General features: G+C 46.3%; 4 protein-coding genes across 4 annotated transcripts; 2 read left to right on the forward strand and 2 right to left on the reverse strand.

Moving 5' to 3' along the window:
- Positions 1–15,778: 15,778 nt before the first annotated feature.
- On the forward strand, positions 15,779–17,082 carry LOC115323392 (omega-amidase NIT2-like). The gene has a single exon (XM_040206669.2). It carries the CDS (start codon positions 15,779–15,781, stop codon positions 16,634–16,636), a length of 858 nt encoding a protein of 285 aa, XP_040062603.2. The 3' UTR covers positions 16,637–17,082.
- An 8,437-nt stretch (positions 17,083–25,519) lies between these two features.
- On the reverse strand, positions 25,520–32,953 carry LOC115323494. The gene is made up of 8 exons (XM_040223384.3): positions 32,738–32,953; positions 30,251–30,448; positions 29,876–30,088; positions 29,528–29,623; positions 28,445–28,510; positions 28,212–28,277; positions 27,683–28,130; positions 25,520–25,854 (listed from the first exon to the last, which is right to left on the reverse strand). Exons 1-7 carry the CDS (start codon positions 32,796–32,798, stop codon positions 27,913–27,915), a joined length of 918 nt encoding a protein of 305 aa, XP_040079318.1. The 5' UTR covers positions 32,799–32,953; the 3' UTR covers positions 25,520–25,854; positions 27,683–27,912.
- Positions 32,954–37,202: 4,249 nt separating this feature from the next.
- On the reverse strand, positions 37,203–38,060 carry LOC120850753 (omega-amidase NIT2-like). Its single transcript, XM_040223383.1, has one exon. The coding sequence runs from the start codon at positions 38,058–38,060 to the stop codon at positions 37,203–37,205; it is 858 nt and encodes a 285-aa protein (XP_040079317.1).
- Positions 38,061–61,096: 23,036 nt separating this feature from the next.
- On the forward strand, positions 61,097–62,161 carry LOC115327896 (the record flags this gene model as incomplete). The annotated part of the gene is made up of 1 exon (XM_029988928.2): positions 61,097–62,161. A coding segment is annotated over one exon (1,065 nt), but the record flags the coding sequence as incomplete, so codon positions are not given.
- Between the last annotated feature and the right edge of the window lie 9,293 nt (positions 62,162–71,454).

Consider the following 71,454-nt stretch of genomic DNA (forward strand, 5'->3'; position numbering starts at 1 on the left):
GATCAGGCCGAGTTCCATTCGCCCCAAGGAAGTCACACGAGGGAGCGCTATCATTAAGCAAGGTTTAATTGATACTCATGTGCTCGGTGTTGTCCGGGTCTTTCCTGGGCTCGCTCAGGTCCGGGTGCTTGCTTGGCTCGTGAAGTCCGGCTCTTTGTAGGCTCCTCAGCACCGTCTGTCCTGTTGGCCCACCGTCCTTCGAACCTCCAGCCACGCACCGACCACGAGCCTCTCTTTCTTCTTCTTCCCCGCTCTCGGCGCCGCCCTTCCGCGTGCCGTGAGGCTCATTGTTCCCCACACTCCCCTCCCCTCAAGCCTCCAACTCCGGGGGTTCCGAAGCATCCTAAGTCGATGGACCGTCCGCCAAGCACTCTTCCAGCTCGCCCATCTCCGCGTCGCCGGTGGTGGTGGACGCGGATGGTGCCGCAGCCGTTGAACGGGGTGCCGGCACCGGTGGGACTGGTGCGTGTTCGAGGAAGAGGCCGAGTGCCGGGTCTTCGGCGGCGGCTCCGTCGACGAAAGAATCTGGCCCGTCGGTAGCATAAGGGGTCGCTGGATTGTTGGCCAAGTACTCCTCCAGCTCATTCATCTCCGCGTCGCTGGTGTTGGTGGACGCGGATGGGGCCGCAGTTGTCGAACGGGGGGCCGGCACTGGTGGGGCCGGTGTGTGCTTGGGGAAGGGGCCGAGCGCCGGGTTTTCGGCGACGAACCCGTCAACGAGCAGTTGGTCGGGGGCAGGACTCCGGCTTCCAGTAGCTTGGCTGAAGCCGAGAGCCGCCGGAGCTAGAAGGTCTGGCCGATCCCGGCGAAGCAGTTGTACTGCTGCTGCGACGCCGGCGGGGCGGCCCATGTTTTTCAGGAGGTCAGTGTGTCGGCGGCTGGCCTCGTGTGTGTCCTGGTGGATCACCGGGACTTGGCACAGCCAGCAGGCGTCTGGGTGGTCGTCGGGTAGCGAAAAACGGGGCAGCGTATGCCCTCGGAAGGGCTGCGGGATCTGGGCGGGCAACTGGGAAGGGTTTGGACGGGGCTGGTTCCTCCATCGCACCCTGGACACGAAGTGGACGGCCTCTTGGCCGTCCTGGGCCGTCCAGGTGGCCACGGTGTGGCGAGGTGGCTTGCGCCGAGCTGGTTCTCCAGCCGCCGTCGAAACCGCTTCTCCTCGTGGGGTGGAGTCTCGTCTGCCCGCCTGGTCACTCGAGGCTCTCCGGTGCTCCGCATCTCCGCCGCCCTGCCTCTGTTGATGTGATCGAGGCCAGGGTTGATCACCCCGCCTCTGCCAACCGGGTTGAGCACCCTGTTGGTTGGTCCCCCTTGTTCTTCGCCAACCGGGTTGACCACCCTGTCGGTTGGTCTGGCCGTCCTCCCGCCAACGGGGTTGACCACCCTGTCGGCTGGTGTGGCCGGTCTCCTGCCGAACGGGTTGGCCACCCGGTCGGCTGGTCTGGCTGGTTCCGCCGGTACCCCGGGAAGTGGAAGGTCGCCCTCCTGGATGGCGCCGCCCATTCTGGTTCCTCCGGGGGGGCATTTCTGGACAGAACAAGCTCTATTAACATCTTGCAGAGATTAGATCAAGTTCTAGGCCGCAGATGATAGCGCCGCGCAGAGCCCCTATCAGATCTCTCACCGACGGGTTCGCGCACTGTTCGCGGTCGTCCGGATTGCAAAACCCATTTCGACAATGTGTTCGTCCCAGTCCCTGTGTCTCTCCGTTAGTGTGATCAGCATGCTCTTCAAGTTTCGGGTCACTCTCTCAGTGATATTAGTCCGAGGGTGGTATGGTGTCGTCCTTTTGTGCTTTATGTTTAGCGCCAAGCAGGAGTCAGTGAACACTCTGCTGGTAAAATAGCTAGCATTATCGCTGATGGGACGCGTGGGTGTACCGAAGCGCATGAAAGTTTCCAACAACTTCTCCCAGATGCGCTCCGAGACCAGCTTCCTCAGCGGGTGTAACTCCACCCATTTTGAGAAATGATCGGTTATTACCAATAAATACTGGTTCCCACGGGGACTTTTTGGAAGTGGGCCGATGATGTCGCAAGCAACCATCTCCCACGGGTAGTGACTCACTACAGGCTGCATCAGGCCTGGGGGCTTTCCCCCTCGCGGCTTCGCTTTCTGGCAGGCTGCAGGCAGCTACGGGCTTATCGGAGTGTGTCCTGTCTCATCCCTGGCCAGGTCGCGACGCGACATAACTTTTGAAAAGTCTTGCTGCCGCTGCCATGACCAGCCAAAGCCGAGTCGTGGAATTATCCGATAAACCGCCTCCGTAGCCTCCTAGGAACCACCACCCTGAACGAAGAGTCGTTCCCCTCCTCGTCGTCGATTGTTGGAATGTAGCGGAGCAATAAGCCGTCCTGACCCAGCAGGTATGAATCAATATGTTCGTTACATTGACCGCCAGCGTTCCCGGTGTTACTTGCCATTTCCGCAATCTTTGCCAACACCCGCTGACAAAAACCATCTGCCTTTTGGGCCTCGACAAGCTCTTCCTTGCTCACCACTTCACCCCAAGCCACGATCCTCTGGGTCTACTGGGTTAACGCCTGCGCTTCTAAACTTGGGTAAGGAGCTATCGTCTCCGCTGGAGAACGGGTTACGAAATAACCAAGGTTCGACAGAACGCCCACTCTCTAAATACGCGGCGGAGTTGAAAGTTCGCCTTTCGAATGCGTTGCACGACGCCAGAGAGAACCTCGTTGCAGCAAGGATCGAACAGGCGACCCAGTACGATAAGACTCATCGTCACCTGGAGTACAAGGTGGGTGACTTGGTCCTCAGGAGAACCCATCCTTTGAGCAACGCAGCGAGCGGATTCGCAGCCTCACTTGCTCCGAAGTGGGAAGGGCCCTACGTGGTAAAGGCACGACTGTCACGTCTTACCTACAGGCTCGCTCAGGAAAATGCGAGCGAGGAGTCTGGCCCGGTCCACATCACAGACCTAAAAAAGTACCATCTTCGTGATCGGGATGACGATGAACGAGAACAAAACGAGGAATCCTCCGTTCCGCGTGACTCTCGCGCGCGACCGGCAACGCGGCCTAAGCGCGGTAGCCGAACAATGCGCGAACCCGTCAGTTATGTGGGTCGCCTATCAATATCGCCCGATCAGGCCGAGTTCCATTCGCCCCAAGGAAGTCACACGAGGGAGCGCTATCATTAAGCAAGGTTTAATTGATACTCATGTGCTCGGTGTTGTCCGGGTCTTTCCTGGGCTCGCTGAGGTCCGGGTGCTTGCTTGGCTCGTGAGGTCCGGCTCTTTGTAGGCTCCTCAGCACCGTCTGTCCTGTTGGCCCACCGTCCTTCGAACCTCCAGCCACGCACCGACCACGAGCCTCTGTTCCCTCGTGCGGCCTCCTAACACTGCGACGAGCTCCTGTTGCATCGATCCCTTCCCGCTGTCTCGCTTATAAGCGGCCGCGCGGGAAGCTTGTCTCTCGCAATCCCCTGGTTGCGTCTCCTCCTTCCAACCACTATCATGGGGCGCCCGAGAAAGTGCGTCTGCAACCTTGTTGGTGGAGCCCTTTCGGTACTCGACAGTATAGGAGTATCGCTGCAAAGTGAGTGCCCACCGAGCTAACCTCCCCGCCGGCTCTTTCAACCTTTGAATCCAGGTGAGAGCGGCGTGGTCTGTCTGAATGACGAAGGTGGTCCCGTCTAAATACAGGTCGAATTTCTTTAGAGCAAGCATGACGGTCAGCCCCTCCTTCTCCGTCACGCTGTAATTGCGTTCTGGCGGTGTAAGGGTTCGGCTGGCGAATGCCACCGGGCGCAGGTGTCCGTCATGTTCTTGCAATAACAAAGCACCGACGTCGAATTAGTGCGTAGTAAATGTTACCACCGATCTCGGCGCGCACGTACGGCCCCTTCTCAGATGTCAAACCCTGAGTCCGACATGCCGACGGGGCAAACGCCGACCTGTCGCTGACCGCAACTCCAGCCCCGTTGGCAGACTGATGAGGGGCCTCGGCAGCGGCCGGCAACCGCGAGTCGGGAAGTCCAATTAGTGGCGCCGGCCTCTCCCGTTTCCCTGAGACCCATGGGGGGAGAGCTGCCGTCCATGTGTACTGACGCTTGATATGCCCAAGCTGATTGCGTTTATAGCACCTGACCTGTCTCCTGCCATTGTGTGCTGAGCGTCCGCCGCTACCATCACGCGAAGCAGTGTCGCGCCGGGGGTCATTGTAGTTCCCGCGACCCTCGTAATGATTCGCGACTCCGCGGTGGTCGGCTGCGCCGCCTCCCCTAGGGGGATGCGCCCTGGAAGAGCCCGCGTTAGCTGCTCTGCGCCTCTGTTCAAAAGCGAAGGGATCTAAGGCGCGGGGCACAGCAGTTGCACCACTCCTATGTCCTGTAACGGCCACGTACGGCGTACGTGAGTCGTCGCAAGCTCCCGCGCCTCGTCCTGTCCAGGCGCAACCCGGCTCCAGAGATTCCTCTGCGCGTGGAGGGGGGCGATACGTCAACTCGGCGAGCAAGCTCGCTTGAACGATGCGCGCCTCTCTGGCAAGTGCTTCCAGATCAGCGAAATCACGTCCGCGCAAGTAGGGTTTAAATCTAGGGTGACACTGGCGGATCGCCCTAGCTACCTTCTCCGCGTCTGACGCTGTAGGGTCGGCTCTGGAGTAGAGCTCCTGGAGAGCGCGGATGTATTCTACGAGGCTCTCGTCCGGATGCTGAGTACGGCTGGCTAGCTCATCTCTGATCCGCATCTCATAGTCGGGAGGCAGAAATTCCTCTCTGAATCGTGTCCGGAAATCTGCCATCGAAAGGAACGGCCTCTGCATTCGCCTCCAACGCGCTGCGTCATCCGTCAACGCGATTGGGACGATCTGTATCAGGGCCGTTTCATCCGACGCGCCCAACGCGGCAATGTACGCGTCTAGGTCCTGCAAGAAATCGTGAACCGATGCTGCGTCGGAGTAGCCCGAATAGGTCGGCGTCGGCACGCTCAACCGCGGGCGAGGCACGGGCGTAGGCGCGGGATTCACCACCCCTGGGGCCAAACCCATCTGTCTAGAAAACGTCGCGAACATCGCCGTCATGGCGTGCATTAGTTCGCTGACGTCTCCCGTGTTCACCGCCGGAATTGGGGGTTCTAGCGCTGCCGCAACGCTCGCTTCCCCACTCGTGCCTTCTCCCACGTCTGAGTCAATATCCGCCACTGACTGGGTTGAGGCCTCGGGATGGGCGGCCTTATTCCGCAACCTGGACATGGCGGCAGAACGTTAAACACTGATGTCCAGCGGAGTAACAAAAATTCAAATGGGGAAACACAACAAACCTAAATTTAGAAATCGCGATTCGTGGGACTCCCTGGGAGCGAAAAGAAACAACGGCAGACTGATCGGGCCCCACGTTGGAAGCGCCATTTATGTGGGTCGCCTATCAATATCGCCCGATCAGGCCGAGTTCCATTCGCCCCAAGGAAGTCACACGAGGGAGCGCTATCATTAAGCAAGGTTTAATTGATACTCATGTGCTCGGTGTTGTCCGGGTCTTTCCTGGGCTCGCTGAGGTCCGGGTGCTTGCTTGGCTCGTGAAGTCCGGCTCTTTGTAGGCTCCTCAGCACCGTCTGTCCTGTTGGCCCACCGTCCTTCGAACCTCCAGCCACGCACCGACCACGAGCCTCTCTTTCTTCTTCTTCCCCGCTCTCGGCGCCGCCCTTCCGCGTGCCGTGAGGCTCATTGTTCCCCACAGCTTTAACAGCCAACATCACCATTTTACGAAAACAAAATTGGACCAGGAATTTGTAGACGAAAATTCACTTTCATTATGGAAATATATTTATTTTAAGAACACTGAAAATAAAAACAGTTGCACATCACAAGTATACAAAAGAAAATACTGCCATTTTGGCAATGAAGCACTTGCCAACATTTAACATGACTAGCATATTGCAAAATTTAGCATGACTAGCAAAACTTAGAAAAAAAAAACAACCTACCAAGAGACAGCTCTTTCCAATGTCCTTTTTTTCCTTGTGTAATGAAAAGGACTAAAAAATCAAACACCTTAGTAAAAAAAAGCTCACAATATAAAATACGAGGCAGCAAAATGACTAGTATATTTACAAATTAAAAAAAAAAGGAAACCTGGCATGGGTTTGTGACTTTCAGGAATATATGGGCTAAAAAATGACTGTATAGAGGGTGACCCAAAGCCTTCAGGCTCCATTTAAAATCGACCGTAAAAATCTATGCCCGTACATAGCAATCTAAACTTTTTGTCAAAGATGCATTTCGCAGGTTCTTTTTTTTTTTTTTTTTTTTGTAAAATTACAAAGTGCACGCAGCTCTCCTTCTGTAAAAAATAGGGCCAAGAAACTAGACAGGGTCTACAGCGGGCGGTGACGCAGACGATCAAGTCCAGTGGCGGGCTGTGTTTGGCGTTTGTATTGCTAGATGTCGTCGGGAGAAGCTTCCAAAGGTGCAGCCGTTCAGCTGAAGGAAGCAGACGAAATCTGTGGTCAGCAAAAGCGCCGACGTTGAGCAGGCATATTTCTTTTTACTTTAAGTTTTGCTTTTGATGTTTGCATGTATTTTTTAACCAAAGGCACATTTCAAGAAGCCGTCGCGATAAGGAGGTAGCGCCATCTACAATACGAACGCGAAACACACCTTGCTACTGGACTTGGTCGTCTGCCTCGTTGCCCACCGTAGACCCTGTAAAGTTTCTTGGCCCTATTTCTTTATAGAAAGAGAGCGACGCTTTGTGATTATACAAGAGAAAAACGACGTGTGAAATACACCTTCGACGAAAAAGTTTCGATTGCTACGTGAAGGCGTCGACTTTTACGGTCCATTTGAGAGCGAGCCTGGCGACTTGGGTCACCCTATATTTATAAATTAGAAAAAAAAAACTGGCATGAATTTTTTACTTTTAGGAATATATGTGCTCAAGAAAGTAAAAATAATGTTCACTTAAATATGGATGCATTCCTACAAAGCATTACAGAAGCACAGAAAAACTTGTTTAGCAACATGTGTAAAAAAAGCAAACAAAAACCTTCAGTTTTTTTGTTATTTTTTTTCGATCTCACAAGGCAACGCAAAAACTTGAAGCGTACAAGGCCGGAAAACGAAAACTCAGACAAAACTCGAAGGAAGATGGCGGTGCTACCCTACATTCATGGGATTGCGCACAAGTTGAAAAATATTGCCGCAAGAAATGACGTTCAAGTAGTATGCTCCGCGCCCAACAAAGCCTACTCCATGTGCTGTTAAGTTAATCGAAGAACCAAGAAAAAATCCTGGCAACACGGCCCGCAGAACGCAGAACCTCCCATGAAAAACAGGAGTGGTGTACCACATTCCCCTTTCTTGCAGGAAATGCTATGTCGGCCAAACGGGCCGATGTATCAACGACAGAGCCCGCGAGCATGCAGGACATCGGGCAGCTTATTGGACGACATGCAAGTGCAGCGCAGCTTTTACACGACACCAATCTTGCTATAAACAACAATCCTCATGCACGGCCGGACTGGAAGCGCGCTCTCTCTTTAGAAGGTGCGAGCTTCCAGTCCGGCCGTGCTTCATGCAGGCGAAACGCTCGAGGCGCTCGCTATCGAGGAGCACGCGAAAGATTGCGTCAGCACCTCATCAATCACCGTTCACAAAAAAGAAAGACAATACCTACGAAATGTCACACCCCAAACAACAGCACAAGCTTGTGGCGGGTTAGTTTAAAAAAACAATAATTTTAGGGAATTCTGTGTCAATGCTTTGTATGATTTGTATAAGATCCGTAGTGATCTTTATTGGTGGGATAGGTAAATTTATATAACAGGTTTATCGTGCTCTATTCGGGACTCTAAATGAAGGAGGAGCAAACACGCAAGGAAGAAGTTTACACTAAAACATCGTTGGTAATCAGCCGTATGTCCTCTCCCTGTCCTTTCTTTCTTCGTGTTCAGGTTTAATTCTAAACTTCAAGCTGATACATTTACATTTACTTTTAGTGCACATGTCTATGTTAGGGCTGTGTAATATGTGGTGGTCGTGATGTTGTCTGCGATGTATCTTGGGTTGCTGTCTAGTCGTGATCGTTCACAGCGCATTTGCAGATTCATTTGCTGTTGTTGTTGTTGTTGTTGTTGTTTTTCATAGGCTGCTAAAAAAAAATTCACTAAATGGCGCAACTTGCCGCCCGATTTCAAATATTTTGCTTGAGTTATTTAGTCATCTAAGTTCGGCATTTGTTTGTCTGTCTAGCAGGGGAGCGATTTTTGGTACGTCGCAAGGGTATAGGCGTGAAGTAGGAACTGTCACGTGACCTGAGACGTCATTCGTAATGATAAGCTTATTCTTTCGTAAAATGTTTAAGTAAATAACATTCCCATTTTTAAAAATTTCGGTGAAACTTTTAGCAAACATTGTAGTACTCATGAATTTACATTAGACTTATAAACACGTTTTTGAAACCAACACGCGATGGCGCCACGTGCACTTGGTTTGTTTTATAAGTCAGGCAGATATGGCGCTCAGCGTTTGCCCTCTCACTCCTCTCCCCACCGCGGATCGCCTGCTCGAAACTCGGGTCTCCCTGACTAAACTCCGCGACAACTTTTCTTGGCATTGCAGTGGAAGGTACAGTAGCGTTCCCTCTCTCAGTTTGAGCGCTGAATAAAGCTGTGCGCGGGCTCTCCTCCGCTCCACTGCGTTGCCAAGAAACGTTGTCGCCGAGTGTAACGCTTCAAATATTTAGGGTGCGCTGTTAATATCCGCACAATGGCAAGCGATGCACAAGTAAAAGTGCTTCAGAAGCATCTGAAGGAGCTGGAAAGATTCGAAGGTACGTGGCGCGGATATGTCACTTCCGAAGAGCAGCTGAAAGACCTGGAACTTGATATGACGAATGTCCTTCTGAAGCTTTGCGCAACAAGCTCAAGGACCAACAGTTGTGTGTGCGAGTACAACAAAGTTCATAACATTTTACGCATTTGTAGTTTTTCACCTGCAAGGTACAGAGCGCGACACTGTTAGCGCGAACAAGTGATCGCCGGTTATTGCCGTTTCCCTCTTATAATGAAGCGGCCCTCATCAAAGCTTCTAGTCTCGTGGGGAGTGCTCATTTGGGGCACCAGCCTAGGCGAAAACAAAATTGGTGCCCAGTGTGAACACTCGAAAATAAAGTTTGAAAAAGCGCCGATGTCGTGTTCGCGCTAACAGTGTCGCGCAGTGAGTACAGGTACGAATGTTGGGCAGCTTTCACAGTATCACAGTGAGCACAGGTGCGTCGATTCCCGGGCGAGGACACCGCACTCGCGACAAGCCACACTTTGACGAAGTTTGAGCGGCTCAGGGCCTGGAGGGCTAGAGGGAGCCAGTGGGACGTCGGCGCCTATTTTGCCAGCCATTTCAAAGTTGCGACGAGTCACTCGCTGTAGATACGCAATTTGGCCAGTGCAGTACAACCGCTAGCCTGGGGTCTTCAACGTGCACCAGGCAGTAGTGATGCACGATCGCACGCCGGTACGATGGTCATCCGGATCGAAACGGACAGGGGTGGGGATTGAACCCAGGATTTCTTGGTTCTGCAGATGCTAGCGCTTGGAGACTGTATTTACTGCGCATAAAATACATCGAACGAGAGCAAGCGCGTCCTGTGTGCTCTCACCGCTCTCACTTCGTCGGAAAGGCGTGCGGCTCGCTGCTCGACGAGTGCTCGTTTCTTGCCTGTTCGCGGCTGCTGGTCGCCATGTTTTGTCAGGAACACGCTCAGCCGTGTATCGCGGAAGGCAGACACTGTGTATCGTGTTGAAGTTTACACGGCATCTCATCCGTAGACAAGTAACACAGATGGCTGCGTGTAAAACGGACACGTTTTAACGTGTCCGCCGTGGGACAACGGTTTATACGCCTCGGCGTGCTATTTTTGCCCACAGTGTACCTTCTCGAGTAGCAACGCACTATGGGTAGCAGCACATACTCGCCGAAACATGGATTGTCGCGGGAATGTTTTACGGGTGCACCAAAGCCGAGCGCAAAGTCGATGCGATTTCAAACTTGAAACGGAAACGACTGAACGTTGAACAGGAAACAAGCCAAGAGCAAAGATGATGACGCGAAATGCCAACAAAAGAATAAGTTGGAGGAATGAAAAGAGGAGACCAAAAAAAGTTTTATTCATTTATTTTGCTTTTTTTTATGTTTGACTCCGCTAAGGGAAGCATGTCAGTTACTTTCAGGAACTCTCTGCGGGGAACCGTGATAGCCCGAACCTTTCATAAGGGCAAAAATTGTAAAGCCAATGCAAGAAACAAGCAACGAGGAGGATAACCTCTCGAAATGCAAACAAAGAGTACTTTTAAACTTGTGCGTCTTTCTGAACGGGTGCCAGGAGCTTAGTATACATGGCAAAAAGAATAAAGTAGTCCACAACCACGAGAAAGAGAGTAACAGTGTTTCTCCGTGTTCTCTTCTACATTTTTCTTTAAAGTTTAGCGCAGCGTTTGGGTTAACCTACCTCAAGAAGGCTCAGCACGTGCATTGCCCAAGTAATACTATACCTGAGCCCTTCCCAGGCAGCACAAGACGTCGAGATGACGTCGAAATAAGGTCCTAGACGTTGGGCGACGTCAAAGTTCTTAACAAACTTTTTATCGACGCCATTGGTACGTCCACATGAGAGGTTCCGACAACGTCAAACAAGCGGCGTAATGAAAACATCGTAAGCTTCACCTCGACGTCTTCAACAGTAATCGACGTCTGTTCGACGTTTTGTATGAGAAGTTCTTTGAACGTCGAGCACGAGACGTCATAAAAATGTCCTGACCAACACCTTGAGGTCTTCGACATTAATCGACGTCAGTTTTACGTCTTCGGGAAGTTATTTGAACGGCAAGCACGAGACGTCGAGACAGTATCCTGAGCAACACCTTGACGTCATCGGCATTATTTGACGTCAGGTTATTTATTTATTTGTTTATTTATTTATTTGGTACCTACATCGTCCGATGGGTGTTACAGTAGGGGGGGGGGGGGGGGGCACGAAAGAAATTTACAAAAGCAAACGTACAGCAGAACAGCAACATCAAATAACCTGGCCCCACCAAGCAGGAGAAACCTATATACTGCAATAATATAAGAAAATGAATACCAGCAAAATAACCATGTCAAACAGGAGAAACATGCCAATATATACTGCAATAATATGAAACAAAAAATGAGTAACAGCGTGCAGAAGTCACACATCGAACCGACTACAATAACATAATTTCATCAAAAAATTATTGTACAGTAGGAAGCTCTACAAGTGAGTCGGGCAGCACATTCCAGTCATTAACTTTCCGCGGAAAAAAAAAGAATATTTTAGAACGTCGGTCCGTGCGCGAAATTCTCGGATCTTTTTTTGATTACTAGTTCTAAGCGAAACGCAATGAGGTTCCAATAGGTATATCGACTTATCTATACCGACGCTACAGTGACAAAGATTATACATAAACTTGAGACGGCGGCACTTTTCGTCTTAGTTGTAAAGGATTCCATCCGAGTTGAAGCTTTAATTGAGAGAAACTGTCATAAAAATTATAGTTATTTAGCACTTATCTAGCGGCGTGGTTTTGAATTCTTTCAATTTGATTTATACATGTTTGCGTGTGTGGGTCCCAAAGAATACAAGCATAGTCCAGGATCGGGAGGACGTAATATAAGTAGAGAGTTTCTTTCAAATGAGCCGGCACTTTTCTAAAATTGCGACGCAAAAAAAAATGGAGCATGCCGCTGGCCTTAGAACATAAGAACTTCAGATGATTATTTCATCTTAAATCAGTGGTTAGGCGTACCCCGAGATAAACTGCCTCAGTGCTAAGCTGCAAAGAAAGATTGTTTAGTTTAAAAACGGCAGAGACAATTTTACGTTTTCTAGTGAATCGAACGTGGACGCATTTGGATACATTAAGGAACATTTTCCACTTGTCACACCACTCTGTGATCTTATTTAAATCACCCTTTAGGGCCTGGACGTCGGTGTCATCGATCGGTTCTCTGTATAAAACGCAATCGTCAGCATACAACCTTATATTCGATGAAATTCCGTGCGTGATATCATGAATGAAAACTAGAAAAAGGAGGGGGCCTAAAACAGAGCCTTGTGGTACACCTGACATTACCTCTACATATGATGAATGAAATCCATTCATGATGACGCGCTGTTTCCTAGCATTAAGATAATCTGCTATCCATTGCAAAACTTTTACATTGATGTTTAGGCTATGTAATTTCTGAAGCAAGAGCCAGTGGTTAACCACCGTCAAAAGCTCTCCTGAAATCTAGAAAAATGCAATCAGCTTGGCAGCATCTCTCAAATGCACAAGCAAGGTCATGATAAAATTCTAGGAGCTGAGTGTTACATGATAACCCTGTGCGAAAACCCTGTTGAGCCGAGGAAAAGAAATTGTTCATATTTAAATGACTAATAAGATTAGAATAGATTATATGTTCCATTATCTTACAACATTCACTCGTTAGAGAAATCGGCCTATAGTTTTCGACACTATTTTTTTTTACCGTTCTTGTGTATTGGGACCACATTATCAAACTTCCAATCATCAGGTAGATGTCCACTCTCTAGCGACTTCGTAAATATCATTAATAAGTATGATGCTATAATGTCGGCGCAGAATTTCAATACGATATTTGGAATTCCATCTGGCCCAGGTGCTTTTCCAAGTTTTATATTGCCTAGTAATTTTCTTATGCCATTGTGATCGAACGCGAGTTCGTTCATTTTACCGCTCATATTATCAACCGTCGGCGGTAGTGATGAAGGTGCGGAAGTTGAAAACACTGATTTGAAGTGTTTATTGAAAGCGGGCGCTGCCTTGACGCTATCGTCTGTCACTAGATTATCATCAACCAGGAGAGAGGGGACACCAGCCACATCCTTTCGTTGCGATTTTACACACTTCCAAAGTTTTTTGGGACAGTCCTTAAGTTTGCTATCAAGCAAGAGAAAATATTCTGACTCAGCTTTTTTTTATTTTTACTTTGAGATCTTTTTGAAGATTTTTGAGCTGGCCCAATATCAGTGAATCGTTACTTTTTTTTATATCGTGCAAAAACACGTTTATTTTTATTTACTGAAAGTCTGATTTCTGAATTCATCCATGGCTTATCTTGTTTGCGCTTCGCGCTGACCATCTTTGTTGTTACATAAATTTCTACAAATTATTGTATTTTATTTTTAAATATGTTCCATAAGGTATTCACATCACACATGACACGCTGTACACCTCGAAATCAGACAAAAAATTCATAAGGTCAAAACCTAAACGATCATAATCCCCTCTATTGAACATGTACGCCTTTTTGGGTGGGTTTCTATATCTTGGCACATTCAAACATTTTATAGTCGCTACTACTGCCTCATGATCACTTATTCCGGGGACTACTGAAGCGGAGGTGATCGATGGAAACCTATCACAAAGAAGAATATCCAAAACACTTGCACGACTGACGCCAAGCCTTGTGGGTTCAGTAACAAACGGATACAAATGCAATTCATTAATAATGTCGGAAAATGTCGCGTAGAGCGATAACGAAAGAAGCGGTTTTCTCTGGGAAGTTCTTTGAACGTTTTCTCTGGGAAGTTCTTTGAACGTTTTCTCTGGGAAGTTCTTTGAGCGTTTTCTCTGGGAAGTTCTTTGAACGTTTTCTCTGGGAAGTTCTTTGAACGTTTTCTTCTCTACGGGGTCTGGGTCCGGCGGCGCGAAGGGAACGAAGATCCCTGGGTTGGAGCGGACTTCCGTGTGTTCGCTCGCCCAGGCGTGTGCGGCCTCGTTACCGATGCCGCCCGTGTGTCCCGGGACCCAGTCCACTCTCACCTCAATACCTTTGGTGTTTTTCAAATACGAGCACAGACTCTTGATTCGCTGGCAGAGCATCCCTTCGCGAGGAGTTTTCCCCTGACGGGCAAGGGCTTCCCTACAATCCGTGAAGATGGTTACGCGGGTAGGTACGTATGCTTTTGTGAACGTAGCTTCGAGCAGCGAGGCCAGATCCGGTTGACTCCATTGTTCCACAGTGACCCAGGTTGAGGCTGTTATCAATTGTCTTGATATCCCGTTCAGTCTAGACGTATGCTCGACGTTTTATGGTCGTTAAGTGGGACGTTATTTCAACGTTAACATGACGTTATCACAGACGTGCGCTCGACATTTAATGCCGTTAAATGGGACGTTATGTTATCGTTAATATGACGCTCTCAATTGACAGCCCGTTCAGTTTAGACGTATACTCGACGTTTTATGGTCGTTTTATGAGACATTGTGTCAACGTTGACAGAACTTTATCACGTCACTTCCCGTCCAATTCAGACGTGCACTCAACGTACTACGGTCGTTAAGTGGGGCGTTATGTCGACGCAAAATCCACCTTTTTTTTTTTTTTTTTTTTTTTTTTAGGCATTAGCCTTTACATATTACGTCGAAGGGACCTGACGTTCAGACTTTCGACGTTCTTTCGACATGCGGTTCTGACGTCATCACGTTCTTTCGACGTCTTTTCAACCTGTCTGTGCTGCCTGGGTTTATGATATTCAATTCATTGTTTTCCGTATAAACATTTATTTGACGGGAATTACGGATATAGCGACTACGGCGCTAAACAGCGCGTTCAGTGGGCGCATTAAAGAACGGCCAAAACATTTGATTTAGGCGATGTGACTGGATAAAAGGACCTCTTTTAGCTAATTTGTTTTAAACATATCACTTTCTATCATGCACCAATGATCCCGGAACGTCTTGTACAGCGGCTGCATGGAATAGAACTGCAATTATTTTTCTTTACTTTTGTCGCTTGCAAATAAAGCATTCTAGTATGACTGAAGAGGAAACAAATTACGCAGTGCGGAAGTACGTTGAAAACTGCTTGTATTGCATTTCTAATTATTTCTAAGATATTTTGCAGCGAAAATAACTTGGGTAGTACTTCAAATACTCTATGAAGCCTGGATGCAGTAACTTTTCTGAAATGCGTTTGTCGGGCATTTGGTCAACAAAATAAGTCTCACCATTTCCCGCATCAGTTGACAGCTAATACCATGATTATTCGGAGGGCAAACCACACCAGGTATGAGGGCGAGCTACACCGGGTATTTCCCATAAGCGAAACAAAACAAAGTTTGCTCACTCCTTACAAAAGTTCTAAAACATTCATGCATGCTCCTCTATTGGGGTGTATATAAATAATTTGAACAAATTATTTAAATAAAAAAGGTACGTTCTACTACCAGGAGGACATAATCTAGGGGGTTAATCGTAACGATAAGTAAAAAATTTGAAGTTTCTAATAATTAAGCTTTTTCAAGTTGTTAAAATAAATATATGGTTCCAAATAAAATCCTTTTGAGCGTCATCGAAAACAACTAATGCAGTCAATTTTAGAGTAACTTGAAGCACGTGGGAAGCACGGACGTGCGCTACAGTTACTATTCGTGCAGCAAGCGCAAGGCTAGCGCTTCGAAAACACGGACAACGATCTTGAACTTGTTCATTCTAGCTCGGCGGCGGTTCGGCAGGTGTGACGCTCGGGGGCGGCTCTGGGAAGCCTAAAGTATGACGGTCTGCGCAGGCCTTCTTTCCTGTGTGCAGCGTTTCTGTGACGTTCCTTTAATCGTTAGTTTAAAGCAGTCACCGCCATGCGCCTCGGATATAAAAGGCCCCACTCACACCTCTGACTCGCACAAGCTGATGCACAACTGCCAGCATACCCTTGTTGTTGTATCGCGCTCTTAGTTGAAACCGTAAAGCCAAGAGAATATCCACTCTGATTCTCGAATCATGGCCATGAACAAGTTTCGTCTTGCCCTGCTACAACTGGCGGTGACGCCCAACATTTCGAGAAACCTCGAAAGAGCCAGTGAGCGAATCAAAGAGGCGGCGTCTGCGGGAGCGAAGATGGTCTGCCTTCCTGAATTCTTCAGCTTTCCGTACGAGCCGAAGTACATAACAAAGTACGCCGAGCCGATTCCCGGAAAAACCAGCGAGATGCTGTCAAGTTGGGCCAGTAAAAACCAGGTCTACCTCATCGCCGGAACAATGTCGGAGAGGGAAAATGACAAAACCTACAGCACCTGCTTGGTCTACGGACCGGACGGTGCGCTGCTGGCCAAGCACCGCAAGGTACACTTCTACTCAACCAACGTCCCCAGCAAAGTCGTCTTCAGCGAGACGGGCTTCATGGCACCGGGCGACAAAGTGTCCACCTTGGACACACCGTACTGCAAAGTGGGCATCGCCGTATGCTACGACATCGCGTTTCCGACCTTTGCCGAGCTGTACGAGCGGCTCGGCTGCAAGTTGCTGGTGTATCCGGGAGCGTTCAACATGTACAACGGTCCGCTGTTCTGGGAGCTTTATTCGAGGGCTAGGGCGACCGACAACCAGGTCTACGTGGCGTCCGTGTCGCCCTCGAGGGACGAAACGGCCTACTACGTCTTTTGGGGACACAGCATGCTGGTAGATCCCCTAGGTAAAGTGGTCCGGTCGGCTGGGGCTGGTGAAGAGATTGTGCTTGCTGATGTCGAGATAGACTATCTGGACTTAATGAGGAACCAGATGTCCCGCGTCAAACATAGAAGGAACGACCTGTACGAGGTAGTCGTCCGCAGGGACGCGGAAACTAACGTCCAGGCTTAAGACGGACTGCGATCTGCGATAGCGACAGCGCAGTAACATCTGCCATCTACTATACGGGAAGAAATCCGGAGGGTTGTAGGTCGGGTGTTTTATATGTTTGGGCATAAAAATATTTTGTTTGCGAATGTTTTTTTTTTTTTTCGTTGTCTGTAGGCCTGCGAACTTTAGTTTGTTCACATCGCTGTCGTTGTTGTTGTTTACCAACGTGCTTTGTTTTTGATATTGGTTTTATAACCAATGCCACAGTTCTATTACCCAAGAAATTAAATTTGGTGAAACAGTATTGGTATATTTAAGTTTTATCGAGTACGAAGATCTCCTCTGCACCCCAATCGCTCCTTGCATTGGTACAACAACGTGATTGTAACTTTGCCTGACATGAACATCATTTGTCTTGAAAGAGTGCAAATAAAAGCTTTGATCTGCCAAGCGTTACTCTTCTTGAATTTGTACCCGGCTGATTGCTTCTTTGCAAGCACGATGTATTATTATTCTAGGGTTTTTTTTTTTTGTTGTTTTTTTTAACACCACGTTTTTTGCGTTATACTTTTTGTCACTCGTCAGTGCTAAATAGCTCTAAATATTAGAGAGTTTTATGGCTAATTCGGATGGTCATTTCCAGGCAGAATATTTTGCCATATCTTCGGCAAGGGCGTTCGCGTGGTAAAAGGCTGGTGGGTGCAAGCTGTTTGTGTGGCCCTTCTTAAGGGGGGACATGGGTCCTTGAAGCCAAAAACTTCCTAAAACTGCATTCTTTTGAAAATGGCAGTGGCTGTTGTTCTTCTGAATCTACCAGGCTTATAATTTCGTGGATGAATATTTAGCTATAAATCAACTTATAGCATCTATGTGGGCTGAATGCGCATTGAAGTTGACTCTAAAACATTGTTTTGACAAAACACAATTTTTTGACTCGATAAAAATTTGCAGGAGGGATATCTCAGCATCTAGAGCAGATAGAAATATAACCGTTCCTAAAATGTGTAGCTGAATGTGTGAAGCATACAATGTTGAGATCAGATTTTTTAATATATATAAGTCTAGAAAATTTTCTATTTGATCTTTTGCTTTATTACTTGTTAACCATGCATTGAGCACTGAACTTCAATATGTGGTATAATCACTAATAATGAGTTTATCTTAAAAGTGCTTCCAACATTGCATTCTCTACACTTCGTAGTCTCTAGCCACGTATTAAAAAGAATATTTTGCTGAGCAGTTTTTTTTCTATTGTTTTTCCGAACAAAGGCAGGCAAGTTTTAATTATTTTGAGGACAATTCTACTGACTGACAAAATGACCAGATATATGAAATCAGCACAAAAAGCTGAACAAGCCTGTGCAGTTTCATTGGGTTTGGTGATAAAATAAGAAAAAAAAGCTCCAAGACCAGTGTTCCCCCTTAAGCGTGTGTGCCGGCAATTTATTGGCACAAGTTTTGCCCGAGCTCCAAGTGGTCAGGCAGCTTGTCTGCCAGACTGTATCAGGTATCGTCACATCGGAATCGGAAAAGTGAACCAAACGAAACAATGGTCGCTGAAAGCGTCAAATAGCGTGTTCGTGTGGCAAACGAAGCCATCGAGACAGACACCCATTTGTGCTCGGACAAAAGATACCGAAAACAATGAAGGTAAATATAATTTACGTCGTAAAAGTAGCCAACATCTTTGCAATAGTTCGTCCAGCCTGCGCAGGGTAAGAATTTGCTTTGAGACACGAGCTGCCCCATACATTACTCTGTTTTAAACTGAGTACTAACATTTTATTACACCGCTGGAAAAAAAAAAAAGTATGCATAGTGATGCAGTTATTCCTAAACGTGAAAGCAGGGCTACCGATAGCCACATTGTGTTACAGGAAAAAAAAATAGATCTACTGACGTATTCTAACGCTGAAATGACTGCAAAAGATAGTGCAAAATGGCACAAAATTAAATTAAAATTCCGTCATCTCCCGCTTTGAAGCGGGAAATATCGCAATCAGGTCTCGATGTACAACACTTCATGTGGCTGAACAATAAAGACCCCTCTCTGCCATTTATGCATGCGTTTTAACAAAGACCCAACACGCAGTGAGGTGTGCAGCGGGGTTTTATGGCTAAACTAACATGCTATGAGCCTTCCCTCTTCATACCTTCCCCCCCCCTTTTTTTTCTATATTTTTTTTCTTTAAATTATGGGGCCCCGTTCAGGAGGTCCTTTGGATCCGCCCCTTCTCAGCGACCGCTCGCCGCGACCGCCCGATACAAGAAATTCCCAAGCGGGTTTCCCGACACCTATCACTCTAAAAAAAGCCCGTGCGTCTACTTTCGCACACAACACCTCGGAGAGCCAATTACCTCAACTACTGGAGGCAACTCAGCGAATGACAATGCCGAAACATATGTTTAGGCCAAAAAACGCAGTCTGAGTTGTGACATTAAGCAATGCAAAACGTCACGCTTGCATTCCTTAATGTCACAACTCAGATGCCTTTTTTGGTCTAAACATATGTTTCGGCATCGCCATTTGCTGAGCTGCCTCCGTAAGTTGCGGTGATTGGCTCTCCGAGTGTTGTGCGAGAAAGTAGACGCACGGGCTTTTTTTAGAGTGTATATCAAGACAGATCACGTAATCTCTCCCACAGACCCGTCAAAACGATTTCGATGGGTGCCATGGTTTCACAGGAAGATTAGAACAAACCCCAAAGGCCTCTGAAAAAAACTATGACGGGTCTCTTACACCCTTCAGATATTTTGAAGGCCACGTGAGGCTCCTTAAAAAACTTCAACGGAGATCTTAAACTCCACGAAAATGTTTCAAGGTTACGTCAAAACATTCCAGAAATCCTAGTGTTCCCCATAAACTTACCTCTACAAAGTCAAGATTTTTGGAATCGTAATACAACCAAGCAGCGTTTTTTGAACGGCCCGTGATGTTCTCTATAAATTTCTTTCTTTTTTTTTTTTTCAAAGTAATTTACAGGCAGTTTTCTATATATATTTATATTATTTCCATCGTAAGTGAACATTTATATTCTCATTTTCTAAAACCTAAGGCTGCCTGTAATAATCCTATTTTTATTATTATCCATTCTAATTACTTTTCTATGTTTTTGGTTTGTGTGTTTGCCATCTACTATATACTCCCTCATCAAGCCCACTCATGTCGGCATCTGGTTCGTGACCACGGCGCTGCAATTTTGATTGCATTCGGTCATGAACTAACTGAACTCAAGATCCGCCCCGTAATGTATTCCCCGTAAAAAAAAAATAATAATACCACATAAATAAAAACACTATTTTGTGACGAACTCGTTGTACTTCAATGAATATAATCCGTGCAGAGCTACGCCAGATGCGCCGTTTCATTTGCAGTGCGTTTTCATTTTGAAAATGCGTTACGGCGGATGTCAACTTCAGAACTCTGATCCTTGTTTTCAAACCAGAAGATCGACATGCTTTGCATAATTTACAATACTGTTTTTACCACATAAAAGTGATGTCTAGCTAGTGCCGTTCGCTACACTGCCCACCCTGGGTCCTAAAGCAGCAGTCTCAGTCCTATTTCATCACAGAAAATACAGCCGGCAGACAATGCGCGAGACGTGTTTATTGCTTGTATAGTGGTCCAACCACGTTGGTCGTACAAAAACTGCCTGAAGACGTGTTTGAAGCAGGCATGTGCATGAAGCGAACAGGCTTCAAACATTCTTGTAGCGCATCCGTAGATAATGAACCATAATCCACACTCTAAGACAAAATGGAGGAAAAAAGTAGCAACGGCGCGTCTTCCTCCCTTCTACTGACGCGCCCCCAAGCGGACACGAGAAAAGGGGAGGAACGAAACGTTTTTCTCCTTCTCCAGGCAGACGGGAGAAAACGTTCGCCCTCACGACTCATCTTCTTTCGGTTTCGTTTTTCGAGAAGGTCGCGCACGTTGTTTAATAAATAGCTGTTGAGTTGATTGAGCTTCAGCGGCAGCGAAGGGCGCCTGTAATTCCGTCTTCTGGTCTAAACGTGCAGAACATTTCGGTTGCATTGACGTTTTTATCACTAATTTTATCAAACGAGCAAACGAAGCCGCTAGAAACAGCGGAGTTCCGGAGCAGTGCCAGCAGCGCCACGTACACTGGGGGATGGCCGTCTCCGGATTGCGGGACTCGCGCGGCACGGAACTACAGTTGGTAGCGAAACCACGCGGAACTGTGTCGACGTTTTCGACGTTATGGAAACCGCAGGAACTGCGTCCAAGACAGGCAGGTTTTGCTGCCGGCTGCCTATGCCTTCCGTCCTAAATTCAGTTCTGTTTTCCGATGCCGAGTGCAACCGGAATTCAACGTGGTTCTGTATTTGTGCGTGTCAGCAACATAGTTGCAACATCGTGTAGCAGTGTTGTGGGTTGCGAACAGAAGACTGGAATTATCGCTGATTGGACCGTGTGTTCGCGTATCAGTGGTGTAACAACAAGATGAGATCGTAAACTGTCGGGCATTGATGCCGTTGCTCGGGCCGTGATCGGAGGGGGCGATGTGTCGCAGGTTGACATGCGCTTTACATTAAAAAGTTTAATACCACTTGAGGGATTACGTGCAATCGATTAGCGTGCGGATAGTCATGTTAGAACGCTGGTCTGAACAGTAGAAGGTCCTATCGCTATCAAACAGTGGCCAATGTGACTGTCGGAATCGTCTCGTCCCCGAGAGCGATTGCGCTCTGGGGCAAGGACTGAACAGTGCGAAATCGTGACGGAAAGTACGTATATTTACAGTATGGAATTTCGGCATTAAAAAACAATAGTAGGTAAAATCGAAAAAAAAGAAAAAAGCTACCCTTTATTTTGCTGTTTAAATATACTACGGTTCCTGGAGAAACTGCCCTCCAAGTGGCGCGCTGGGATGAGCGCTAGAAGTTTTCAGGCTCGCCACGGCGTAGCTCCGTACACTTAACACCTGCCGCAAGTCACGGCTTTGACTGCATTCAAGTTGATCGAAAAGCAATTTCTCTGCCCGTGAAGCATCACTTCCAGCTGAGTGAATATCCGCTCTACAAAAATTAATTCAAGGCGGCAATTGCAGCTTTGCGCGAACAGCACAAATAGAAAAAACCAATGGAAATAAAGGCTATGACGTGCGTGTGGGGAAACAAACTCATGCCTTCGAACCGCATTGGAGCGGCATGATTTATTGGCTTTCAAATAATTAGGGCATGATCGAGCGTTTACTTTTTGATAAGAGATTAATCCCCTGAGCCATTCAAAATACTCTCACAGGTATGACATTGCTGGGAAAAAATCAACATGCTGGGAATATTTTTTATTGCTTAGGGAGTCACCGAAACGTTCCGTACGTTCAAAACGACCAGTATAAAAGACGGAAACGCAGATCACGAGTGTAGTGTTCGGGTTAGTGTGGTGTTCCGTTCTATTGATATTTGTGTGTGCCGTGTATGTGCTCAATGTATGTTCAGCTGATGCTTGTAATGAGTGTAACGTGTGTATAGTAGAGTGCCCAAGCGCAGTAGCGGCCTGAGGAGAGCAAAACACTTTTTGTAGAACATGAATTGGGCGGTACCTAGAGCACTATATAGCTCCTTCGGAGCAGAGTAGCGCAATCTAGAACGCCGCCTCTCGGCGACTAGCGGCGAACACCCGGAGGTTCCAACTGCGGTCAGAAATGCATGGAGAACGTGAGAAAATCGTTGTTTCTTCAGTATTGTGGGGATGTACGGAATGGAAGTTGTTTTTGACGTAATAATGGAACTTTTTCGAATAATTTGCGCTAAGTTTTGTGCCACGCAAGGACGTAACTTTTTTTTAAAAATTGCCTCAGCGGCATCATGCAGCAGACGACACGGCGACGTCACACCATTCACGTGACCCGCTCCCGCCAACCCGAAAAGCCCATCTCCGCTGCGAGCAAAAATCGTCTGCTTCAAACGCCATTGCCTTGGAAATTGCCTTCTCAAAATTTGCACACGCATCCGATATTATTAAAACTTTGATAAAGTGTTTAGTGATTTACTAACTTCACGACAGACTAGTTTTGAAAAGTCTGAACTCTCCGCTCATTTTTTGATCAGCCGTGTTGTGGCGATCTCCATGTATTCTCCCTCCCATAGGGCGGGCCGCCTCCTGGAACCCTCAGTACCACGTGACTCGCGCCGAGCCGCTCTGTCGGCCATGTTGTCGGCAAAGCACGGGGTTCAAAGGATTGCGCTACTCTGCTCCGTAGGAGCTATATAGTGTTCTAGCGGTACCTAGCGCCACCTAGCCTAACTACTTGCAATTACTCTGCTTGACCCCGCCATCTGGTGGCTAGCGATTTAACCTTTCACACTACGCGATAAACAGCGGCTTCGACGTTTGTTCTTTTGAGAGCGGCTTTTTGTTTCGCGGATTGAGTTTGCCCTTTCCGTGATGTGCGGTTGACGAAGGAATTATGACTTGAGGAACACCAACGGTAAGACGCAAAGTGCGCGAAGTAACTGGGTATCGGTTGTCTCCGTTTAACATCGCAGTGCTGTCGACGAGAAGACTGAGTACATGGTTGAAAAACTTTTTGTTCATTAATCCTACAAGACTGAGTAACTGCTTTCGAAACACAAGTGTCTGTACCTGTGGAGGGAATCTGGCTTCGGAAATAAACACAGTTTGCGGAAAGCTCGTGTTACGCTTTTATTTGCTGCTGCTCTCGTCCGGTACAAGAGACGTAGCGTCCTCGCCAAGCCTTATTGGGATCGATTTGCTCGATTCGGGGCCGCTATATTGAGATGCAAGCGACAAAGGAACTTTGCTCCCCTGCTTCAGGGACGAACTTTTCTCCCTTTCTAAAGGAACATAGGTTACAAGACGGTTCCTCCCCTAAGGGAGGACTGTCATACCCTTTTTTCTAAGAGTGCAGTGATCATTAGAAACCGAGCGTGTTGGTGCGAGTCAATTTACACGCGAAGGAGTTGCGAAATAGGACGGAGCACAAAACACGACATGTCTTTCACTTGAAGTGTGTTGAGAAAAACAGATCAAAAGTTTAAGAACACCGCATCACGTTGGTGCGTGAAGCACTCTGTTCAGCTCAGATGTGAGGAATTCCACTTCTGTCTCCTTCCGCATCCTCAAAACAATTTCTTATTGTGCACCCTCTGTAATTTTGGTATCAGCCGTCACACGTGCGGCCATGAACCACAATCAAGTGAAAGGGCTCATCGGAGCTATTTGAAATCTCCAGGGCCCGTTTGCTCGAAGCGCGAACCGCGGCTAAAGCTATCCGCAGTACCTAGGAGAGGGATTTTGAAATCACGTGACTGGCTTGGTAGGGATGCGGGGAAGCATGGCGGTGCCCCGGTGAGTGAGCCCCGCTCGCTTTAGAACTAATATGTCGTTGTAGCTGCAATATCGGGCGCGTTAGTCAGCAACGAATGGTCAGGAGGCTTTCGCTTTGCCATACTTCACCTCAATCGAAAAGCACGAGCAATGACCTCGCCGCATTTTTATGATAGTCTTTCGATTCTGGCCAGTCCTAAGCCTAAATGGACGGGATAATTGTCGGCATGGCAACCTCTTTGGAGAGCGGATTGCCTTGACTCAATCGGCCAAGTATTTATAGCACACAAAAACAGACAGCGTATAAACTTCCCGAGCACCCAGGTGCATACTGCGAGTGTAGTCACACGCGCTGCTCGTGCTGGCGTCTGCAGTAGCCCAGACAACGCAAGGACATCCTGAGGACATACTAAGGTTGTCGACATGGGGACGTAAAGACCTCCCGAGGACGTTTCTACGGGGTCCTCAAATGATCCCCAGCAGGTCCATTTGTCCGGCCCCACCACGTGGTGAGGACGTCCTGGAAACGTCCACACAGATGACATAAGCACGCCCTGAGGACATCCTAAGGGCGTCCCTATGTGAAAGGAGAGACCTTCCCAGGACGTCTTTACAGGTCCTCAAATGATCCCCAGCAGGTTCATTTCTCCGGCCCCACCACGTCCTGACGGTGTCCTGGAAACATCCACACAGACGACACAAGGACATTCTGAGGACGTCTTAAAGGGCACCCCAGAGATTTCTGAGATGGCCTACTTATGACCGTAACTTGATCTACGTGCTCTACGTGACCCAAAAATCCAACACTTACAGTCATCTGCGGCCTATTTCTTTATTAAAAGTCTGATCAAGGATCGCAACTCTGACCTACAGATGGTGCCACCGAACCCAGCCGAATCTGGTCCGATGACGTACGGCGCTCGCGATTGGCTCACGAGCGCCCTTCGTCGTTCGACCAGATTCGGCCGGGCTCGGTGGTGCCGTCTGTAAGTCTGAAGTTCGCGATCCTTGATCACATTTCTAATAGGAAAATAGGCCGCACATGACTGTAACTGTTGGATTTTTGGGGTGCTTAGAGCACATAGGTCGAGTTACGGCCATAAGTAAGCCATCTCAGAAAACTCTGGAGTGACCCTTTAAGAGCGTCTCGTAGAAACGTCCGGGACGCTTTTTGTAGTCCTCAAGAGAGCAATTTGTCCGGCCCCAGCGTGTTTCCAGGACGCATATCCCAAGTGTGGCCACCATACCCAGTGTTGCCTTCTGATGTACTGCAGCCAATGCTACAAGCCTATCCGGCATGCAAAGCATGTCACATGACTGGTTGGCGCAGTGACGTGCCAAGTCACGACACCCTCGTGGCTGGTACAGTGCTAACGGGGAACTGCACACAATACACACAGGTTTATGATATCATATCTAAAAAATGGATTTGGGGAACTTAGTAGTGCATCCACATTGTCAACAACTTCAACTATGGTTAACATGGAAGGCAGGTTTCAGACATATCTTGCAAATGATGTGGAAGAAAGCGCAGTCCCCCCCCCCCTCAAAGGTGCAAGGACTGTCTACTCAATATCAATAAACTCAGTGTTGTTCATAGATATAGTTTATTAATTGCCCAATGTATAACATCTGATACAGCCAGTATCTTTTGTAGTTGAAAAAGAAATTGAGATATGTCTACTTTCCACAGCGTAAGTTACAAACAACCAACGACGCTCAGTATCACTCTGGGCATTACAGGATTAAAAGTTTGACTAGAAGTGTTCCACTGTATGCAACAAATAATCTTATTATTCATCAGGCTGCAGCTTCCGCTGCTCCTTCTTCAGTTTTTCTGCGGCATGCTTCAGCCATGTTTTTATAACCTCCCAAACTTCTGCCTTGTCCGTTTCCAACCGCTTGTTTTTCTTTACGGCTCCTGAAATAAATTTGGGGATTTATTTTAACTGATTATATTGACATGTATATCCATATTAGAAACTCAAATATGTATAATGCCTGAACCTGTTTTAATTAGAGGGTGTCTATACAACCTACAGACAGCACTATAAACACTGGGATGAGGTTGCCATGTAACTTGCGAGGGCCGAAAAGGCTCAATTGAAAAGGATAATGTGCTAGTACTGCGGGTGACATCAAAGGAAATACGGGAGCACACAGTACATAGCCTCCAACATTACTTCTAGTAATAGTCGCTACCATGTATCACAAAAGAACGGTTTGAGTTTACTTGCCACATGATCCCGTGTTCACTTTCGTATTGCTCACAGTAGTATGTTACACGGCAAAGCTGTTGTAGCATTACAGCGTCGAAATGCATTTTTGCAATGCCAGAGCTTGCATTGTAAGTATGCTTAAATTAGCACTGAAAAAGTTTCTGAGGTTGTCTGTTCTTGGACATAACTCATTCCTGGAGCTCAAAGCGTCCTTAAGATCCACAATTCACAATCCTGTGCCACCTATTTACATATTAAAATATAATTGAAATTAATTTTTCTGCGATATATCGCAGAGGCTGAACCATTGCCAAACGACAAAAAGCGCTTGCCAGTCACTCGGGAGCGGTAGTTTCCCGCAAGGAGTGATTCGTATGCGCGCTACTTTTCAGTGTTGGTTCCGTCCACAGTCAGCTGTGCCCTCTTAGATGCCTAATCTCTCACAATCCTTTAGAAACCGCATTCCCCACATGATAAGAATTATGGACGGGATCCTTGGGGGCGAAGGAAAATGTCTTCCGCAAACATTGCAAGCGAACGCCCCGGGGAGCAGACGAGCTGGCACATCGCACCCTCCGAAGAAGGCGAGGGGAAACCTCATGTATTTCTATCGTCACGGGCTTAATAATCTGTTTTGTGACATGAAACTTTGAATACATATTAACTGGCACTTACTATGTTATATGAAAACAAAAACAAGCATCTACAAAAACCTCTTTAGTGCCCTTATAGATTTAAATGGAGTCTGTCATCAAAACTATTAGTGGAATGTCATAACCTTGATTACAACATGAAATGCAGAAATGCCAATGTAGGGCCTGTGGCTTTGTCAAGCTGTCCTTGTGACAGCGTTTTACACAAGCCTCCAGTATCCTGTACATTGTACTTTATGCAAATAAATAAGCATGCTACTGGTGACTTCTGCAATACTGACAGGACTTCCCACTTAGGGCACAAAGCTGTCAAGTCTGGTTCGCTTGACAGCTAGCTTGCACGAGTGAAGCAAGTATGAGAGCACCTGGCAGCCTAAACGTGAATCCGTGAAAGTTGGTTAGAAAATGCAGCATGAAAATCGCCAATATTGCGTTCACCTTTTATGATGGCAGAGCAGCAAAAGCTACAAGCACGAACTAGCACATGCACCTTCCATTAAGACCCAATGTTCCTAGATCGATCTACGAAAAAACAGCCCAACACTGTGGTTTCTTATTTATTTATACATTACATACCCAGGGCGACCTTTTTGTAGTCTCCACTAAACTAACAGCTTAGGAGTGAACGGATTATATTCTGTGAACAGCTGTTAGAACAAAACTGCATGTCGGGTCTATTTGGTTCTGGTTAAACGAGCGAATCACATTTTGTGTAGCATGGAATCTCACCCTGTGGCATGCAAGTTAGCATCGTATATTGAGTGGCCTAATATCCTGAAAGCAGCTTTCCTCTTGGATTGTGGAGCTTGGCAACACAAGAAGCCACTAAAATGCACCTTCCTGCCCCAAACATACATTAAGACTTATTCATACTTACTGTAGATGACATCCGGGTAGTCGAGGTCTTTAAACTTCATCTTCTCCCTTTGACCCAGCCAGCTGAATTTCACCGCCACCTTCTGGGTCATCAACTGTTCTAGCACGCCACGAGTGTTGTTGCCCACCGACGAACCTCCTACTGCTGCCAGCTGATTGACCTGCATTGCAGTCAGTGAGGTCAATTAAAGCCTGCAATTTTAACAAAAACAAACAATAATGCCATAACACTCACAAGCTTTCCTTTGTCGCTTTGCATGTCTTCAATTTTTTGTCAAACACCAGAAAGTCATCCACGTTGTCAAAAGGTTCTTCAAGTATTTCGTCGTTGGGTACGTTCATTGCTCCACTGCTGTTTAGGATTCCCAGAATGGTATCCAGCTGCATAGAATGCTGTTCCACCCGGAGCCGGATTGTGTGCAAAATACGAATTACTTGCTTGTCAAGACCTAGAAAGGGAGCACATTAAATTTCCTGTAGCTACACCAAAACATCCTGACTGCAAATTTACTACATGAACATATCCTCACCAGTAAAAGCTTCTTCATTCCTCTTGTGCCCCATTGCCCGATGCATCATGGTGCTTCCTTGACTTTCTGAATGTGAGAAAAGGGACAAACGTGGGACAAAATCATCATATCTAGGGTTCAGCATTTTTGGTTCACACCACTACAAGTATGCCTATCAAGAGAGGAAGCGGATTAAATATTCTGTACCTACACCAAAACTTGTCTCCAGATTTACTACATAGATGTATACTCACCACTAGAAGCTTCTTCATTCCTCTTGTGCCCCATCGGCCCATGCATCATAGTGCTTCCTTGACTTTCTGAATGTGAGAAAAAGGATAAGTCTGTGAGAAATTCGTTATATTTAGGGTTCAGCATTTTCAGCTCGCACCGATACAAGTATGCCGATTCCATTTTCAAACATGTGGTTTCAAAACGTTGGCGTTTTAGACCAGAACTGTGCGCCAAAGTAGGGGATGGACTTGTCATTGAGCGCAACCCAGTATTCAGATATCTACCTGACCGCTAAGTGTCCTGTTGGCTGAGCGTTCACGGGTCAACACAGCCATTAGGGATCGGGTATGGACAGTTTTCATTCTGTCAAGCCGTTAGCTTTTATTTTATTTCTGGTCAAAGCAATACATTTTTTTTTTTGCAATTTCTATTGCTTGTGCTACTAACCCAATTTGACAGTCCTAAATATAGGAGGCAAGAAAAAGTGGTCCAAGAATTATGATTCAGAATTTCGTGATTCGAAGTGTGTCCTCCAAACGGAAGTGGTAGCCAAGGCTATGTAAGTCTTGTCTGCATATGACGCCACATGACGATTAATTCAGATAACGGTAGGGCCTCAATGCGCCTAGAAGAGCACGCCAAGTCTGCACGGCACATGAAAGTGGAAGCATTACACACTAAATAATTTAAGTGAAACTAAAAAGACAGCAAAAGCTCAAAAATATCAACCTAACTATATTTTGGACAAACATGATTGAAAAGAGCACGTTTTGTCAATACATATTAACCGAAAAATATGAGTAAACTATCACTGCATATTCACCAATTAAAACCAACTTTCATTTAAAAAAAAAAATCAGCAAATTAAAAAAAAAATGCACAGAGGTCTAAGTATAACCATGAAGACCAATGTAAGAACTAAATAATTTGCAGTCTGTGACAAATGTTCAACAAGTGCCATGATACCAATTTGTTGCTTACCATATCTATCGCAAAAAGTATGATGGCATATCATAAGACTATTCCCAAACTGCAGGCTGCTCGTATTACAATTAATGTATTTTACGAGGCAACTCAAAGATGAAAGTTAGCAGGAAACTCACGAGAGGCTGTCTGGTGGGCTGCTTTGCTAGCCGGATGGCAAAGTGCACTGTTGCGTTTCCACTTTTCCGTATGTTTCCCCCACGTCTTTTCAGCACCTGAAAATTCACAAGCAGTTGTGTAATTAGGTAATGCTAAAGCACTTGAAAACTAAAACTCAAAAATATTTACATTCCTATTTACATTCCAGGAATTATTTTTGTGCTGACCAGGGAAAGAGTGATACCTCAGAAATGCTAAAATGTTATTTGGAAACCCTACAAATCTTAAAAATTACACAAGTAGCAATCTGGCACAGGGTATTATTGTAACATTTTCAGAAAAAGAAATAAGCCTATGATTCCATATACCTCTTTTCTCCCTTCCACGTGGTGGTGTAGGAGGTTCTGAAGAGTCTGTATCTTGTTTCTGTGTTCCATGCTGTGCTTCAGGCTCATCAGAGTCAGACGAACTCAGTTGTCGAGTTATTTTCTTTCGCTTTCCCTTGCCAAGGTCATTCTCGCTCTGGAGATCCGATGTGCACTCAGCGATCCGCAGTTTCTGTTGAGCTTTCTCATAAGTGGCTGAAAAAGTGAACAGGAACTCAGAGGGGGCAAAAAAGCAATCAAATATTACCCTTGGAACATGCTCTTTAACAAACATAATGCTCCTAAAATTTTCTCCATGGCATGCCATAGTAGCTCAAGTCAGATATAAGTGTAATGTAGAACCATGCTAATCCTTACGGTATGCATCCATCTCGACACACTTGAATTTCTTCCATGACGACATCGGAGTTGCTCCCTTTTTAATTAGTTCTCGCAGCCTCCTGCTCTCTTTCTCTGGGGGCCACAGGCAGCTGTTGCCGTGCACCCACTTGGTATGAACCACTGCCACTTCGTCGTCTTGTTCAGGGAACCTCACAACTAGGAAATCACCTCGTTCTACACAAATGGAAGATAAAAGAACATTGTTACACGATGCGCAAGACGCACCCAAGAAAAATTGTACTTAAAAATCCCTTGTAACTCGGAGCTAAAAAAATAACTCTAGCTGTCTACACTGGACTGCTCTAAAGTCAACCACTTGAAATTTACATCATGGTGTGCACAAGTGGAAAAACAACATGGTGCCCCTTGAATGGAAGCTTGACACACTTGTGTTGCACAGTGGCCAGCGGCCAGCAATTCAATTTGGAAGCCTGGTCCACCAAACAGACACCAAGTACAGAGGAGCTCCATGGTGATGTGTAGAAGTCCCTGCACCTCAGAAACTTGCGGCCAATGATACATGGCTCTCCTGATAGTGAGAAGTGAGCAATATTCTCAATAGTTACAATACTACCGTCACTAAGAACACAGCAGCTGTCCCTCTTGCCCCTCTTGAGCATGAACTTCGGAGTTGTGACTTTGCGAAACTGGGGCTCACGACACTGGGACAACAGTGGGCCCTTTTTGTGGTTCATATCGAGCAAAACCTCGTTACTGGCAGCAGCTTGGCTGGAAGGTACTCTCCTCTTTTCACAAATGCGGTTGTGCACCTGCTCAAGAGGGAGGTCAGGTTTTCGGAGAAGTTTCTTCAGCGAGGACATATGGTTCTCGAAAGGAAAAGCGATCCATGCATCCAGGGGCCCAAGTGAACGAACATCGTCAGCCAAATGTACCAAACCATGTACATTATGTGAGACATTTTCAGCTCCGTAGAGCTTTACGAAGGTTTTGACAAAATAACGCAAGAGCTTCTCGGCATAATCAATGTCGCTTGAGTCGCTAGCGGGGCTTGCCAAAACAGTTATGGCAATGTGGAGGGCAAGAAAGTTCTCATACATCTTGTCTGATAGACTTGAGGAGAGGACGACTGGACCGCCATACAACAAAAAGAACCTGAACTCTGTAGCCTTCCAGCGATCAAGATCTGACAGGCTTCGTGGTTTTCGATTGAAATCAGATGGAACATAGCGTGCCAGTGCAATATTCATAGCCGACACTGTATCTCGCACCTAGCTTCCCAGTCTGGTCGGTCGAGGCCCTCGAAACCACATCACAAGGAGCTTGTGCACGACCCCAAGACAGACTAAGTGCATATATTCGAGTGGTACCTGTTTGACAACGTCAACCGGTAGCTCGAGCAAAATACTCGGCCCAGTGTCAAGATGGTGCTCTTCTTGAGACATGCTTCGGAAATCGGCATCTGTTCTCAGGCTCGCGGTCAGATCCGGAAAGCACACCCTGCCATTGATGTAGGTGCCCCGAACAGTGCACTTTGTGCAGCTATAGTAGCCAGTATGGCCTTTGATGCACAGTATGAATGATTTTGCTGGGGCATCGCGAATGAAGGCCCCAACACGAAGAGCAATTTTTGTGCCATTGATACAAACTCCTTCTTGCAGAAGTTCACTCAGCTCTTGCACAAAGTCGTGCAGAAAATCGTTTGCATCTGGAGGCTTGCTTTGACCGCAGAACAGACCCACAATGAATGGTGCGACGTTCTGAACGTTCCGGACTTCGCAAAGAATCGGCCAGAACTGGTTTCTCGAACTTTTTCCAAGTGGCAGGCCGTCCACGTTGAAGTTCAAGATGAGGTGTTCAGGAAGCCGGGAAATGCCACGCAGAAGTTCCTCCAGGCCAGCAGCCAAGCCAAAGGGACAGTATTTCCCGGAGCCCATGTTTCTGATTCCTGGACTTTTTCTAGGTGTTTCCAGTAGGGCTCGTGCAGAACTCGGAAGTGCCGAAAAACACGAGTGACCGCGGAGAACTGCTAAAAGGGCGGTGACAACTGTGTGCGGAACAAAATTATTAATTGCCCACTCCTGGAGTTGCCTCCTGAAGCCCCTCAAGCGGTCCTCTGGGTTTTCACCATCGTTGGCGGGTTTTACGAGCAAGCGCTGCAGGCTTTCCAAAGCATGGGACTCGGCGGTGCTGGCGCCATTTCGCCGGGAGGGCTGGCCTGGCTCGCACAAATCGGCGTCGCGATGCTCGTCCACAGCACTTTCTTGGCCAGCCCCATTGACGTGTAGATCGTCCTCTCGGTCGTCAACGAACTCCCCAACACCAGCCAGCAAAGAAATGGTTTCGCCGACACTTCGATTTACCTGACGGCGAAAGCGCCGTGCTGCAGCTGCGTTTTCCGACATGTTACTGTTGATTTCTGACATTTAGCGGTAGTCCGAAACTTGAGCTTTACTCGCACAATCAATCTGAGACACGAAAATAACAATATTAAGATCTGCTTACCTTCCTCAGAGTGTCCGTTGATTCCTCCGTCAATTTCCAGCATTTCCGGAGCATAAGCCATTTCCCTTTTCTCGCGCCAACGTGCTCCGCGCTCTTTGTTCGTACAAAATTGATAATGGCGTCATACAGTTCAGCCGCTTTTACAGCGCATAACTAGAGTATGTGTTAAACTGCAATATCAAATATACCTTAACCATTTATGACAAATAATAATTATTTTTGTTTCAGATCAATGTTTTTTATTGAAATGCTTAAACAAAGTTAATTTACATCAACTAAAAGTTTCGTACTCAGCGTGGTTTCGTTTTCAACTGCCGGCACGGCACCCTTGCTGCGCAAAACTACTGCGTCTTATGGTTAGTCCTAAATAAGGCGATTCGAAGACGTCGTAAAGACGTCTTCGACGGGACGAATATTTCCCCGACTAGTTCAATACGTCCCCAGGACGTCTTCGACGGGACGAATATTTCCCGACTAGTTCAGTACGTCCCCAGGACGTCTCTGTCAGGACGAAGACGAGTCGACCAGTTGAGGACGTCCTCAGGAGTATGTGTGTTGTCTGGGAGTAATTGTTCTAAAGCAAAAAGACTAAAACAAAGTTTGCCTTGCACGCGCGTTCGTCAAAGCCTTATTATGATTATTTACTTGGAATCTTTATAAGAAGAAGGCCAGCGCGCGCGGACCGTAGAATTACGCTTCCAGCATTCTCCTCGATGCTCGGATAATTTAGAAAAAGGTCTATTGGGACGTTGTCTGCTTTTGTGTAGTGCTATCAATACCCGGCCGATTGAGTCAAGGCAATCCGCTTTCCAAAGACGTTGCCATGACGACAATTATCGCGTTCATTTAGGCTTAGGAATTACCAGAATCGAAAGACTATCTAAAAAATGCGGCGAGGTCATTGCTCATGCTTTGCGATTTAAGTGAGGTAAGGCACAGCGAAAGCCCCTTGCACCATTCATTGCCGACTAACGAGCCCGATAATGCAGCTACAACGACATATAGTTCCAAAGCGAGCGGGGCTCACACACCGGGGCACCGCCATGTTTCCCCGCATCCCTACCGAGCCAGTCACGTGATTTCAAAATTCCTCTCCTAGGTACTGCGCATAACTTTAGCCGCGGTTAACGCTTCGAGCAAACGGGCCCTGGAGATTTCAAATACCTCCGATGAGTCCTTTCACTTGATCGTGGTTCATGGCCGCACGTGTGACGGCTAATACCAGAATTACAGAGGGGGTAGAATAAGAAATTTTTTTGAGGATGCGGAAGGAGACAGAAGTGGAATTCCTCACATCTGAGCTGAACAGAGTGCTTCACGCACCGACGTGATGCGGTGTTTTTAAACTTTTTATCTGATTTTCTCAACACAATTCAAGTGAAAGACATGTCGTGTTTTGTGCTCCGTCCTATTTCGTAACTCCTTCGGGTGTAAATTGACTCGCACCAACACGCTCGGTTTCTAATGATCACTGGATAATGGTTCATTATCTACGGTTGCGCTACAAGAATGTTTGAAGCCTGTTCGCTTCATGCACATGCCTGCTTCAAACACGTCTGCAGGCAGTTTTTGTATAACCAACGTGGTTGGACTACTATACAAGCAATAAAAACGTCTCGCGCATTGTCTGCCGGCTGTATTTTCTGTGATGAAAAGGACTGAGACTGCTGCTTTAGGACCCAGGGTGGGCAGTGTAGCGAACGGCCCTAGCTAGACATCACTCTTATGGGGTCAAAACAGTATTGTAAATTATGAAAAGCATATCGATCTTCTGCTTTGAAAACAAGGATCAGAGTTCTGAAGTTGACATCCGCCGTAACGCGTTTTCAAAATGAAAACGCACTGCAAATGAAACGTCTCATCTGGCATAGCTCTCAACGGATTATATTCATTGAAGTACAACGAGTTCGTCACAAAACAGTGTTTTTATTTATGTGGTATTTTTTTTTTACGGGAAATACATTACGGGGCGGATCTTGAGTTCAGTCAGTTCATGACCGGATGCAATCAAAATTGCAGCGCCGTGGTCACGAACCAGATGCCGACATGAGTGGGCTTGATGAGGGAGTATATAGTAGATGGCAAACACACAAACCAAAAACATAGAAAAGTAATTAGAAAGGATAATAATAATAATAGGATTATTACAGGCAGCCTTAGGTTTTAGAAAATGAGAATATAAATGTTCACTTACGATGGAAATAATATAAATATATATAGCAAAACTGCCTGTAAAATACTTTGAAACAAGAAAAAAAGGAATTTATAGAGAACATCACGGGTCGTTCGAAAAACGCTGCTTGGTTGTATTACGATTCCAAAAATCTTGACTGTGAAGAGGTACGTTTATGGGGAACACTAGGATTTCTGGAATGTTTTGACGTAACCTTGAAACATTTTCGTGGAGTTTAAGATCTCCGTCGAAGTTTTCTAAGGAGCCTCACGTGGCCTTCAAAAATATCTGAAGGGTGTAAGAGACCCGACATAGTTTTTTTCAGAGGCCTTTGGGGTTTGTCCCAATCTTCCTGTGAAATCACGGCACCCATCGAAATCGTTTCGACGGGTCTGTGGGAGAGATCACGTGATCTTTCTTGATATACACTCTAAAAAAAGCCCGTGCGTCTACTTTCTCGCACAACACTCGGAGAGCCAATCACCGCAACTTACGGAGGCAGCTCAGCAAATGGCGATGCCGAAACATATGTTTAGACCAAAAAACGCATCTGAGTTGTGACATTAAGCAATGCAAGCGTGACGTTTTGCATTGCTTAATGTCACAACTCAGACTGCGTTTCTTGGCCTAAACATCTGTTTCGGCATTGTCATTCGCTGAGCTGCCTCCAGTAGTTGCGGTGATTGGCTCTCGGAGTGTTTTGCGGGAAAGTAGACGCACGGGCTTTTTTTAGAGTGATAGGTGTCGGGAAACCCGCTTGGGAATTTCTTGTATCGGGCGGTCGCGGCGAGCGGTCGCTGAGAAGGGGCGGATCCAAAGGACCTCCTGCACGGGGCCCCATGATTTAAAGAAAAAAAAAAAAAAAAAGAGGGGGGGGGAGGTATGTAGAGGGAAGGCTCATAGCATGTCCGTTTAGCCATAAAACCCCGCTGCACACCTCACTGCGTGTTGGGTCTCTGTTAAAACGCATGCATAAATGGCAGAGAGGGGTCTTTATTGTTCAGCCACATGAAGTGTCGTATACATCAAGACCTGATTGCGATATCTCCCGCTTCAAAGCGGGAGATGACGGAACTTTAATTTAATTTTGTGCCCATTTTGCACTATCGTTTGCAGTCATTTCAGCGTTAGAATACGTCAGTAGATCTATGCTGTTTTTTTTCCTGTAACACAATGTGGCTATCGGTGGCCCTGCTTTCACGTTTAGGAATAACTGCATCACTATGCATACTTTTTCCAGCGGTGTAATAAAATGTTATTACTCAGTTAGAACAAAGTAATGTATGGTTCAGCTCGTGTCTCAGAGCAAATTCTTACCCTGCGCAGGCTGGACGAACTATTGCAAAGATGTTGGCTACTTTTACAACGTAAATTATATTTACCTTCATTGTTTTCGGTATCTTTTGTCCGAGCACAAATGGGTGTCTGTCTCGATGGCTTCGTTTGCCACACGAACACGCTATTTGACGCTTTCAGCGACCATTGTTTCGTTTGGTTCACTTTTCCGATTCGGATGTGACATTACCTGATACAGTCTGGCAGACAAGCTGCCTCACCACTTGGAGCTCGGGCAAAACTTGTGCCAATAAATTGCCGGCACACACGCTTAAAAAGGGTCACACAAACAGCTTGCACCCACCAGCCTTTGACCACGCGAACGCCCTTGCCGAAGATATGGCAAAATATTCTGCCTGGAAATGACCATCCGAATTAGCCATAAAACTCTCTAATATTTACAGCTATTTAGCACTGACGAGTGACAAAAAGTATAACGCAAAGCAGTTAAAAAAAAAACTAGAATAGTAATACACCGTGCTTACAAAGAAGCAATCAGCCGGGTACAAATTCAAGAAGAGCAACGCTTGGCAGATCAAAGCTTTCATTTGCACTGTTTCAAGACAAATGATGTTCATGTCAGGCAAAGTTACAATCACGTTGTTGTACTAATGCAAGGAGCCATTGGGGTGCAGATGAGATCTTCGTACTCGATAAAACTTAAATATACCAATACTCTTTCACCAAATTTAATTTCTTGAATAATAGAACTGTGGCATTGGTTATAAAACCAATATCAAAAACAAAGCACGTTGGTAAAACAACAACAATGACAGCGATGTGAACAAACTAAAGTTCGCAGGCCTACAGGCAACGAAAAACCAAAAAAACATTCGCAAACAAAATATTTTTATGCCCAAACATATAAAACACCCGACCTACAACCCTCCGGATTTCTTCCCGTATAGTAGATGGCAGATGTTACTGCGCTGTCGCTATCGCAGATCGCAGTCCGTCTTAAGCCTGGACGTTAGTTTCCGCGTCCCTGCGGACGACTACCTCGTACAGGTCGTTCCTTCTATGTTTGACGCGGGACATCTGGTTCCTCATTAAATCCAGATAATCTATATCGACATCAGCAAGCACAATCTCTTCACCAGCCCCAGCCGACCGGACCACTTTACCTAGGGGATCTACCAGCATGCTGTGTCCCCAAAAGACGTAATAGGCCGTTTCGTCCCTCGAGGGCGACACGGACGCCACGTAGACCTGGTTGTCGGTCGCCCTAGCCCTCGAATAAAGCTCCCAGAACAGCGGACCGTTGTACATGTTGAACGCTCCCGGATACACCAGCAACTTGCAGCCGAGCCGCTCGTACAGCTCGGCAAAGGTCGGAAACGCGATGTCGTAGCATACGGCGATGCCCACTTTGCAGAACGGTGTGTCGAAGGTGGTCACTTTGTCGCCCGGTGCCATGAAGCCCGTCTCGCTGAAGACGACTTTGCTGGGGACGTTGGTCGAGTAGAGGTGTACCTTGCGGTGCTTGGCCAGCAGCGCACCGTCCGGTCCGTAGACCAAGCAGGTGCTGTAGGTTTTGTCATTCTCCCTCTCCGACATTGTTCCGCCGATGAGGTAGACCTGGTTTTTACTGGCCCAACTTGACAGCATCTCGCTGGTCCTACCGGGAATCGGCTCGGCGTACTTTGTTATGTACTTCGGCTCGTACGGAAAGCTGAAGAATTCAGGAAGGCAGACCATCTTCGCTCCCGCAGACGCCGCCTCTTTGATTCGCTCACTGGCTCTTTCGAGGTTTCTCGAAATGTTGGGCGTCACCGCCAGTTGTAGCAGGGCAAGACGAAACTTGTTTATCGCCATGATTCGAGAATCAGAGTGAATATTCTCTTGGCTTTACGGTTTCAACTAAGGGCGCGCGATACAACAACAAGGGTATGCTGGCAGTTGTGCATCAGCTTGTGCGAGTCACAGGTGTGAGTGGGGCCTTTTATATCCGAGGCGCAGGGCGGTGTCTGCTTTAAACTAATGATTGAAACTGCGTCACAGAAACGCTGCACACAGGAAAGAAGGCCTGCGCAAACCGTCATACTTTAGGCTTCCCAGAGCCGCCCCCGAGCGTCACACATGCCGAACCGCCGCCGAGCTAGAATGAACAAGTTCAAGATCGTTGTCCGTGTTTTCAAAGCGCTAGCCTTGCGCTTGCTGCACGAATAGTAACTGTAGCGCACGTCCGTGCTTCCCACGTGCTTCAAGTTACTCTAAAATTGACTGCATTAGTTGTTTTCGATGACGCTCAAAAGGATTTTATTTGGAACCATATATTTATTTTAACAACTTGAAAAAGCTTAATTATTAGAAACTTCAAATTTTTTACTTATCGTTACGATTAACCCCCTAGATTATGTCCTCCTGGTAGTGTAACGTACCTTTTTTATTTAAATAATTTGTTAAAATTATACATATGCACCCGAATAGAGGAGCATGCATGAATGTTTTAGAACTTTTGTAAGGAGTGAGGAAATTTTGTTTTGGTTCGCTTATGGGAAATACCCGGTGTAGGTCGCCCTCATACCTGGTGTGGTTTGCCCTCCGAATAATCATGGTATTAGCTGTCAACTGATGCGGGAAATGGTGAGACTTATTTTGTTGACCAAATGCCCGACAAACGCATTTCAGAAAAGTTACTGCATCCAGGCTTCATAGAGTATTTGAAGTACTACCCAAGTTATTTTCGCTTCAAAATACCTTAGAAATAATTAGAAATGCAATACAAGCAGTTTTCAACGTACTTCCGCACTGCGTAATTTGTTTCCTCTTCAGTAATACTAGAATGCTTTATTTGCAAGCGACAAAAGTAAAGAAAAATAATTGCAGTTCTATTCCATGCAGCCGCTGTACAAGAAGTTCTGGGATCATTGGTGCATGATAGAAAGTGATATGTTTAAAACAAATTAGCTAAAAGAGGTCCTTTTATCCAGTCACATCGCCTAAATCAAATGTTTTGGCCGTTCTTTAATGCGCCCACTGAACGCGCTGTTTAGCGCCGTAGTCGCTATATCCGTAGTTCGCGTCAAATAAATGTTTATACGGAAAACAATGAATTGAATATCATAAACCCAGGCAGCACAGACAGGTTGAAAAGACGTCGAAAGAACGTGATGACGTCAGAACCGCATGTCGAAAGAACGTCGAAAGTCTGAACGTCAGGTCCCTTCGACGTAATATGGAAAGGCTAATGCCTGAAAAAGAAAAAAAAAGGTGGATTTTGCGTCGACATAACGCCCCACTTAACGACCGTAGTACGTTGAGTGCACGTCTGAATTGGACGGGAAGTCACGTGATAAAGTTCTGTCAACGTTGACACAATGTCTCATAAAACGACCATAAAACGTCGAGTATACGTCTAAACTGAACGGGATGTCAATTGAGAACGTCATATTAACGATAACATAACGTCCCATTTAACGGCATAAAATGTCGAGCGCACGTCTGTGATAACGTCATGTTAACGTTGAAATAACGTCCCATTTAACGACCATAAAACGTCGAGCATACGTCTAGACTGAACGGGATATCAAGTCCATTGATAACAGCCTCAACCTGGGTCACTGTGGAACAATGGAGTCAACCGGATCTGGCCTCGCTGCTCGAAGCTACGTTCGCAAAAGCATACGTACCTACCCGCGTAACCATCTTCACGGATTGTAGGGAAGCCCTTGCCCTTCCGGGGAAAACTCCTCGCGAAGGGATGCTCTGCCAGCGAATCAAGAGTCTGTGCTCGTATTTGAAAAACACCTAAGGTATTGAGGTGAGAGTGGACTGGGTCCCGGGACACACGGGCGGCATCGGTAACGAGGCCGCACACGCCTGGGCGAGCGAGCACACGGAAGTCCGCTCCAACCCAGGGATCTTCGTTCCCTTTGCGCCGCCGGACCCAGACCCCCTAGAGAAGAAAACGTTCAAAGAACTTCCCAGAGAAAACGTTCAAAGAACTTCCCAGAGAAAACGTTCAAAGAACTTCCCAGAGAAAACGTTCAAAGAACTTCCCAGAGAAAACGTTCAAAGAACTTCCCAGAGAAAACGTTCAAAGAACTTCCCAGAGAAAACGTTCAAAGAACTTCCCAGAGAAAACCGCTTCTTTCGTTATATAACGCACTTTCTGTTGTTGCGCCGGGTTATGTAGTCTTGGGTGGTGATTTTAATCTACCAGATGTTACTTGGCTAGACCACCGCCTCGTGATTGAAAATTCATTTTCGCTCTACGCGACATTTTCCGACATTATTAATGAATTGCATTTGTATCCGTTTGTTACTGAACCCACAAGGCTTGGCGTCAGTCGTGCAAGTGTTTTGGATATTCTTCTTTGTGATAGGTTTCCATCGATCACCTCCGCTTCAGTAGTCCCTGGAATAAGTGATCACGAGGCAGTAGTAGCGAGTATAAAATGCTTGAATGTGTCAAGATATAGAAACCCACCCAAAAAGGCGTACATGTTCAATAGAGGGGATTATGATCGTTTAGGTTTTGACCTTATGAATTTTTTGTCTGATTTCGAGGTGTACAGTGTGTCATGTGATGTGAATACCTTATGGAACATCTTAAAAATAAAATACAAGAATTTGTAGAAATTTATGTAACAACGAAGATGGTCAGCGCGAAGCGCAAACAAGATAAGCCATGGATGAATTCAGAAATCAGACTTTCAATAAATAAAAATAAACGTGTTTTTGCACGTTCAAAAATCTCTCAGCTCAAAAATCTTCAAAAAGATCTCAAAGTAAAAATAAAATAAAGCTGAGTCAGAATATTTTCTCTCCCTTGATAGCAAACTTAAGGACTGTCCCAAAAAACTTTGGAAGTGTAAAATCGCAACGAAAGGATGTGCCTGGTGTCCCCTCTCCCCTGGTTGGTGATAATCTAGTGACAGACGATAGCGTCAAGGCAGCGCCCGCTTGCAATAAATACTTCAAATCAGTGTTTTCAACTTTCGCACCTTCATCACTACCGCCGACGGTTGATAATATGAGCGGTAAAATGAACGAACTCGCGTTCGATCACAATGGCATAAGAAAATTACTAGGCAATATAAAACTTGGAAATTAAAGCACCCGGGCCAGATGGAATTCCAAATATCGTATTGAAATTTTGCGCCGACATTATAGCATCATACTTATTAATAATATTTACGAAGTCGCTAGAGAGTCGACGTCTACCTGATGATTGGAAGTTTGGTAATGTGGTCCCAATACACAAGAACGGTAAAAAAAAATAGTGTCGAAAACTATAGGCCGATTTCCCTAACGAGTGAATGTTGTAAGATAATGGAACATATAATCTATTCTAATCTTATTAGTCATTTAAATATCAACAATTTCTTTTCCTCGGCTCAACACGGTTTCCGCACACGGTTATCATGTAACACTCAGCTCCTAGAATTTTATCATGACCTTGATTGTGCATTTGATAGATGCTGCCAAACTGATTGCATTTTTCTAGATTTCAGGAAAGCTTTTGACGTGGTTAACCACTGGCTCTTGCTTCATAAATTACATAGCCTAAACATCGATGTAAAAGTTTTGCAATGGATAGCAGATTATCTTAATGCTAGGAAACAGCGCGTCATCATGAATGGATTTCATTCATCATATGTAGATGTAATGTCAGGTGTACCACGACGCTCTGTTTTAGGCCCCCTCCTTTTTCTAGGTTTCAATAATGATATCACGCACGGAATTTCATTGAATATAAGGTTGTATGCTGGCGATTGCGTTTTATACAGAGAAGTGACCGACGACGCCGACGTCCAAGCCCTACAGGGTGCTTTAAATAAAATCACAGAGGGGTGTGACAAGTGGAAAATGTTCCTTAATGTATCCAAATGCGTCCACGTTCGATTCACTAGAAAACGTAAAATTGTCTCTGCCGTTTTTAAACTAAACAATCTTCCTTTGAAGCTTAGCACTGAAGCAGTTTATCTCGGGGTACGCCTAACCACTGATTTAAGATGAAATAATCATGTGAAGTTCTTATGTTCTAAGGCCAGCGGCATGCTCCATTTTTTTGCGTCGCAATTTCAGAAAAGTGCCGGCTTATTTGAAAGAAACTCTCTACTTATATTACGTCCTCCCGATCCTGGACTATGCTTGTATTCTTTGGGACCCACACACGCAAACATGTATAAATCAAATTGAAAGAATTCAAAACCACGCCGCTAGATATGTGCTAAATAACTATAATTTTTATGACAGTTTCTCTCAATTAAAGCTTCAACTCGGATGGAAACCTTTACAACTAAGACGAAAAGTGCCTCCGTCTCAAGTTTATGTATAATCTTTGTCGCGGTAGCGTCGATGTAGATAAGTCGAGATACCCATTGGAACCTCATTGCGTTTCGCTTAGAACTAGTAATCAAAAAAAGATCCGAGAATTTCGCGCACGGACCGACGTTCTAAAATATTCTTTTTTTTCCGCGGACAGTTAATGACTGGAATGTGCTGCCCAACTCACTTGTAGAGCTTCCTACTGTACAATAATTTTTTGATGAAATATGTTATTGTAGTCGGTTCGATGCAGACATGTACAAATTACTCAAAAAAGGTAGTTAAGTTACTGAGTATCGACGCCAAAAGTAATTGGAGTAGAGTAGAAATTACGCATTCGTAATAGTAATTGAGTAAACTACTAACTACTGTAAAAAGTAGCGAATTACTTTGAAGTTACTTTCGAAGTTACTTTTTTATATTTTTGTGGTAGCAAAATGAACAGCAGTCCTGATCAATGGAAAACCCTGCGAGCCTAAAATAAATACAGTCTATTTATGGCTTGCGTTTTCGCCAAAATAGTTTATTCGCTCGCAAAAGGAATTGACTTTCAAAGTTCTTGATAGGAGAGTTTTCTATCTTTTCCTTCTAAAGACGTCCCCAGCCAAGCTAAATAGACGTTCCACCGACGGGCTGGATGGAACGGCAGCGTTGAATTTGAGAAACAGGCTGTGCAGGGTCGGGTGAGCGAGTGTCGGTATCTTAGGTGTCCATGACGAAACATGTGAGGTTTGCCTCGGGTAGAGGGTCTTTTATAACAAACTTTCCTCCTTTCTTCTTTTTTCTTCGTGAAGTTGAGATTGTTATAACTGGCCCCTCTTTATTTCGACGGCATTCTGAGAGTACGCTCAGCGAGTGCACCAGACAGTCAAGGGTTCAAGTCTCGCGCCACGACGATGAGATCATCCGGACGACTGCGCGTCCCGTTGCAGTGCTAGTGCTACGCTACTGAAAAAAGAAATGTTTTGGTCTCACAGAAGATGAACCGAAGTATACTTCGCCGCTGACGCCGGGTCCAACAGAAGGATCTCCCAAGGGTAACTCGCAATCCTCGCCGGCGACTACAATATTCTGACGCGCCTGAATCGTTTTTAACAAAGAGGAGGTCTCCCAGGCATGGATGGTCGGAAGGACGCGAAGGATTACGTGAACAAGCATTGTCGCTCGTATACAGTTGCAGCTGGAAGCGAGAACGTGCTCCCATGAACGGATTATCCGTGCCAGGGTTTGTGCGCGGGGGAGTCCGGCTTTGCAAAGACGTATGCACTGACGACAAGGCGACCATGGGAACAGGCGCCCAGCTGCAAGGTCATTCCAGTGGCGCCTGCCGTGGAACCTACCCCTTGAGTCGGAACTCACTAAAGACAGGCAACACGAAAACAACAACTCTCAGAGTGCCCCCGTCTTTCACGGTTGCAGCTGGAAACGCGGCGCCTGCGTGCATTACCGGATTAGGTCAATACCCGACCAAGGCTTGTTAAGCATCATTTACTGCGTTCGTGCGTGCCCGTGTTATGTTTTGGCTGCTCGTCGCCACCTTGGCCCAAGGACGCCTTCCCGAACAAGGGGGCCCCTTGTTCGGGAATGCCACTTTATCTGCCGGCGCCTTATTCATTTCTGCGCTCAAACTTTCGTGATGGGCAAAATTAGCACTATATAATTTTGAAAGTAGTTAGTAATTTGAGTAGAAATTACCTGAAAAAAGTAGTTAAATTAAACTACTAATTACCCAAATCAAGTTGTAATTGAAAGTTACCAAGTTACTAAAAAAGTAGTTAAACTACAGTAGTTTGACCAGAGTAGTTGAACTACGTCCAAGTCTGGCTCGATGTGTGACTTCTGCGCGCTGTTACTCATTTTTTGTTTCATATTATTGCAGTATATATTGGCATGTTTCTCCTGTTTGACATGGTTATTTTGCTGTTATTCATTTTCTTATATTATTGCAGTATATAGGTTTCTCCTGCTTGGGGGAGCCAGGTTATTTGATGTTGTTGTTCTGCTGTACGTTTGCTTTTGTAAATTTCTTTCGTCCCCCCCCCCTACTGTAACACCCATCGGACGATGTAGGTACCAAATAAATAAATAAATAAATAAACAAATAAATAACCTGACGTCAAATAATGCCGATGACGTCAAGGTGTTGCTCAGGATACTGTCTCGACGTCTCGTGCTTGACGTTTAAATAACTTCCCGAAGACGTAAAACTGACGTCGATTAATGTCGAAGACGTCAAGGTGTTGGTCAGGAGATTTTTATGACGTCTCGTGCTCGACGTTCAAAGAACTTCTCATACAAGACGTCGAACAGACGTCGATTACTGTTGAAGACGTCGAGGTGAAGCTTATGACGTTTTCATTACGTCGCTTGTTTGACGTTGTCGGAACCTCTCATGTGGGCGTACCAATGGCATCGATAAAAAGTTTGTTAAGAACTTTGACGTCGCCCAACGTCTAGGACCTTATTTCGACGTCATCTCGACGTCTTGTGCTGCCTGGGAAGGGCTCAGGTATAGTATCACTTGGGCAATGCACGTGCTGAGCCTTCTTGAGGTAGGTTAACCCAAACGCTGCGCTAAACTTTAAAGAAAAAGGTAGAAGGGAACACGGAGAAACACTGGTACTGTCTTTCTCGTGGTTGTGGACGACTTTATTCTTTTCGCCATGTATACTGTGGGATTCGACTTGCCTTACTGCACCACGAGGTCGATCCCACTCCGTAGCTCGATGTTGAGGACTGCTACGGCCCGGTCCGTCCGGAGGCTGCCGTGGACTCCGAGGAGAGGAATCACTCCGAAACAAAAAGATACTGAAGAAGCGGGTTTATTTGGCTCCTGTGCCACCACGCTGTGCCCGTCGGCCAAACTAATAAAAGAAAAGAACGGAAAAGGGTCGGCGCTGTCGCATTAGACAGATTCACCTGGAGGGGGCCCACGCTGCCGCATTAGGCAGATTCGTGGAAAGGGGAAAGCTCCAAAAAGAACGAGGCTCCGTGGCCCAGAGCATTCCCCGGACGAGAGCCCGGGCCGCCGTTCGCGGCCGCTTATCTAGCCAGCGGAAAGTGGACGCGCCCGGGGTAGGTAGTGTGGCTTATCCCGCAGATGGGCCACGTCCACAATCATTTCCGAAGGGTGCGCCGGAGGCACTTTCACCCAAAAGGGCGAGGGAAGACACGCCCTCTTCGAGGAATGCGGCCTTACCCCCGTATCCGGGATGACGTCGCCATAACGCTCCCACGGCCTGCTTGTGCTAGGCCTAGATAGGGAGACGGGAAACTCGTGGTTCCCACAATACTAAGCTCCTGGCGCCCGTTCAGAAAGACGCATGAGTTTAAAAGTACTCTTTGTTAGCATTTTGAGGGGTTATCCTCCTCGTTGCTTGTTTCCTGCATTGGCTTTACAATATTTGTCCTTATGAAAGGTTCGGGTTATCACGGTTCCCCGCAGACAGTTACTGAAAGTAACTGACATGCTTCCCTTAAGCGCGATCCAAACCAACGCTTCTTTTTGCGCCTGTAGGTCGTGCGGCTACGGATGTGACGTATTTTCGTGACGTCGCGCCGCTTCTTCGCTCCTTCCGGGCGCGCATAAAAAAGTTGGTTGATTTCAACTTCTTTCTCAACGCGCACAGAAACGCGCGGTGACTTAGTAGGGCGCTCCTGTGTCCCGGCCAATCGGTGGAGGGCAAGCTAGTTCCGGCTCCGCGTTTCTCGCCGTCTGGCTGCCCTCTCCTCCCTCCCTTTTATTCTCTTCCAACATGACAACGCGATCTCTCTCTCTCTCTTTCTCTCGTCGTCTGGCCGGCCAGTCTGTCGCAGTTGCACTTTGCTTGTGCGCTCGTGCCGAAGTTTCGCCCGTCCAAACCAAAGCGCACGGTTCTGACTCAGAAAGCGCGCCCGGAAACAGCCAAAACTTCACGAAATGCGTCAGATCCGCAGCCGCACGACCTACAGGCGCAAAAAAAAGCGTTGGTTTGGATCGCGCTTTAGCGGAGTCAAACATAAAAAAAGCAAAATAAATGAATAAAACGTTTTTTGGTGTCCTCTTTTCATTCCTCCAACTTATTCTTTTGTTGGCATTTCGTGTCATCATCTTTGGTCTTGGCTTGTTTCCTGTTCAACGTTCAGTCGTTTCCGTTTCAAGTTTAAAATCGCATCGGTTTTTGCGCTCGGCTTTCGTGCACCCGTAAAACATTCCCGCGACAATCCATGTTTCGGCGAATATGTGCCGCTACCTATAGTGCGTTGCAACTCGAGAAGGTACACTGTGGGCAAAAATAGCACGCCGAGGCGTATAAACCGTTGTCCCACGGCGGACACGTTAAAACGTGTTCGTTTTACACGCAGCCATGTGTGTTACTTGTCTACAGATGAGATGCCGTGTAAACTTCAACACGATACACAGTGTCTGCCTTCCGCGATACACGGCTGAGCGTGTTCCTGACAAAACATGGCGACCAGCAGCCGCGAACAGGCGAGAAACGAGCAGCAGTGTTGTGCCCGCTACCGAAAAAAAGTAACGAAATAGCGTTACTCGTTAGTTTGGTAAAAAGTAACGCGTTATCAAGCTACGTTAACCTTTTGCAAACGTAACGATATGCCGTTACCGTTACTTTTAAAAAATAACGAACGTTACTTTCACATTACTTTTACGTTACTTTTCTGTTCGAGTAGATATGTTTGGCAGAGTTGTATGATAAGCCTCCTTAACAAGCTTGAATAAAGATAAAAATTTACAGAGAGGTTTCATAGTGTTTTGATGCGCGAAGCAGCTTAATTTTCGGCACGCAAATTAGGCATTGAAACTGTAAATTACCTGATTCTGTCTCCTTTAGTTGATGCATTTCATTCAGACCTGCTGGCCATGGCGACGGACTTTCGTTATTCATGCCCATCTCACGCGCAGAATGAGTCGGAGATGTTAGTCAATCGGTTTTAACAAACTACAGCAAGCGAACGAGGACTGCTGGAACACAACCAGCCAAACCAACACCCGTCATCTGTACGCCGGTTTTAATAACAGTCCGGTTCATATTATTACCACAAACTGATTTACTTCTCTATTTGGAACAGGAGACCGGTTACCAGCACACTGGCTATAATCACGTGCTGCCTCTTACCAGCAATAGCTCTTAGTTTTTCAGTGAAAAAAAAAAAAAAGGGTTTTGTGTTTGTAAGTTTTCTTTTCAAGTTTAAAACGTTTGTTTTCTTTTTTTTTTTTTATCTTGTCCTTAGGGAAGTAAAGACTAATCAAGCGAAATATTCTTCTGTGTTCAAAAGTGGGTCAGAAGCTTTCAGGCAGCGAGGGAGAGAGCGAGGGTAAAAATATTCCACAAAGGGTGTTTCTTTTTTTTTTTTTCTTTTTGAAACTAGAGAAATGAGCAAATCGCTTCGCCACTAGTTGTCCACTGTTTTAAACGGATGTCTCTCTCTTCCCCCCCCCCCCCCCCCCTCGCTGTCCACTTCTGCTGCACAAAGCAGGGAGGGGGGGGGGGGGGAAGAGGAGGGAGGGAAGGAGGCCGTAACGGAGTCGTTCGTTCAAGCGTTGTGGGTGGTGACACTATGAAAAAAAAAAGAAAAAGGAGGATGAACGGAATTAGCTGGTAGCCGAAGGTTTGTTTCGCCTTCGAGAAGTGAGTTTTTTGTGTTTTCTTTTTTTTTAACTTTACTGTGACGGATGCTGGTTCCGTGCAGCGATAAGCTGGTGCAGGATTTTAAGATAAGCTCGTGCAGGATTTCACCAGTTTTGGTCAAACGTAACGAGTAACGAGTAACGATATTTGACAGCCGATACCGTAAAAACGCAACGGAAATACTTTACTCGTTAGTCATTCAGAATACTAACGAGTACGTTATTTTGTTTTTCGCCTAGGCTGGTGCCCCAAATGAGCACTCCCCACGAGACTAGAAGCTTTGATGAGGGCCGCTTCATTATAAGAGGGAAACGGCAAAAACCGGCGATCACTTGTTCGCGCTAACAGTGTCGCGCTCTGAACCTTGCAGATGAAAAGCGACAAATGCGTAAAATGTCATGAACTTTGTTGTACTCGCACACACAACTGTTGGTCCTTGAGCTTGTTGTGCAAAGCTTCAGAAGGACATTCGTCATATCAAGTTCCAGGTCTTTCAGCTGCTCTTCGGAAGTGACATATCCGCGCCACGTACCTTCGGATCTTTCCAGCTCCTTCAGATGCTTCTGAAGCACTTTTACTTGTGCATCGCTTGCCATTGTGCGGATAGTAACAGCGCACCCCAAATATTTGAAGGGTTACACTCGGCGACAACGTTTCTTGGCAACGCTGTGGAGCGGAGGAGAGCCCGCGAACAGCTTTATTCAGCGCTCAAACTGAGAGAGGGAACGCTTGACTGTACCTTCCACCGCAATGCCAAGAAAAGTTGTCGCGGAGTTTAGTCAGGGAGACCCGAGTTTTGAGCAGGCGATCCGCGGTGGGGAGAAGAGTGAGAGGGAAAACGCTGAGCGCCATATCTGCCTGACTTATAAAACAAACCAAGTACACGTGGCGCCATCGCGTGTTGGTTTCAAAAAACTGTTTATAAGTCTAATGCAAATTTATGAGTACTACAATGTTTGCTAATAGTTTCACCGAAGTTTTTAAAAAATGGGAATGTTATTTACTTAAACATTTTACTAAAGAATAAGCTTATCATTACGAATGACGTCTCAGGTCACGTGACAGTTACTAACCCACGCCTATACCCTTGCGACGTACCAAAAATCGCTCCCCCGCTAGACAGACAAACAAATGCCGAGCTTAGACGACTAAATAACTCAAGCAAAATATTTGAAATCGGGCATTCAAGTTGCGCCATCTAGTTAATTTTTTTAGCAGCCTATGAAAAAAAAAAAAAAAAAACAACAAACGAATCTGTTAATGCGCTGTGAACGATCACGACTAGACAGCAACCCTAGATACATCGCAGACAACAACACGAACACCACATGTTACACAGCCCCAACACATACATATGCACTAACACTTGTAAATGTAAATATATCAGCTTGAACTTTAGAATTAAACTTGGACACGAAGAAAGAAAGGACAGGAAGAGGACACACAGCTGACTACCAACGATGTTTTAGTGTACACTTCTCCCTTGCGCGTTTGCTCCTTCATTTAGAGTCCCAAATAGAGCACGATAAACCTAATATATAAATTTACCGCTTCTACTAATAAAGATCACTACCGATATCCATAATAAACCTGAGACGAAGGAAAAATAAAAAACGGACAGTACAACGAAGTCTCTAACACAGCTTGAAAATTTATTTAACAACCATCGTCTTATATACACTTCACCGACCTCCAAAACAGTTCAAAAGACCTCCTCGCCCACTTTACACAGTACCCTCACCCTCAACATAAACCGAACAACGCACACAAAGCAAACACGCCCACAACACAAAGGGACGCTAACTCGAAAAGGGAAAGCAGGAACTTCCGCACTTGACAAGGTCAGACCGAACCAAACATCACTTATAAACTCTTTTGTTCCCCTATCAAAAAACAACCAAAGTTGCCCGAAAAAAAAAAAAGAGGTAGAGAACCCGAACCACGAAACAAGTGACCCAGCACTTAACAGAAAAAAAAAAAAAAAAACAAATTATAAACCTAGAAACTTTTTTGTTCCCTTATCAAGAGCTAATGAAGGTTGACTAATACAGTTTCCGAAGCTTAAAATACGTAAAGTTTCCTTTAACACTCTCGTATGGCTATTTTTTTCTCGATGTACGACTTCTGTATTCTCCCACTCTGGTACACAGTTGTTACACTCGCCTACATGTTTAGCAATTTCAGAGTTCGGTGCATTATTTTGAACTGCCCTTTTGTGCTCTAATATACGATCATTGATACAACGACCAGTCTGTCCCACGTAGGAGAACCCACACCGCAAAGTAATATTATAAACGACCTCTTCTTGACAAGGCACCGCTGGATCCCGGTGTTTTTTCGTACACCCCAGACCAGTCCCTGAAAATGGCGTCAACCTTTCGAGCTTGTTCTGCGCTTTAAATACAACATTAACGCCAAACTTTGACGCCACAGACCTGATATTGTGTGAGATGGCATGATGAAAGGGAACAGACACCCTATTTTTTAACACTGTTTTCTCCGGGAGGGCAAAGACAATCCGGTCCAACACTTTCGACACCACGCCGGATATTACCACCTGTCTATAGCCCGCTTCCAAAAGGCGCTCCAACTGCAAGGCTACTGCCCTCTCCATCCAATGTACACAGGACTTTCTGCAAGCGTTTCCTATTACAGAAGCAATCACACCTCTCTTCACAGTTTTTGAATGGCAACTATCGGCGGCCAGTAATAACTTTGCCGCCTCTTTCCCATACCTCCAGCAGAGACCACTGCTGGTATACAGCCTTAAATCCAAATACTGAATTTCGCCATTAACAGGCTGCTCCTCTGTAAAAGTTAACCGAGGGCATTTATCCAGCACACATTGCTTGATCGTCTGCACCGACGTTCCCTCAAAGACGCAAATCAAAATATCATTTACGAATCTCCGGACTATAACCTTAGCATCCGGCAAAGAAGCTACAAAAGCACTGACGTGATGATCCAAATGGTTCAAAAAGATTTCCGACAAAATTGGTGCGATCGAAGAGCCAATACACACGCCCTCTCTCTGAACGAACAGATCACCCTTGTACTCAATAACCGTAGAACTCAAGTAGAACTCCAGAATACTCATGAAGCTGTCAACATCAATTCCAGACGCGGATTGGAATTTTACCAAATTTTGCTCACACCAACCTTTTACCCTCACCAGCAGCTCAGTCTGTTCTATGGAATAAAAGAGATCCTTAATATCTAAAGTTGAAGCACTGCAAGGCTTCCCATGATAAGGCGTTAACAACTGAATCAGCTGCTCAGAGTTTCTTAAAGACAAGGGACTATCAACCTCTACTCCTCCGAGACATTTCTGCACGAAAACAGACAGGACTTTCTGCCAGGTGCCGTTTTCATTTACAACAACTCTTAAGGGACACTCCGGTTTATGATCTTTTAGCAAGAACTTCAACCTTAAAGTTGACTGCGCCACTTTCCCCAAACCCTTCACTACGTTAGGAAAGTCACACTCATCTAACACTGCACATACTCTTCGCTTGGCCTTTTTCAAATTACCAGTAAAAGGCTTAAAAAGTTTCTTGAGTTCTACGGTTATTGAGTACAAGGGTGATCTGTTCGTTCAGAGAGAGGGCGTGTGTATTGGCTCTTCGATCGCACCAATTTTGTCGGAAATCTTTTTGAACCATTTGGATCATCACGTCAGTGTTTTTGTAGCTTCTTTACCGGATGCTAAGGTTATAGTCCGGAGATTCGTGGATGATATTTTGATTTGCGTCTTTGAGGGAACGTCGGTGCAGACGATCAAGCAATGTGTGCTGGATAAATGCCCTCGGTTAACTTTTACAGAGTAGCAGCCTGTTAATGGCGAAATTCAGTATTTGGATTTAAGGCTGTATACCAGCAGTGGTCTCTGCTGGAGGTATGGGAAAGAGGCGGCAAAGTTATTACTGGCCGCCGATAGTTGCCATTCAAAAACTGTGAAGAGAGGTGTGATTACTTCTGTAATAGGAAACGCTTGCAGAAAGTCCTGTGTACATTGGATGGAGAGGGCAGTAGCCTTGCAGTTGGAGCGCCTTTTGGAAGCGGGCTATAGACAGGTGGTAATATCCAGCGTGGTGTCGAAAGTGTTGGACCGGATTGTCTTTGCCCCCCCGGAGAAAACAGTGTTAAAAAATAGGGTGTCTGTTCCCTTTCATCATGCCATCTCACACAATATCAGGTCTGTGGCGTCAAAGTTTGGCGTTAATGTTGTATTTAAAGCGCAGAACAAGCTCGAAAGGTTGACGCCATTTTCAGGGACTGGTCTGGGGTGTACGAAAAAACACCGGGATCCAGCGGTGCCTTGTCAAGAAGAGGTCGTTTATAATATTACTTTGCGGTGTGGGTTCTCCTACGTGGGACAGACTGGTCGTTGTATCAATGATCGTATATTAGAGCACAAAAGGGCAGTTCAAAATAATGCACCGAACTCTGAAATTGCTAAACATGTAGGCGAGTGTAACAACTGTGTACCAGAGTGGGAGAATACAGAAGTCGTACATAGAGAAAAAAAATAGCCATACGAGAGTGTTAAAGGAAACTTTACGTATTTTAAGCTTCGGAAACTGTATTAGTCAACCTTCATTAGCTCTTGATAAGGGAACAAAAAAGTTTCTAGGTTTATAATTTGTTTTTGTTTTTCTGTTAAGTGCTGGGTCACTTGTTTCGTGGTTCGGGTTCTCTTCCTCTTTTTTTTCGGGCAATTTTGGTTGTTTTTTGATAGGGGAACAAAAGAGTTTATAAGTGATGTTTGGTTCGGTCTGACCTTGTCAAGTGCGGAAGTTCCTGCTTTCCCTTTTCGAGTTAGCGTCCCTTTGTGTTGTGGGCGTGTTTGCTTTGTGTGCGTTGTTCGGTTTATGTTGAGGGTGAGGGTACTGTGTAAAGTGGGCGAAGAGGTCTTTTGAACTGTTTTGGAGGTCGGTGACGTGTATATAAGACGATGGTTGTTAAATAAATTTTCAAGCTGTGTTAGAGACTTCGTTGTACTGTCCGTTTTTTTATTTTTCCTTCGTCTCAGGTTTATTATGGATACCATTCACCAGCTCGCCTGTGTTTTTTACCTTTCTTCACTACCGATATTTACACTTATACAAATATACAATGCATTGACACAGAATTCCCTAAAATATTGTGTTTTTTTTTTAACAAACCAGCCACAAGCTTGTGCGGTTGTTGTTTGGGGTGTGATATTTCGTAGGTTGTCTTTCTTTTTTGTGAACGGTGATTGATGGGGTGCTGACGCAATCTTTCGCGTGCTCCTCGATAGCGAGCGCCTCGAGCATTTCGCTTCCATGACGATTGTTGTTTCTGGCAAGATTGGTGTATTGGTGGTGCTTAGTGCCACTGTGGTGCTGTTAAAAGCTGCGCTGCACTGGCATGTCCTTTAATGAGCTGCCAGATGTCCTGCATGTTCGCGGGCAATGTCGTTGATACATCGGCCCGTGTGGCCGATGTAGCATTTCCCGCTAGACAGGGGAATGTGGTACACCACTCCTGTTTTGCATGGGAAATACTGCGTTCTGCGGGCCGTGTTGCAGGATTTTTCCTTGGTTCTTCGGTTTACTTGACTGCACATAGATTAGGCTTTGTTGGGCGCGGAGCATACTACTTGAACGCCATTTCTTGCGGCAATCTTTTTCAACTTGTGCCTAATCCCATGAATGTAGGGTAGCACCGCAATCTTTCTTCGAGTTTTGTCTGCGTTTTCGTTCTACGGCCTTGTACGCTTCAACTGTGCCCATGCAGCTGGGCTGCATGGGCACAAGGCTATATATACTGTGCACTCTAAGTTCGGAAAAAATAAAACGAAGTTTTTTTTTTTTACACACGTTGCTAAATAAGTTTTTCTGTACTTCTGTAATTCATTGAAGGAATGCATTCAGATTTAAGTGACCATTACTTTTACTTTCTTGAGCACATACATTCCTGAAAGTCAAATACCCATGGCAGTTTTTTTTTTTAATTTATAAATATAGGGTGACCCAAGTCGCCAGGCTCGCTCTCAAATGGACCGTAAAAATCGACGCCTTCATGTAGCAATCTAAACATTTTCGTCAAAGGTGTATTTCACATGTCATTTTTTTCTTGTATAATTACAAAGCGTTGCTCTCTTTATGTAAAAAATCGGGCCAAGAAACTTGAGAGGGTCTACGGCGGGCAACGAGGCAGACGACCAAGTCCAGTAGCGGGGTGTGTTTCGCGTTCGTATTGTAGATGTCGCTACCTCCTTATCGCGACGGCTTCTTGAAATGTACCTTTGGTTAAAAAAGACATGCAAACATTAAAAGCAAAACTTAAAGTAAAAAGAAATACGTCTGCTCAACGTCGGCGCTTTTACTGCCAACAGATTTCGTCTGCTTTCTTCAGCTGAACGGCTGCACCTTCGGAAGCTGCTACTGACGTCATCTAGCAATACGAACGCCAAACACGGTCCGCCACTGGACTTGATCGTCTGCGTCGCCGCCCGCTGTAGACCCTGTCAAGTTTTTTGGCCCCATTTCGTACAGAAAGAGAGCTGAAGTTTGCAATTTTACAAGAAAAAAACCAAACCTGCGAAATGCACCTTTGGCAAAAAGTTTAGATTGCTATCCATGTTGAAGATACCTGAGACTGGGGAAGAAAAGAACATAAAAGTCGAAGGAACAGAAAAAGACAGGACGACGTTTCAAACTCGGCTACCATGTTTATTTAGTCCTCCTTCTTATATAGCCCACAATCAGCCACCACCAACACAAAGGGGCACCTCCAACCAGTTCAAACACCAAACCCTCCAATCAGACACTACCAACACAAAGGGACAACCTCTAAACAGACCAAACGCCAACCCTCCATCACACAAAAGTGGCGCTATGGACGGTTGGCGTTTTGTCTGTTTAGGGGGTGTTGGATGGTTGGCGTTTGGTCTGTTTAGAGGCGTTTGGTCTGTTCAGCACAAAGAACATCTTCAGGACATCCAGTATGAAATTTCTTGCACGCTTTGTCAAAGTCTCGAGATTCAGCTCCTCCAGCTTCTTAACAGCCCTTGGATTTACCCTAGCCAGTGGTGTGTCTGCTAGCTGGAAGTTCATGTTGATAGCTATCTTAGCTTTCTCACCAAATATTTTTGTTTGGGAGTACCGTGAATCTTCCTTCTTTTCAGCCAGCAGGAGCGAAAGGTCCAAGTTGTGGAAGTGACTGACATGTGTGCTGGATGTACATGCCGCACACAAAAAAGGCCCTTTTGGCTTTTGAATCAGGCCACTCATCGCCTCGCTGTGCCTTCGGTCGGCACTGCTGAAGTCATGTCCGCATGTAATTAGTGATAGTTCTGACCTCCAGAGACGTCGCTTGCAACACTCCGGGTTTCCCTCAGTTCAAATACAGGAAGTTGCGGAACCCCTTCTAAAAAAAATGTTGAAAAACTTAACCATTGCATCCAAGAGGAAACTAAATAATTTTTGTAGTGTTACCCTACATTCATAAAGTGTTGCACGATCTGAAAAGGATAGCATCCTTTTCAGATCGACCTGGACGTTGCTTTCGACCTGGACGTTGCTTTCACTGCCCGTGGAGATTGTCTAAAATGTGCGCTATGGCTACAGTGAGCGGGCCGAAAGTGAAGAAACTTGCTTGCAGCAAAAAATACGTCACAAAGTTTGTGCCTTGTGCCACTGTGGTGGTTTACGGGATTCCTCTGAGTTGTGGTCGTGTTTACATAAGCCATACGGGATATTTCTTATATGATAGACCTCGAGAGCACGTGGCTTCTCAAGGCAAAAATTACGGTTCTCACTTGCCGGGGGATTGTAAAACTTGTGGTTGTTCCCCCATGCTGGACGGTGCTCAGGTGGAGGGACGCAACAAAGAAAGGTTAGAAAGAGAGTTGCTGGAGGCGGCAAAAATACATGCTTGCGACAAAGACGTTTGCATGAGCGTTGCATCGGTGTTTATGCAACCCAAAGAGTACAACTTCATTAACACTATCTGGCTTGTAAATATTAACACGGCACGTTTTCCTTTCCTTGTTCAGATTTTATAGGTAGGGTGATGTACCTGTTTTGCTAACTTTTTCAACAGGCGGTGGGCGGGCTATATATACTGATTTGGCGGTACGCCGGGTTCCTGTTGAAATAGGATTACGAGCGTGCACAGCGATTGCAAACTTGAAAGCTTCCAAAACACTTCAGTTGCCAGTTACCGCTTGTCCTGTGTGGTTCTTTGACTTTTTGTCCCGTCTTTTTTTGCGCCATTTTCAATATAAAAAAAATCATATGGATGTGCGCTTTGGTGAATGTACGCTACACCAGCCTTGCATTCACCAGAGGACTTAATTTCATGCAGTATGTTTTTTTGTTCCTGGGGCAATTAGGTCAGCAGGGGCAAGATCAGATTCGTATTTTCACTGAAATCAGAACCGGGGCCCGGGATTGTTCCTACATCATCGCACAGCAACAAAAGCTTCTTCAAGTAAGCCACGACACTGCTCCGAACAAAGCAGACACGTTTATACACTTGTCGAGGGCACGACATTCCAATGACAAACATATTATTGTTTATGATAAGAAGATGAGCATCCGTCGAGATATTCATGTTGACACGTCCAGTGTGACAGATCACTTCGCAAGGGGAAGGTGGCGCAGGAACGACTTTCTTCTCTGAAGGGTGCATGACGGCTTTAGAAAATTCACTCTTTGTCACTCTACGATCCGCGAGATAGTAGAGTATTTCTAGCGTACAGGTATAAAGTGTATATAGGTTGACGTTTCAAGAATAGGACAGACCGCACAAGCCTCTAAAAAAACTATGACGGGTCTCATACACCCTTCAAAATAATTCTTAAAGGGTACGTAGGCTCCTATAAAACTTCGACAGAAATTTTAAGTTCCTCAAAGATGTTTCAGGGGTACGTCAAAATATTTCACAAATCCTGGTGGGCCCCAAGACGGTTTTTCAATATGGATATTTTGATATTTTCTGGAACACATATCTCTAAGTGATCAAGATATTTAGAATCGTAATACAACCAAGTACCGTTCTTACCTTACTAAAAGGTAAATGAAGGACTCGTGATGTTCTGTATAGAAGGTTTTGTTGTTTTTTGTTTCAAAGGAGTTTACATGCAGTGTTTGTGTATATGAAAAAAAAAATCCATCGTTGTTAAAAAATTAAAATTCCATTTTTTAAGACCTACAGGTGCCTGTGGTAATCCTTTATTTTTAAGTTGTCTAGTTATTGTTTCTTCGTATTTTTGTTTTGTTTATTTGTCATCTACTATATACTCCCTCGTGAAGCCCACCTCATGACGGCATCCAGTTCGTGACCACGGCGCTGGAATTTTGATTGCATCCTGTCATAAACTGACTGAACTGAACATCCGCTTCATAAAGGATTCCCGTTAAATAAAATAAGAATACAATATAAAAAAGTACAATTATTATGCGATAAAATCGTTGTAGTCAACTGAATATGTATACTCCGTTGAGAGGTATGCCATATGGGCGGCTTCGTTCCCGGTGCGGTTTCATTTTGAAAACATGTTACGGCGGATATCAACTGCAGACGCGCTTTAGGACACCGGTTCTCGATTTCAAAGCAGGTGGATGCGCCTTTGATATTGTATGATGTTGTTATGACAGTGTGATGTGTAGCTAGTGCGGTTCGCTGAACTGCTCACCATGGGTCCTGAAGCAGCGGTCTCACTGCAATTTCATTTTGAAAAATAGCGCGAATGACAAACGGACAAGAAGGAGAGAACACACAGGACGAGGACAGCACCTCGTCTTGTGTGTTCTCTCCTTCTTGTCCGTGTGTCATTCGCGCTGTTTTTCAAAATGGATTCATACCAACGTTTCTGTTTGATTATAAAGCAGGCGAATGTTTGTTTTGTTTTGTCGTCTGCTATCCGTTTGAGTATCTCTGCTGGGCGCAAAAGACGCGTAAGGAGGACCTAAAAATGTTATACAAATAGAAGGTACCCCCCCCCCCACACACACACAGACACATACATATGCGTAGAAAACAAAGCTACAAGGTTGTTTTTTCTTACGACAAAATTAAACTATTGATCGCCGAATGCTGATTCTTTGCTTCAATGTAGAAGTAGAGGTCAAAACCAGATGCTAAAGTTTCAGCACTAGCCTTTATCTTAATAAAACTTTAGAGGTGATTTCTTTTTAAAATTTAATTCGGAAAATAGTGGCAGACCGAGTTCTCGAATACGTGGCGCTCCATGGGCGCTTGTTAGCAAAGACGGAAGAAAATGGTCCCCCTGTTCCCATTGGAAGTTTCAGATAGGCACATAATTTTTGTATAAGATAATGGTTAGCGCTGAAACTTTGGCATCTGTTTCGGACCTCTAGCGCTACACTTGGGCGAAAAATGAGCGTTCGGCAAAGCCTAGTTTATTTTTGCGAAAACAAACAAACAAACATGTTTTTGAGTTGTTGTTGTTGTGTGTTTGTTTGTTTTCTTTTTTTTTGTGCGTGTGGGGGGGGGGGGGGGACCGACCCTTCAGTTGTTAAGGAAAGAGAACCTTGTTTTTTTCAGACTGGGTGAGTAAACTATGCATAGCAGAAAGCTCAAACACCGTGAGAACGTCATAGCAGCTGGGAAAGAACCCAGAAGTTTGAGAACATGACGTTACCTGGATCAAAAGATAATTGAGAAAGACGAAAGTTTTTTCTGAGCCGACGTCCTCCTAAGCCTAACATCTCCAAAAATAAGAAGTAACGCTGTTTTTTTTTCCTGTAGCACCTATTTCGGTAAACAAAAGCTTGTCAGCAAGAAAAAACTTGCTGACACGAGTTTTTCACTCATATAAATCCCACAAGGTTCAAAATGTCAATTTTTGTTTTGACGGTATAAGGGTTAACTAGACGTCGACTCAAACGAAATTCGTGTTTCTAATTTTTTTTTTTTTCATTTTTTAGTTTAGTAACGTTACGTTCTCAATCTTTTGCGTTTGTCTATCCCAACTTCTAACGTCACATTCTCACGGAGTTTGAGCTTTCTGCGATGCATAACTTATTTACCCGGGCCGAAAATCACTGTCCTTTTTCCTCGGAAACCTACTTATTTTGCTTTCTAGTGGCATTGTTCAAACCTTGGGAGCTACAGGCCTATACTTCTGTTTTAAAAGTTGTGGATTTACGCGATCCTGACAAAGTTGCGCCAAGCTCCTCGTATGGTCGTCATTTTGGTTCATGGTATGAGCAGCTTCTCCTCAACTTTTCCATCTTTGATAAGCTCAACCGAAATCGAGGTGGTAGTCTCTTTGTAAAGAAATTTTTGTACACCGACTAGTTAAACGAGGACCTATCTTGGCACCTCCTCGACATGCAGCGTTGTTGTTTGGTGGCACTAAAAACAATTTTTTTTCTGTAATAAAGAACAAAAGTATTATACGATGTCTGTCTAGATAAGCATGATTGATAAATTACTTGCATATGAAGAGCCAATGGGGCTTATATTCGGGAGGAGGTCAAAAAGTCGCGCCTCTAGCGGAACGCTTCAGCTGTGGTGACAACCACACCTGAACGTAGTTCAACTACTCTACTCGAACTACTGTAGTTTAACTACTCTTCCAAGTAACTTGGTAACTTTCAGTTACAACTTTATTTCTGTAATTAGTAGTTTAATTTAACTACGTTTTCAGGTAACTTCTACTCAACTTACTAACTATTTTGAAAATCTAGTGCTAATTTTGCTCATCACGAAAGTTTGAGCGCAGAAATGAATAAGACGCCGGCAGATGAAGTGGCGTTCCCGAACAAGGGGCCCCCTCACATTCCGTTCTGCATCACAGGCGTCCTTGGGCCAAGGTGGCGACGAGCAGCCAAAACATAACACCGGCGAGCACGAACGCAGGCAGAGATTCTTAACAAACCTTGGTCGGGTATTGACCTAATCCGGTAATGCACGCATCTGCAACCGTGAAAGACGGAGACACTCCGAGGGTTGTTGTTTTCATGTTTTTTGTCTTTAGTGAGATCTGACTCAAGCGGTTTGGGGGTTCCTCGGGAGGCGCTACTAGAATGGCCTTGCAGCTGGGCGCCTGTTCCCATGATCGCCTCGCCCTCAGCGCATACTTCCTTGCAGAGCCTGGCTCCCCCGCGCACAAACGCAGACGCGGATAATTCGTTCATGGGAGCACGTTCCTGCTTCCAGCTGCAACTGTACGAGCGACGATGCTCGTTCACGTAATGCTTCGTGTCCTCCCGACCTTTCACGCCAGGGAGACCTCCTCTTTGTTGAAAACGATTTACTTGTCAGGTGTGTCAGGCGCGTCAGGACACCGTAGTTGCTGGCAAGGATTGCGAGTCACCCTTGGGGGATCCCCTCGTTGGACCCGGCGTCAGCGGCGAGGTATACTTCGTTTCATTTCCTGTTAAACCAAAACAATTTTTTTTTTCAATAGCGTAGCACTAGCATGACGTGAAACCTTGACGATCAGGTGCACTCGCTCAGCGCGCGTACTCTCCGAACGTCGTGGCAATAAAGAGAGGCCATTCATAACAATCTCCACTCACCGAAGAAAGAAAGAAGGAGAGTTTGTTATAAAAGATCCTCTAGCCGAAGCAAACCTCACATGCTTCGTCATGGACACCGAAGATGCCGACATCTGCTCACCCGGCCCTGCACAGCCTGTTTCTGAAATTCAACGCTGCCGTTCCATCCAGCGCGTCGGTGGAAAGTCGTTGTAGCTTGGCTGGGGACATCATTAGGAGGAAAAAGGAAAAACCCTCCGATAAAAACTTTGAAAGTCAATTGCTTCTGCGAGCGAATAAACTATTTTGGTAAAAACGCAAGACATAAAATTCCACGTGCGCAGTAGCGTGCGCACGTGGAATGGATCGCTCCGCTGTGAGCTCGATGACGGCGGCTCTGAGCCGCGGTGATGCCGTACGCGGCGATGTTTCCAACGGCTACGCAGTGATACTGCCTACTCTGCCGACAGGAGAAGCCATGAAATGCAGCCTTGTGCTGCACGCTGATACCCGGGGGCGGCCGTACCTTGCTGAAGACTTCGTAGGGCCTCTGAACCAGGTGGGAGTTCGGGAAGACGTAGCAGGACTTGGCGCATTTCAAATGGGGCACGTCTGGCTGCTCAAGCTGCACACCGCCTTCGCCAAAGTGAAGCTTCTGCGAGAGGGGACCATGCTGGTGAAGGGGCGACCATGCCTGGTCTTTGATCCAGAAAAACGAGAGCTGAAGGTAAAAGTCCACTGGGTGGCATTCGACGTAACTGCAGACGCCCTTCGACGGGCCTTCGAGACATACGGGGAGGTCAAGGGTGTCACCCGAGAGAAGTGGAGAATCGAGGGCCTGGCAGACGTGGATTCCACTACCGTCATCGTCCGCATGGTGCTCCGCGAAGGCGTAACACCGGAGTCCCTGCCGCATCAGCTCCGCCTCTACGGAGGCCCGCTCCTGGTTGTCGTCCCCGGACGGGCGCCGGTGTGCCTCCGCTGTCGACGCACGGGACATATACGGCGCGACTGCAGAGTGCCGAGGTGCGAGGAGTGTCGAGCCTTCGGGCATGAGGCCTCGGATTGCGTACGGTCGTACGCTCGAGCTGCTGCCAGCAAGACCACCGACAGCCAGGACAGAAACCTCGTAATGGACGAGGAGGAGGCCGAGTCGGCGGCGACTCCAACCGCGAAGATTTCTTCGCAAGACCGTCAAGAGTCCGGTGAGCAGGAACCCGAGCTGTCGGCGATGCCAAAAGGCCAGGTCTCCACCGTAACGTTGACGGCAGGAGGCACTGTCGGTGATAATCAGCCTAACGCGAAGAAGACCAGTGAGACGACACCGGCAGCTAAGGACGACACTGACGCACTGGACGCCGGAGATGGTACAGCAATGGACTTCGCGACCGAGGCGATCAAGCGGCGGCTCAGCGACCCGGAGCAGGGAACCGACCAGACGCTCCAGCAGACTGAGGGACCCTGGTTCGTAGTGACGAGCAAGAGGGGACGACGCGCTGGCCGCAGCCGTTCTTCGTCTCTTCTCAGGTAGGGCGAGAGGTGACCCAAGCGTACGAGGTCTGAGACTCGCTTTCCGATGGTTTCCCTTGAAAACGCCTTGCGCGTGGCTACGTTGAACGTTCCCGGACTTGCAGCCAGACGACGGCAGCAACAGCTCTACCGGCTGTTCACCGAGCATGACCTGGACATTGTTGCTATTCAGGAAACCGAAGTCGAGAGCGAGGACCAGACCGACTGCATGGTGCGGCCTTTTCTGGCGCGGTATGAAGTCTGCGTGAGTCATGCTGTTGGTTTCTCGGCTGGCTGCTGCCTGTTCCTCAGAAAATCTCTAGGTGCTGCCGTGCAAACCGTCACGACCTGCCCATCTGGGAGGTTCGTCATGTGTGATTTTTCTGTTATGGGAAGTGAATGGCGTGTCATTTGTGTTTATGCACCTAATGAGGCTGAGGAGCGCCGGGCTTTTTTCCAAAACGTTTACCAACATTGCCAGTCCGATCGTTTTCTGATCATTTTGGGTGACTTCAATTGTGTCTGCCGAGCTGAAGACAGGTCCAACCGAACGCGCTATAGGGATGCCAGTACCCTAGAATTAAATAACATTATTGAAGATTTTGTTCTGGAAGACGTCGCATGCTGTGTGCCTCGGTCAAACTGTATGCCTTTCACGCACTTTCAGGGTGTCAGTCACGCGAGACTGGACCGGGCGTATATTGCATCGGATCTGGTATATTTGTGTCGGAGTTATTCTGTAGACTACGTTGCTTTTAGCGATCACTGCCTTGTCACATTCCAATTAGGTAAAAAGAAAGAGGGGGCCAGTTTCTCATGGGAATTATGGAAAATGAATGCGAAACTTTTAAAGGATGAACCATTCCTTTCCTGTATTAAGACAATCTGGAGGGACGCGCAACTGAAAGGAGGCAGTGCAAGCGAGCGCTGGGAAACATTTAAACAAAAGGTGAAATTAGCTGCACTTGAAAGGACTTGTCTCCTAAAGAATCAAGAGAAGAGTCAAGAATTGGAGTACCGAAAAAACTTAGACAAGCTGCTACAGGAAGAATGCCGTGCACCCGGTGTTTTCATTGAGGATATTAACCACTTGAAAGCCAAACTCGAAAATCTCGATCGCGACCGATACAAGGGGGCGGCAATACGGGCTCGTTCAAAGCGTTTTTTGGTGGGAGAGCAGCCGACAAAAAGAATGGTGGCGGCGGAAAAAAAATATGCGCGAGCTAATGATGTAGTTGAAATAGAACACTTAGGAGTTTTGTCCAGCGACAAAAGTCATATCTTTTAGGTAAATGGTCAGCTAGAACGAGAGGGACAAACACAGACAGGTAGAAACAGAGACATACACACCGCTGACTATCAACTAAGACTTTATATTTCTTCTTCTTCACTGTGACCCACAAATTCACACCTAAAGTAATGCCAATGAATGACCCTAAATCCTTACAGTATACTAATAAATGAAGATACTAATTAAATAATATTAAATTAAAATTGAAACTAATTAATTACATTAAATTATTAATTATTAATTTTGGTACAACCCACAGACCACCGCCGAAACATGTCCCTCCTAGTCCCTTTCACGGCGCCGTGCCACACTGCAAACACTGCCTTTCTTTCTTGCTGACCGTGATGGAGGGCATGCTCAGGCAGTCGTCGCCGGTTTGCTCAATGGCCAGGGCCTCGAGGATCTCGCACGCGAAAGCATTCCTGTGTCTGTTCATAATGGAGACGCTACTAAACTGTGGCCTGCACCCGCACGTGCGGCAATGGGCAGCAAGGTGCCCTGCTCCCGTGCCTTGCACCGACGCCGCGTGCTCATATCGAAGAGGCGTTTGTTCAGCACTATAAAAAGCTGTTTAGTTGTAGCGCCCCACCACTGTCAGGATTTAAAGACGACTTTCTGCCTCTACTGCCGAAGGTTGACGGAAACGATAAGGACTTTTTAGAGGAACCAATCAGCTTGTCAGAGGTAACAAAAGCGATAGATGACTTAAAAACCTGGAAAATCGCCTGGGCCAGATGGCTTAATTGCTGGTGTTTACAAAACATTTAAACATGAAATTTCATCCGTGTTACTCGAAGTTTTCACCGAGGCATATGAAAGAAAAGCTCTCCCCCCCCCCCCTCCTTTTCACGCACACACACAGTGTTAATCCCAAAGTGTGACGATCCCGTTAAGCTTCGCAGTGTTAACTCCTACCGTCCAATAAGCCTTACTAATGTTGACTATAAAATACTAATGAAAGTCCTCGCTCGCCGCTTGCAGCGTGTGATAACGAGTGTTGTTGGGCCTCATCAGACATGCGGCATACAGGGTCGGACTATTTGGACCAACATTCATGTTGCGCGCAGTATGTTGGAGTGTTGTGACGGTGAGCTGCGCAAAGTCGCCATGTTACAAATTGACTTGGAAAAGGCCTTCGATCGGGTGTCTCATGACGTTTTAAGCCAAATTTTGAAGCATATCGATATAGGACCTATTATTCTTGAAGGTGTGCAAATGGCATATTATAATTGTACAACGAGTCTTATTGTTAATAAGCGAGTCAGTGAACGCATTCCTGTCAAATCGTCTGTTAGACAAGGCTGTCCGCTCTCGCCACTACTGTTTGCGTTGTATATTGAACCATACTGCTTAAGTATCATTCGGAGTGAACATGTTCGCGGTTTTACCTTGAATGCGCGCGAGATACACATTTTGGCTTATGCGGACGACATTGCTATTTTTTGCACAGATAGCGAGAGTATTGAAAAAGACATCGAAATCACCAAAACGTTTTGTACTCGGACCGGATGTTCAGTGAAGTGGTCGAAATGTTCGGGGTTTTGGCACGGCCGATGGGCATCTAAGCCAAACTTTCTCGCTCAAATTGCCTGGTCAACCCTTCCCACCCGTTATCTTGGCGTACCATTGGAATACTATCGTGACAGCGCGGGTCTGTGGAGCGAAGAGACAAATAGGCTGCGCGAGAAAGCGGCCCCCAGTGCAGGCCGCCATTTGTCTATTTTCGCGAGTACTACAGTGTGTAACTCATTTTTTGTCGCTAAGCTGTGGTATCTTCTACAGGTCTTGCATTGTTCTCGATTTCACATTCAGAAGTTGCATCGTGTATTCGCTGTATATGTGTGGGCGTCCAGCTGGGAGCGCGTCAGCCGGATGAATTTGTTTCGGCGCGTACGGCATGGTGGTCTTTCTTTATCACATCTTTTCATGCGCTAAATTGTTAACCGTTTTCTTTTCCTGCGTGATCAAGAGGATCCATTTCTGCGTACTGTTCTTCAGGTTCAATTGTCGGGTGTCTTACCCAATTTCATCGTTTCATCCAGTGATGGTGCTACGGGACCACTGAGTGCTTATTTGAAGGAAGTTGTCGGTGCATACAAATTTTTAACCACGCGTTTCTCTTTAGAATATCTCAGTACTGTCTCTCGAAAGCGACTTACAAGAAATCTAATAGAAACGTCATTTCCAACCCCTTTGTATCGAGCTATTTACAGCGAGACTTCAGGAAAGGATGTACTTCGACGCGTTAAGAAAATGCTGGTCCCGGCCACAATGAAAACCTTTTTCTTTCAACTTCACAGCGGAACGCTTCCGGTTAAAACATGGCTGGACGAAAAGGGCATATTTGTTCCCTGGACTGTGAACTGTATCTTGTGCAAAAGGCCCGAGTCGATAGAGCATGTGTTTTTAAATTGTTGGGACGCAGTGTTCTACTGGGATGTACTGCAGCGAACTCTGAAAAAGGAACTTCCTCTAAGCGCACACGGGATACGTTTTCTGCCTGTTGCCCCAACCGACTCTGTACCGTATGATTTACTTATGGTTATTGGCTTACACAGTATCTGGAAGAGCCGCATGGCAGTGCGGCATGCTGATGTGGATGCTCGACCAGTATGTCACTATTTTACTCAGAGCATTAGTCAGATTAGAGAAGTGTATAAGGTTTTGGGAGAAGGGCCTGATTGGTTGCCAGTTTTAGACGGACTGGTCACTTTAAGATCATGTTAATCAGAGTGCGTCAGTCGTAAGTCAGCTTGACCTTTTTTCAGAAGTGCTTCTGAGGGTGTATTTTGTGAATGAATAAAGCCTGGCAATAAAGACAAAAAAGAAAAAAGAAAAGCGCGCCCGTGGCCTAACGGTTATCGTGCTTGCATTCCACGCAGAAGGCCAGGGTTCGATTCCTGGCCGCGTCTACACATTTTTGTTGACGCTGTGTTGTGATGTTCTGGTAAATTCGAAAACCGTCTCGGCTAATTCGAGTTTAGAATGTTCTGCGCACCGATCCTTTTACGTCGATTGTTCCAGAAGCCCACGCGTGTACAAAAGGGGCTCCGCCTGGCAAGCCGAGTCAGTTTTCGCCCCAGCGTTCGAACCTGCTGTTACGCCGAGTTCGACGTCCGCGACGCTTTGTCCTTATTCTTTGTGTTCTCTTTATTTTGGGAACAAGTTCGCCCCAGTGAACGTTAATTTCCTCCTGTTTATTTATTGTTTTCGAATCACCACCCGTGACATCTGGTGGAGGTGCGGGGTACGCACCCTATGTTTCTTAACCGTACCCCTCCGAGGACCCGTTCGGCAAGCCCCACTTCACATCGTCGATTCGTGGAAGAGGCAGGGCCCCGGGTAAGCCAGCGTCTGCAAGGACAACGCCCTGAGTTTGGACCGCTGCCGGACAAGACGAACAAGCCATCAAACCGACGATGAGCTCCCCGGCCCAGCAGACGGAAAACCTTCCAGCCGCGTCGTCCTGCGCATTCTTGCCTGTGGTCCCCCGCGTGCCGACGCCGTTCCGCGGTGAAATCTACGAGGACCTAGAAGACTGGCTCCTGCAGTACGACCGAGTGGCACTCCACAACGGATGGACTGATGAGCAGCGCCTCCAGAACATCTACTTCTCACTGGAAGGAACGGCAAGTCAGTGGTATAAAAATCACGAAGTCGCCTTGACCACGTGGGAAGTTTGTAAGAACGAGTTGAAAACATTTGTCAGTCAACTCCGACGTGAGTGTGCCAAAGACCTGCTTCGAGGGAGAAACCAGGGAGCCAAGGAAAGCGTGACAATATTCTCCTAAATCATGAACATGCAAGAAACACAATTCCTGCATCTGATACACGTACGCCGCCGCTCCACCGACCCCTCGCAAGATTGTCTTGTGCCGTGTGGACGGACGGGGAGGTTCATCGGTGGAATTGCCTCCGCCGATAGCTTTCGGGATCTGTAACCCAATTATAAAGGTAAAAAAGACAAGCAGGTTTATAAAATGTACGGAAGCACGTCGATATCGGCGTAACCCAGCGTTTTGTACACCACGTAAACGAGGTCCCGCTCCTCGAGGTGCACGCGGCAGACAAGGCCAAACCAGGGCCGGCTTGCTCGAAGCAGAGTCTTAGTTGAGACTAGGGTGCCTTCATGTGCGCTCTGCTTAGGGTGGAGACATCTCGCCATTTTGTCCCACACGTTTATTTTTCTTTTTTTGTTCCGAAGCGCGTGAAAGAGCGTGTCCCTGCACGCGTTTGTGTCGCTGACTGTGCTATGGCGACATTTTGTTTTCGTCGATTTCTTTGTATTTGCCCTGTGAGCGCGTGCTGTCGGCATCGGGTACTACAAAGGGTGGCATCACCCTAAACAGAAGGACATTGAGGCACCCTAGTTGAGACTGCTCAAAGAAAGCGCTGTCAAGGCTAGCGCTCGAGCTTAAGCCGAGTCTCAGACGCTCGCGCGCCCGAGCCTTGGCAGCGCTTTCTTTGAGCAGTCTCAACTGAGACACTTCTTCTAGCCAAGCCGGCCCAGGAAACCGGTGCAGGGAAGCAAGCCGGATGCGAGATCGCGGAGCAGAGTCCTTCCCCTGACGTCACGGTACACCTCAACCAATCAGGGCACGGCGACCGCAGCGACGCTTGTGCTCGCTCTCGGGGCTAATAGGGCTGACAGGAATGGAGGGTCTTGGCCGTGGCAACGTTGCAGACTGTCTGAGCTTTGGTATGGTTGTGAAAATAACATTGAGAAGGAAGCGTTCAAGTCGGGAGTTTATCTAAAATTTTCACTTCCTTGGAAGGATGGTGGGTCAAAAATTTCTAGGGAGCTAGAAATTTGTAATATCCCCCTGAAACACTCTTTCGGGGGGGGGGGGGGGGGGGGGTGTAGTGTCTTACTTGAACTCTATATAGGAAATTATGGAGGACTCCTCTCTAAACGTCGTGCAAATAAAACCTATGCTTCTGTTCACACTTTAAGACCTAATCGGAGTAGAGAGCTAGATTAAAGTTTGGGGGAAAGGGGGGGGGGGGGGGGCGGGGGGAGGGGGCGTATAAAATACTGATTGAAGTTGTGACTCGTCCAGATCGTCAAAGCAATTTGGTAAGTTCTTCCACTATTGCCGCTGCCTTCACAAAATACATTTCAGATTATACTCACGCACAACTTTCTGTGGCTATGCAGTCGAAGGTAGAGCGCGTGCGTCACGCACCTGGAACGCCGATTGAAGCCGCGCGCACGGCTTGAATCGGCATTCAGAGTACTCGAGCGCACGCGCTCTAGCTTTTACGGCATAGCCACAAAAAGTTGTCCGCGAGTATAGAGGTCACAAGGCTTAGTTTCCTTCACGTGATGGTCGATAAAGGACTTCATAAACAGCACTGTACTCTGTTTCACCTTGTGTTGTACCGCAGAAAAGGCTACAAGCGCGAGCTCCCTGCGCTATGGCACATCTCGGCGGCACAAACTCTCGTGCACCAAGGGCAGCTGCCAACGCTATGAGCTCGCGCTTCTAGCCTTCGCTACGGTACAAGATAAGGTGCGCAGGAAATTTGTACGTGGCACTCGGTGCCACGTACAAACGAAGAACCTGGGCGGGTAGCGCTGAATACTGAACGAGCAGCGTCGGCTGACGGCGACTAACTGCGTAGTACACAGGTTGTGCTCCTTCGACGCCTGCATCGCTGCGGTGCACGGTGGAACAGAGCCGGGTATCTCAATAAACGGCTCTGCGGTGGAAGAAATACGTTTAGGTGGTGACTCTCCGTCTCGCGCGGCGACCACATTATGTTCGGCGCACCGAGCGCGCTTCACTCGCAAGGGGATAGATGGCGCCTTCGTATAGAGGGTGGAGGGGCTCGTAGGGAGGCTCAAGTGAGGGTGGGTGCAACTGCTAGATCGGCGATCACGGGACATGGACGCCATTTAATTGCTAAATTTTGCTGGGAGTCTATGGGGCAAAGGGTCGTTTTCTTTCCTAACTCGGGTCATAAAAGCCCATTAAGGTGCTTGGATAATTTACACAAGGTATAAATGATTACTTTTCCATAGCCACCAGTTTTGTTGCGATAGGTTAAGTATTTTTTTAACGCGAAAAATGGTAAATTCCGCCATCTTGGACGTTGCTGCTTGTCTGGCAACTTTGCTTTCTCCGCTCGACGTTTGCAATTCTCGGAGCGAGAAGGAAGCGAGAGAGGCTGCGCCAAGGCGCTCGTTGCTTGCAATGGGAGGCGAGAGGAGGAAAGGCGCATGGAGCAACAGAGTTGCAACAGAGCGGGCGCCTGCTCTCGTGCAGGCGACACTGGCGCATATCCTTTCTCGAATCCTCTCCCTCAGGCGCCGCCATTAAATTGCAAACGCTCTCCAGGTTTTGAGTTGCGCCCACCCTCACTACAGCCTCCCTAGGGGCTCGTGAAGGCTTGTATAGAGGACTTGTGAAGAAAATTATGCATTCTTTACTCGGTCCCTGTGTACTGTGCTGTGAAATGATGGATTTATGTTGGCGCACTGGCACTGATTGCCTTTCCCCCGTGCGGTTCCTGTTTTTTTTTTTTGTTTTTTGTTTTTTCTTTTTTCAAACGAGAACATTTCGATGATGACTCAACGTGACAAAAATACTCGTATAAATATAAAACTTCCCGCCATAATCTACTGGGCCTTCAATAATTAAGAGTAATTTAGAGTAAACACCTGGGTCATGCTCGAATGTTTTGTCAAGCAACATGTTTGGTAACAGTTCCATAAATTGTTTACACAAATTGCGTGGCTTTATATGAGGTCGGGTGATTTTTCCCACCCTGCTCCTGCCTTATTGAAACAAACAAATTCTAATAATGTTAAATAGTGGGGCCTAAATAATTCTTTAAATGCGCATAAAGGTTTTAGCATTACAAATGGTTTATACATACAATGTCAACTTGTACTGTGGAACATACAAACCTTGTGAGCCGAAAAAATTCCTATTTATGATGACATAGTGACTGAAACGATGACACAGTATGATGACGTACTGACTGACATGATGACACTGTGACTGAAAGTCAAACAATTGTAGCGGTTATAAGACATAAATCACTTTTCATCTATACTCGCTCAATATGGTGTCACCCCGTCTTACAGGCAAAAAAAAATACCTGACAAATATTTTTCCTTTAAAATGTACATAAAAGCTGAATTCACTGCATACTACCAAAGAACGCCATCTCATACATCCTGTGTTCCTCGCCCATGCCCTTAAACTAAGACGAGCGCTGCTTTGCTGATTTCTTTATCTCTTAAACTTGCTTGTTCCTACTCATCGTAATATGCTTACAGTGTTGTCGCATTCGCATGCTGAAGTAGTAGTGAAGCAACTGGGCGATTGTTTCTTCTTTGTGTTCAGCGCATGGAAACGTTATTGTGCATGTGTCAAGAACACTGTCGATTGTGTCCCAGTAGACAGTCTTGTGGCTTTTATTTTGCACGAAGAACTGTTCCGCTTTCTTCAGTAGCTGGACAATGCTCTTGTTGGGGTGTGTAAGGCCTCCTCTGTTCTTCACGTTTGTCGGTGATGCTTCAGTAGAAGTGTTCTTGTCGATGCTGAAAGCGGATCGGCATGCAGGGCAGCGTGTAGCTTTTTTTTTTATTTTCACGCTCAAAAACCCAGTTACATAATATAGCATGCAGTCCACAGCCTTGCTTTCATAAGCCTTTTCTGTCTAGACATCTTCGCATACCCAGGGTTCGACAGAAATTAGACTGTCAAGCTCGGTCTTCACTTGGTCAACAAGATGAGGAGACTAGGCAGTAACTTGCGGTCGGCCCTCAGGTTTGTACGACGTCACTGCTCCAGGCGAGCGTCATTCGATGGAGCTTTAAACAAGGACGCAGTTCCTCTGCGCAGTTCCTGTACCCCGCATTGCAGTTGGGAACGAAGCGCGTCTTTCCCATCCTTATAACATAACTTCCTCTTCGGGTTAATGCGCACCTTCGTGCACGATGGTGGCACCGGTGATTGACACAGCACCAAAGCTAAACATGAGGTCAGCCACTGACCGCACACCACCACCAC

This window comes from Ixodes scapularis, unplaced genomic scaffold, assembly GCF_016920785.2.
Source record: "Ixodes scapularis isolate PalLabHiFi unplaced genomic scaffold, ASM1692078v2 ptg000120l_1___fragment_3__unscaffolded, whole genome shotgun sequence".
Classification (NCBI taxonomy): Eukaryota; Metazoa; Arthropoda; class Arachnida; order Ixodida; family Ixodidae; genus Ixodes; species Ixodes scapularis.

What these genes read in the sequence shown, in the direction of transcription:
- LOC120850753 (XM_040223383.1), bottom strand. Translation starts at nt 38,060, where the DNA reads ATGGCGATAAACAAGTTTCGTCTTGCCCTGCTACAACTGGCGGTGACG.
- LOC115323392 (XM_040206669.2), top strand. Translation starts at nt 15,779, where the DNA reads ATGGCCATGAACAAGTTTCGTCTTGCCCTGCTACAACTGGCGGTGACG.
- LOC115323494 (XM_040223384.3), bottom strand. Translation starts at nt 32,798, where the DNA reads ATGGCTTATGCTCCGGAAATGCTGGAAATTGACGGAGGAATCAACGGA. An exon ending in CAACGGACACTCTGAGGAAG is followed by an intron (nt 30,449 to 32,737) that starts GTAAGCAGATCT and finishes CCATTTGTGTAG; the next exon opens with AACGAGGTGATTTCCTAGTT. An exon ending in TGTCGAGATGGATGCATACC is followed by an intron (nt 30,089 to 30,250) that starts GTAAGGATTAGC and finishes TCACTTTTTCAG; the next exon opens with CCACTTATGAGAAAGCTCAA.